Here is a 72,089-nt window from a genome sequence, read left to right as displayed (position 1 = left end):
GAGGCGAGGTTCAACGCGTTGGAGGCGCAAATGAATGCTAGACTTCAGACGTTCTAAAAGCAATTCACAGCCGCTCTCGACGCAGCCCTCTGCAAAATCCTGTGCCTTATAGCGGCACATACCTGAAAATCTACTCCTGCTACCCGACGGAGAGGCACAGTCAAGCGCTTTGTCGGTCAAAATATTAAGGAGAGCAGAACCAAAATTCCGCACGAGGAGGAGGATCTTCCTCCGGCAGGACCGATTCCATCAGTTTAGGTGGATACACATGCGAGGGCAAAATCCCGCATGCTCCGCGGACAAAACAGTGACGTCATCACTTGAATCCAGCACTACCCAGTTAGGTCGCATTCCCACAGCCGGAGCGCCATTTGCAGAATCCGCGTGCTTACTCTCGACTCCAACGCTACACACATTGCCAAATTTCTGGATACAAGAGTGCATTCCAAGATGGACGGCAACCGGAGGCGGCGTTTGTCCGCATTGGCTGTTCTACTTGAAGCGAGTGAAGACGACGAGGTGTAGGCTGTGAAATGAACGATTGTGCTGGACGAAACCACGGATGTCGAAGAAGACGCTTGGTGTTCAGAGCTTTCTTTATGAAGAGCTGCTCGAGTGTGATCCGAACGAATACAAGCGCCTACTGCGCGCCAGCAGCACGCAGTATTTCGAACTGCTGGCCTGCGTTCAACATACGATCGAGCGGCAAGAAACCGACCATCTGTGCCAGCGAAGACACGGCTTCAAATTACTCTTCGCATTCACGCCGCAGGTAAGCGCTAGCGTTTGCTTCAATTTGAAGTAGCAAGTGTCATTTTTGATGAGGCGGGCTGAATTTTAAAGCGAAGACAGTCCCCAGCTTTCTTTAACATGACTGCTGCTGCTCTCTTGAGAAGCGCGCACTTCATGTTGCATGTAATGTGCGCATGCACTTATTTCCATTAGCCCATGGATGCAGGAATGAAACGAAAAAAAAAAAAACAATCTTTAGCGTCCTACATCTCTGTACAGTGTTTACAATGACAAACGCATCTTTACTGTGACATGACTGCCTTTACCTCTTGCAATGAACAGTTCGAGTATTTCGGCGTAGATAAAGCGAATGCTACGGTGCATAAATATTATAGATCGTTTTGACCGGCACAGCGCATAAACATTGTATAAACATGTTGCATAAGAATGTTGGAAATATGGTGAAAATACAACTGTGTGTATGGAATTTAGTTTCATAGCATGAAAATAGTCGCTTCATAAAAGATTCGCTTCACACAGATTCCAGTGTGAATGTCAGATGTGCATATTTTATTCGAATGTGGAGTTCTGTCTTTCTTTGTTAATTTTTAGTGTAACCAAGACGCGCCCCAGGAGGAGAAGATCACTGACCCAACCACCAAGAAACGAACACGCACTTCATCACAACATAACAAGGACCTGACCCAATTGGAAACTCAGCTCGAAGCCAAAATTGAAGCGCTCACCAACACCTACGCCAGCACGGCTGCCGTGACCGACCAACGACTAGCACGGCTGGAGGAACTGATCACCACGTCCTTCCGCACCATACAAGAGCGTTTCGAATTCATTGAACACACCCTCAAGCCCATAGTCCGCAGCCCCATCTTTTCAGCGGAATTCGCCAAACACCCATACCTCCAAGAACAGACGCAAGCCCCACCCTCGCCACAACTATGTCCCAACACCAATCTACAATAGCATTGCTACCAGGCCTTACAGTCTGGCAGTGGAACTGCCACAGTTACAACAACAAGAAAGCAGTGCTGCAACAACATATTACCACAGTAAACAAGAAACCCGACATTACCCTGCTGCAAGAAACGGCGATGGAGACCCCCACCCTCCCTGGGTATTGCGCTCACGTTAGCCAAGCGGAGGGACGGGGAGTCTGCACATTCGTCCGCAAAGGGCTCACGTTCATCGAGCACCAACTCAAACACGGCCGCAGCAGGGTGGAATACGCCTTCACCGAAATCATCCCAAGCGAACAACGGAAAGGCAACCTGTTCATTGCCAACATCTACAGTGACCCCAAGCACCAAACACAGAAATTCAAGACCCTACTACACACAGCCAGCACCCAAGCCAGAGACAACACGTTGCTGATCGGAGGGGACTTCAACGCCGCCCATCGAGCGTGGGGTTATGTGAAGGACACGGCCAAGGGATGGGACTTATTACAGGATACCCTGGACCACAAATGTGTCCTAATCACGGACCCCGCGCATCCTACCCGCATCGGCAACTCCGTAGCATGAGACACCACACCAGACCTTACGTTCATAAAAAATGACCACACGGGCAAAGTAACATGGCACAACACGGGCGTCGACCTGGACAGTGACCACTACATCCTCGAAATTACGATACCCAACCAATTACGGAGCAATACCATTATACATAAGTGGACGGACTGGGACGAATTCCGTAAGGGGCGCCTCACCACAGCACAAGACATCACAGAGATCGAAACCTGGATGGCGGAACTCCGCGATGCAGTGCGCTCAGCCACAAAGACCATAGAAACAGAAGACGTGGACGTCATCATCATGGACAGCCGCCTGGTCCATCTGATAGAGGCCAAACGTTCGATACAGGCGCGTTGGAAGCAGCACCGGCTGAATCGCAAATTGAGGAAGAAGGTGGCTGTCTTAAATAGGGCCATTGAACAACATTGCAGGCTCCTGTGCCGTCAACAGTGGAACGAGATCTGCAACCGAGCTGACAGGGAATTGCATCGCAGTTCTACATGGAATCTATTTCGGCACCTCCTAGACGAAACAAAGACCAAGTCAAACCAGCGCGACCGCCTGGCCCGCCTCATGCACACCATCACATAACAATGAAAAGACGCTGTTATCAGGAGCCTGGAAGCCAAGTATCTGCCAGACACGCCAACGAAAACCCACCCGCCGTACGCGGGGCTGCCCAACGCGTGGCTCGACCGAGACATTACCATATCAGAGGTACGGGTAGCGCTGCACGAGCTCAACACCCGCTCAGCAGCCGGCCCAGATCTCATTACAAACAAGATGCTACGCAACCTGGACGACACTTCGATAGAAGCTCTAACCGATTACTTCAATGAATGCTGGCATTCGGGCAAGCTCCCCCGACAGTGGAAAACGGCAAGAACGATCCTGATTCCGAAACCGGGCAAACCACTGGACATCAGCAACCTGCGTCCCATCTCGCTGACGTCCTGCGTGGGCAAGGTGCTGGAGTACGTGGTCGCCAACCGGTGGCAGGAATACCTAGAAATGGAAGGCCTCTATCCTGACACGATGATCGGCTTCCGGCACAGACTTAGCACACAAGATGCTATGTTACAACTCAAACAAGAAATCGTCGACAACAAGACACAAGACAGCAAAGTAATTCTGGGTCTCGATTTACAAAGTGCATTCGACAAAGTCAAACACTCAGCCATATTAGGACAAGTATCAAGACTCAACATGGGGGTAACGAGCTACAATTATATTCAAGACTTCTTGACCAACCGCACGGTAGAACTGCACGCCGGAGACCTCAAGCTCCCCGAACACAAGCTCGGCAGTACGGGTACTCCACAGGGTTCGGTCATATCGCCGTTTCTCTTTAACCTCGTCATGATCGGGGTAGTGAGGGCACTAGCAGGGACCGGCGTCCGGCATACGATCTACGCCGACAACATTACCCTGTGGGCGGTCGGCGGCACCGACGCCAGCATCGAGCAACAGCTGCAAGCGGCAGTTACCGCCATTGAGCAGCACCTTGATGGTACAGGCCTAATGTGCTCGCCCGCCAAATCCGAGCTGTTCATCCTCACACCGCTTCGACCGGGACGTAAGCGCGCTCCTCTTCGGGAGTGTGATCACATCAAAATTGTGACTGCATCGGTGCAACGCATCCCCGAAGTTCCCAAGATCAGGGTACTGGGTCTGCTGCTCAACAAGAGCGGCCGCAACGACGAGACCATCAACAAGCCTACCACCAAGGCAATGGAAGCCATCCGGCTCATACATCGAGTCTCTACACGACGGGCGGGCATGCGTGAAGACAGTCTCGTGCACCTTGTCCAGTCGTTTGTGATCAGTCACATCGCCTACGTTGCGGCCTACCTGAACTGGCACGTCACTGACAGGACCAAGATCGACACGCTGATTAGACGGGCTTACAAGATGGCGCTGGGTTTAATGAAGACCAGGAGTATGGCTCGGCTCTTGCAGCTCGGCGTCCATAACACCCTAGAAGAAATAGCCGAGGCGCAGCTCACCGCGCAATTCGAGCGCCTCTCTACCACCAAGATGGGCCACAGTATACTGACGTCCCTGAGTTACAACCCCCAAGCTCCCAGCCATCAACCGTGCGAGATCACAGATCAGGCGCGGGCCCACATTTACGTAGACCCTATCCCGAAGAACATGCACCCAGAATACAACCAAGAACGGCGGCAGGCGCGGGCCAAGGCCCTCACCGAACAACACGCCCAAGATCCGCACGCCCAGTACGTGGACGCCGCGGAATACAAGCAGGAAGGCTTCGCGGCAGTGGTTGTTGCGGCGGCTAACGGCACCAAGACAATGGCAGCGAGCGTGCGGTGCACGAACGCCACAGACGCTGAGGAGGTTGCCATCGCTCTGGCGATCACCGAGGCCGAGTGTCGCACTGTGCTCAGCGACTCGAGGAATGCCGTGCGCACTTTTGCCAAGGGGCGAATAGTGCGCCGGCGGCCGCCTTCATCGGCAAGCTCCAACTTCAAGACCGCGGCAGCACCGTCTGTATCAAGTAGTTCCCGGCGCACGCCGGCGAGTGTGCATCCTCACCGAACCACAACGAGACGGCCCATTCGGCGGCGCGAGCGCTTACCTTCCGCGCCCCCCGAGAGTCACCGTTTCGTGTGGTGGTTCGAAACCAAGAACAGATTGACTAGTTATGCCGAAGTAACCAAGTGTAACCGCTTAGCTCTACGGACAATGCCGCCTCCCCACCCGGCACTCAGTCGGGAGGAGGCCGTAATCCTAAGACAAATACAGACAGCGTCACTCCTCGCCCCCACAATGCTGCACGTGCTTCACCCAGAGCTCTATTCAAGTGGGCTGTGCGGTGTTTGTGCAGCGGGTCCGGCGGACCAACGGCACATCATGTGGGACGGTGCCAGGTTCCCGACGGCAGCTACCTCCAGGACTTACCCGCCAGAACTTCAAAGTGCACTGCAGTCTGCAGACAAGGACTCACAACTATGGGCCGTCCAGCAGGCCCGGGGTGCGCTCGAAAAGCACAAGCCTCATGACCCACTACAAACGGGCCCAACTGGGCTAGTGCAGAGTAGAGCATAACCCCAGGTCGACGCTTGGCCAGCGTCACGACTCGTTAAATCGTCGTTTGCCGGCACTTTATTAAAGTTATCCCTATCCTATCCTATCCTATCCTAGTGTAACCAACAATTATTTTGTTTTTCTTTTTTTAATAGGAGAAACGCACTACTCCTTAAGCTGACAGTTCAGGGTAGGACACTCAACTGTCGACCAGGTCATAAAAGAGACGTGTGGCAATCTACCTGGAGCTGAAAGACGAATTCTTGAAGACTCCCAAAACTGATGGAGAGTGGTCTACCGTCATGCAAGACTTCAAAAAGTGGCAGTTCCCAAATTGTATAGGTGCCATAGATGGAAAGCATGTGTGCATCAGCAAGTCAAAAGATTCAGGCTCTTTGTATTTCAACTACAAGAAAACCTTCAGCATAGCGCTATTTGCGCTTGTTGATGCAAACTATAAGTTTCGCTATTTGGACATTGGTGCCCCTGGTTCACAAGGTGATGGCGGAATTTGGCAGTCAACACCTCTACCAAAGCAATTGATGAAATAAAATGCTGGACTGCCCAAAACCGTGAAAGTGGCAAGTTCGCCGGATCTTCACATGCCCACATTTATTGTAGGAGATGATGCTTTTCCTCTGGGTGAAAGCTCCTGAAGGTGCAGTGTTTGTTCCCGAACACTGTTTTTAGAAATTCTGCAGAGGTTCAATCAGATGAAGGAAACATAATAGGTCAAATCTAGAAGAGCATTACCCAAAAATGGAGTAAATGTTTCGGCTACATGGTTCATATTGAACTGGTAACATGCTACTGACCAAAAAAGAAAAGAAAGAGAGAGACAGGGCTGAGCACAGAAAGGACAGAGTGCCCTGCCCTCTCTCTTTCTTTATTTTTTGGTTGCACAGAACGTCATTATCCCAAAAATGAAGTTCTAGCAAATTATACATACCAACAGAGTAAGGCGCTGATTCTGCATGCCGCTGAGCCATTTCGAGAGCAATCTCTTGCCATAGCCTGTTACGCAGCTGCGGGCTTGCATAATCGGCGTGCTCTATATTCAATAGCGCTGTGAATCCCTCAACAAGAGCCAAAAAAGTGACGGTTGCCTCGTCACTTAGCGTTTCCTTGTGCAACTCACTCATGTTGAGGTCACGCAGGCTGCGCAGTCTAAATAGAAATGCGCATGCAACCACGACTCGCCATTACGCTGCACCACAACAAAAGCACATGCGGCACTCCTGCACAACAAAAACACATGTGGCATCAAGCCGACAACACACCATTGTAGCCACGCCAATCCGTCCAACGTTGGCAGATTTGACACTGACTACGCTAAATTGAGGCCAGACGACTGCCGAACGGATGGATGGAAATGCCGGCGAGCATTTTCAATCCGGACCGCGAGCAGAGGAGGCCGGACAAGGCAAGGGCGGCACATTTTGATGACGCTCGCGTTACGTGATGCGCCATCCGCTGCGAAAATTCCTTCTCCGTCCAGACGTGTGAATGCACCTTTATCCTGTCTACCAAGGCCCCTGGCTCAAAACAGGCCCCGCACTTGCTTGACCCTTTTAAATCCCAGTACTCAACCTGGCGGGACACCCTAAATCCCTCCGAGTGTCACAATGCAACTCAAATACTGTTGAAATCCTGCAGTGGTATTGTCAAGGCTTCAAGGTGCGCACCAAGCGAGCTGACCTTAGACTCTTCATTACAACCCTCCCTCAACTTCCCGCTGTAGTAGCCCTCCAAGAGCCGGGGGAGGGCATCACTTTCACGAACTACATAAGCTATCAGCAGGATGCGCAGAGCTGTATCCGTGTCCATAAAAATTATATGGCCTCCCCGGTGGACCTGGACTGTAATGTAGCTTTTTCATATGCGATGGTCACCCTTCTTCCGCTTCGAAAACACGATCCCCCGCTTCACATTCTAGATGTGTATAGCTCACCAAAACTACCAGATGTCACTTTTGCTCCAGATCCTTTTACCAGATCTCTTCAGCAGGGCATTAAAGGTGGCAGACAGGGCCTTATAAATGTAGGGGACTTCAATGCCCCTAGTCGATTATGGGGCTACCACCATGAAGAGAAACACCGCAGATCCAGCGTCTTGAGTCATCATTACTGATTTGAGGGGTGCTTGCCACAAATAGAGCAAGGCCAAATCCCATATCGTGCCTTCCAAATTCTTAAGAAATGTGAGAACCAGGGATTCCAACCCCGGTGCTCCATCATTTGGGCCCCAGCTCATCAGGGAATAGAGGGGAATGGAGTAGCCAACGCTACAGCCCACACACTTCATTTCCGGGCGTCGCCGCTATCACCTGTCGACGAGGTCCCTGAATTCAAACCGGCAATCACCTTTAAAGAAATCACACAGCTGTGTCAGCTTAATCACGGCCGATCCTTCCCCCCTTGCAAAGGCCTCAAAAAGATGGAGGAGCGCTGGCTTCTCCATCTCTACACGAATACAGTACTGTGCCAGGCGGTGCTGAAACACTTCAACCCGGCATTTTCGGGCGAGTGCCCGCACTGTGGGGAGGTGTTTGCGGACACATACCACATGGTGTGGGCATGCCCCTTCAACCCTGCTTTCCCCCCAAACCCCCACCCTACCCGAGAGGACTGGGAGGCCGCCCTGCTTGGCTGCTCAACCCTCCAGGACCAACGTACCCTGGTGGCCCAAGCCAAAGCCGCTGCAGAAGCCACGGGGGTCCTGGACTAGGGACCCCCTCTAGACTTTGTAAGGGCTGGGCCCTTAGGGCTCAGCTCACACCTCTCCTGTAAATAGCAGAAATAAAGTTTATCACCACCACCACCACTGATCTACTCTTACAGCTAGGAGTGCACAATCCCCTTGCCGAAATCATCGAGGCTCAGCACACAGCACAGATCGCACGCCTATCAAGGACCAAAGCGAGCAGACAGATTCTCGTCAAGCTCGGCTTCAACACCATAGCAGAAAGGGACAATGTACTGCCGTTACCTAAAGTCATGCGAGAAACAATTAAAGTGCTCTCCTTCCCAAGAAACGTATACACCCAATCCACAATCAAGGAAGAAGACTCGCCCGCGCCAGAGCCCTCGGGACAGACGTGGCAAGGTTTCCCAACCAGACAGCTTTCGTGGATGCAGTGTACATACCGGGAAAGCACGCCTGCTCGGTAGCAGTAATCGATGGACACAGGCGAGCGCGCAACTCACTCATGCTTTATACCAAGAAGCCAGAGATAGCTGAAAAAGCAGCGATAGCACCAGCTCTCAAACGCTCGAGCTTCACAAATGTATACAGTGACTCTAGAGCAGCCACTCGAGCTTTCGCCAGGGGCAGGATAGCCAAGACAACGCTAAGAATCTTAGGCGGAAGTAACATCACCGATCACTCCTTCGTATGGTTGTCAGAACACGTGGGTAGCTTACGGGGCGGCCTGTGGAATCTCAACGAAATCGCACACAAGGTGACGCAAGGACTCATCGACCGGGTCCCTCCGGTTTCCCCCGCTACCCCACATATCGAGTGCAGGGATCAATTATTCACTTACAACGAGCTCACTAAGCACTTTTATCTAGGCAGACGAGAGTTCCCCCTCCTGGATAAGAAATTAACACACAGCCAGTCGGTCACGTTAACATTTTCTCCAAACGAACTCATGCCCCAACCCCTGGCGCATGAAGCACATTGACCCAGACTACAACGGACAACATGTGTGTGAACATTGCAGTGAACGTTGTGGGGATCTCATCCGTGCTCTTGGGACAAAGGAACGACATCACAGTAGTGCAAACAATCACAAGGGCATTTATTGCACCTTTCATAGATCAATGCCTGCTAGCTGAGTTACTATTCACAAAATATGCCGATGGACGCGCGACAAATCGTATAGTTCCAACTCACCGCGACTGGATAGCGAGCAAATATATTCGCCCCATGCTGGATCCCAACGCCTGGTCGTTCGCACGTATGGTCACGCAAACGGTGGCGAGTTCAAAGGAGGCCACACGAGACGGTCTCGCAGAAGCATGGATCGGTGCACGCACGGGATGTCCGCAGCGCTCACCGACCTGCAACCCAAGAGGAAGCGCCTTGTCTTTTCGCGCCCAAGTAACCCCGCCGGTAGGCAGTGTTAGCAGCACAACACTCGCGCCATCTCTCGTACTGCGCCTCAATCAGACTGCCTGCCACGGGCATCACGCAGGCCATGCAGCAAGCCGGATTGCAGTAGTAGGGAGCTATGCGGGAAAACAACATATCAGGGGACGTGTGAGAGTCGCACATCCCCACATCCCCCCAACCTTAAATCACTACATATCCCGGCGAAACTTGTCACACGGTCTAACATGAACGCGTGCTTCGTGAACAAGGTAGTACATGCAACATTGGCCGCGCCGAGGAAATGTGCACACGCTGTCCATAACATGCGAGCCGACATTGTCCTTGGGTACACCGCTAGCAGCCACTCGTCACAGCAGCAGCTCTGCAGACTCGAAGGCACGATTCCAGGCCAGAACTCCGGAAACAGCGATGCAGTAGTCGGTACGAGCAAGCGTCGCTCGCGCCCTGCTAGCGAGAGCCGCAGTAGCTGTCGGTGACTGCCGGCTCTTTTCTCCGCCGCCGAGGGTTGCGAGCTGGATACAGGCGGCCACCGAAGTCGCTGTGCCAAACTGGCCACAGCATCACCATCGCCCAGGGTGGCTCAATCGTAGTCCGGGGCAGCAGCGCAGACGATGAGCAGGTGACAGCAAACCAGGGGTGACTCCAATCACGCTGCGTACACTCAACAATGTGTAGACTTGAACCATATGCTGTGTGGTTGTGCATCGAGTGGCGCTTACGCCAAGAACAAGGAACATTGGGACAAAGTGCTAAAAAGTGCTTCACTACATGACCAACTTCGAGCTGTCCAGGAGGCCCGCGTGGCAGAGGAGACAGCTCCGGGCTCTCTGTGTTGACGTGGGAGGTGCCCTCTACACCTGGCGCCTAGCCGAGTGTCCTTCACGACCCCTACTTTGGGAAATAAAGTTTTACCACCACCACCACCACCTAACAACCAATCTGAGCGCGTCTCTGTGAGTAGGGGTGTGGCTGAAAGGTTCAACCGGGCGGAGATATGCGTGTACAAACAGGAGGAGTCAGACTGTCACTGCAGTAGAATGTGCCGCAAGAGTGAGGGAAAAAGGAGGCTGGCAATTCTTCCTGCATTTACGGCCTCCTTTTTAGGGATGAAAAAGCAAGCAGTGGGGACACAAAGTGGCAGATGACAACAGAGGGTAGCGTATGCCTGGCGCCCTTTGTTGCCTTTGGCGAGGCCAAAAGGCCTTTAGACAGCAATTCAATCGAGTGCGCATTAAGAGGTAATAATTGTCGAATTATGCACATCCATAAGTTTCTTGATAGTTGTAAAAAGGCTCCTTTTCGTTCTTTGCTTTTCTTCGAAGGAGTTTTGTTTGTCTGTTTTGAATTCATGTTTAAAGTCATTAATGCTGGGTTTCAATACATTCTCAGTCTCTCGACCACCGTGGCTTTCTTGGAAAAAGGAAACACAAAAACGTTAGGCATTAGGCTGGTTGAAATACGCACTGAAGTCTGGTTTTCTCCTTTGTTAGTTTTCAGGAATCTCGAACGAGGGCTGCAGGTACGATTCTGATCGGGTTTTATGTCAAGGACGAGTAGACTTGGCAGTTCTCGTGGTTAGTTGGGTGCTCCCTGTTTGTTGTGCCTTGGGCTTGGCGTGGTTTATTTCCAGAAGGTGTCACCAGGCAGGCCTTGGAACGATTGGCAAAACAAAACAGAGACACGAGGTCTACCGGTCTTTCGAGGTGCTTGGATACTGCAGCTCCTTTGAGACCTCCTGTGGCGGTGGACAGGCTGTCATGATCAACCTGTCAAGAGTGAGAGACATTCAGGTGTACGTTCCCATGACAAGATGATTTTCCTTGTCCCAGAAAAGGCTGTTCGGTAAGCCTGGACCTCGACCTGTCAAGTGTGAGAAGCGTTCAAGCGGGCATCCCCATGTCATCATATTTGCCCTCTTCTCCGAAACAGTGCCACCTTTTTATTCTCTGAGCTGACAAAAAAGGATAGACGAAGAGAAGACAAACCGAAGGTCAGGAGCTCAACGGCAGAAGCTGACGAAAGCACTAATATATTTCCACAGGCTGCCGAAGAAGACGTCGATGACCACAAGGCTGCCAGCAGTTATTTAAGGCCGTCCTGGCACCCATGTTAATCAGAACTACTCGAGACTCGGATGAGAGTCACCACCATGTACCAATGAAGTGAATACAATCTTTTCTACTTCTTTTCATCGTCACGATGCCCGGCTTCATCATCATTTCCTGATTCTTGTGGTGAAGACCCACCTAACCCGGTCGAGATCGTAACACTGGCTAATGTCATGAAGCTTTGATCTATGAACTCGTTGATACTAGACATTGGCAAGCTCACTAGAATGGAAAGGGAATGGTAAAAAACACGTTAAAAAAGGCATATGTGAAGAAGTACACACAAAGTACTGAGCGCAAGAGCAGACGACATTGTGGCCGTCCTCAACAAGAGGAAAAGAAAGATGAAGGCGCTCGCGCAACGGAGATCGTTGGAACGCCGGCGCGACTAGGGCCACCGGGCCTTCGGAACCCACATCTCCTGGTGAGGTTCACCTGACCGAGCGTCCGTCTTCGGGACAGGGAACGCCTCGGGTCGTTGCACGGCACGAGACCCCGGAACGGCCTGCTGCAGCCTCGAACCCGCATCTACGCGGGAGGTTCGGGAGAGCGAGCGTCCGTCGTCGAGACGAGGAGCGCCTCGGGTCGTTGCCTTGCACGAGGCCTCAGGTCGGCTTGCCGGCATCTTGGAACCCGCTTCTACGCGCGAGGTTCGGGTGACCGGGCGACCGAGTGGCCTGTTCTTGTCTACGGAGCTGTGGGCCGTCCACCTTTTCCTGCCCCGTGCTGCTGCGTCTGCTATTCCATGCCGGTCATCACTCGACGAACAAGCGTTTCACGTCAAGGACTCTACGTGTCACCACACTCCGGACTTAACCGCAACCTCGTGAGACTACATTTTTTTTTTCCTACTTACGAACAACCTTGTATGTGTGGGTCTAGGTTAAGATATTTTTTCGTGTTCACGTGCCGTCTAATATAATTGTGTGTTTGCTCATCATGCACCATCTCCTCCATCTTCCTCGCGTCACACGCTTTGCAACATGACGATCCTAACAACATCACATATCTGGCGTCCACGACAGGACTGCTCTTACGCTATCGAGAAGAGCAGCACATTGCATATGCGTGTCTGACGTGTGAGGATGGAGACAGACAAGCTTACGGCAATTGGAAAAGAACTGGGGTTGACTGGCCCGGCACTGAAACAATGGGTAGACGAAGAGCGTGCACGCGAAAGGGAAGCGCGTGAAGAACGTCTGGCTGAACGCAATGCAGCAAAAGAAGCTGATGCCGAAGCGCTAGCTAGATTAAAGGCTAAAAGGGAAGTGCTCGAGCTCAAGTTAAAGTTGAGGGAGTTAGACGCGACAGCGGGTAGCATGAGTACTGGGCAGCTTACCGAGAGTGTGCACGCAGGTGCTACCGAGAGATACCAAAGTCCGCACAAGCTAATCCCACCATTTAACGAAGAATGCGATGAGTTGGATGCATACATTCAATGATTTGAGCGCGTCGCAACGAGCCAAGGCTGGCCACAAGACAAATGGGCCCTATCGCTGAGCCTCTGTTTGACAGGCGTAGCTCTAAGTGTTGTCGGCAGAATAGCACCGGATCATGCCATGGACTATGCGACACTAAAACAGACGCTTTTGCAACGCTTCAGGTTCACGGAGGAAGGCTACCGAAGAAAGTTTCGGTCTGCGAAACCCGATAATTCCGAAACTGGTAGACAGTTTGCCGGTCGTCTGTTGGGATATTTTGATCACTGGCAAGAAATGGCCAATACGGACCGGACATACGATGCTCTGCGGGACAAGATTGTCTCAGAACAGTTCCTGATGACTTGTCATGAGAAACTGGCAGTCTTTTTAAGAGAAAGGAATTGTCAAGGAATTGACAAACTAGCGGAAGCTACTGATCATTACATGGAGGCGCAGGGGTTAGTTAACCTTGGCAAAGGTAAAAACGAGAGGGATACTAGCAAGCCACCAGGTCAAGCTCGAACTACTGAGCGACAAGAAGAAAAGAAAAGACCACGCTGCTTTCTTTGTGGTAAGCGCGGTCACAGAGCTGCTGATTGCTGGACCAATACGAAGGGTCCAAATACAAATACATCTTTCTGTGGAATGTGCCGCCGTACTGGACATAAGACAAGTGACTGCCCCAAAAAACCCAACAGTACCGAGAAGGCTTCATGCTCGATGCAGCAAGTAGACATATCCAAGGCAGTAACCAAAGAGACACAGACCTTGCGTCGAGTTCCCGGAAGTTCGGAACGCGGGAGAACGCAGACGCATAAACGAGATGAAAAGTCTATGCCTACTGCCGAAGGTGTGCTTGAAGGACATCCCGCTACTGTCTTGCGAGATACGGGATGTGACTATATTATTGTCAAGAGGTCCCTTGTACCAGACAGTAAGCTGACAGGAAAAATTTCCTCGGTGTGTCTCCTGGATAGAAGATTGTTGAAGCTACCTGAAGCAACCGTGGAGATCGCGTCACCGTTCTTCACAGGCAAGACTAGAGTTTTATGCATGGACAATCCCTTATATGATGTTGTCCTGGGAAATGTGAAAGGCATACAGAATGCCTCCAATCCTGACAATGAATGGAAAAGACATCTTTATACACCGAGCACTGCGGATGATTGCTTTAGAGCAGAAGGTGGAAACGGTTCTACAAATGAATCCATCTCTGCTGACATTTTATCATCGGCTGCTAGTGAAACCAGGGACAAGACGGAAGTGGCGGCGACAACCAGACAGCCAAGCTCAAGTCCACCTTCATTACCAGTACCAGCTATAAACCCCCTAGACATCAGCCCAATCGACTTGAAAAGCAGGCAAAGGGAGGACAGCAGTCTACGTAAATGCTTTGAAGCAGTGGACAAAGAGATGAAGACTAGGTTCGCCGATGTCCAATTCTTTATAAAGGAGGGAATTCTTTACCGAAGATACACACTGCGGTCAAAGAAACAAATGGAACAGCTTGTTGTACCCAGAAGCCTTCGTCATTTTGTGATGAAAATGGCTCACGAAGGGATCCTTGCCGGACATCAAGGAATAAAGCGAACCACAGACCGTGTGAGCGAAGAGTTCTACTGGCCTGGATTCCAATCAGACATCATGCGATTTGTTAAATCGTGCGATACGTGCCAGAGGACTTTTCCCATACATCTAATAGGTCGAGTACCATTGAGAAATACTCCCGTCATTGATACCCCGTTTAAGAGAGTTGCCATTGACATTGTGGGACCATTAACTCCCATGTCAGAGAAAGGGAATAAGTACGTCCTGACAATGGTCGATATGGCAACGCAGTATCCTGACGCTGTGGCACTGCCAAGCATTGAAACAGAAAAAATAGCTGAGGCACTTCTAGAGATGTTCTCTCGTGTGGGAGTCCCACAGGAGATAATCAGTGACAGAGGCACATCATTCTCGTCACGCCTGATGAAGGAACTGAGCCGTCTTCTCTCTTTTTCGCAGTTGCCAACAACTCCATATCATCCAATGGCAAATGGCCTTGTGGAGAGGTTCAACGGCACCCTTAAACAAATGATAAGACGAATGTGTCAAGAGAGCCCGGAAAAATGGGACCGGTACTTGGCACCATTGCTTTTTGCTTATCACGAAGTCCCTCAGTCAAGTCTGGGTCTTGCACCCTTTGACTTGTTGCATGGCCGTTATGTCAGAGGACCCATGGCGATATTGAAAGAATTATAAACAGGTGATCATCTTGATGATGACACAAAAACCTCATACGGGTATGTAGTTGAGTTACGGAAGCATCTTGAAGACACTTGTCATTTGGCCAAGGAGGAGCTTCAAAAAGCAAAACTTTTACAGAAGAAACACTACGACCGGAAGGCCAGACCACGTCATTTAGCTGTTGGAGACAAGGTTCTGCTACTGCTGCCTTCGGACAACAACAAATTGATTCTTACGTGGAAAGGGCCATTCACGGTACTTGAGAGAAGAAATGACGTCGATTACGTTATTGACCTCGGTACAAGGACGGCACTATTTCATGTAAATCTACTGAAGAAGTATGAGGAACGGCCACTTATATCCCCGCCATCCCCGGAAGCGTCAGCTGCTTGTCAGACTAGTGACACCGAAAATGAAGATCGACATGCGTACCGTTTCAAGAAAAAGAATCGGCGGCCTACGCGAGTCTCTCGGAATCGCTCCCTCATTGTGTTTTAAACATGTTGTCTAAAGATGGTGTTGTAAAAGCATGCACTTCAAACCGGTGCATCGAACAACATTTGCTCGCATGTTAGTTTTATGGATTTTTTTTTCACCCTCAATCGTGGTGTTGTGTCTTGTTAATGTTGTCATATGCCGAGTGTGCGGTGCTCGAAACTCTAGTGTTGTAGTAATTTTTATGTGTACTCTTACATGCCGAGTGTGCGGTGCTCGGAACTGTAGCACTGTGGCAATATTTATGTGTACTCAAACGTACCAAGTGTGCGGTGCTCGGAACTGTGGTGCAGTGGTAATACTCTTGTGGTACGTGTGTGCTACAGTGGACCAGCAGATAGCGAGTACCCTCAAGTTCTTTGAATGAGAGAACTTTCTTAAGTAGGGGGTGATTGTGAAGAAGTACACACAAAGAACTGAGCGCAAGAGCAGACGACATTGTGGCCGTCCTCAACAAGAGGAAAAGAAAGACGAAGGCGCTCGCGCAACGGAGATCGTTGGAACGCCGGCGCGACTAGGGCCACCGGGCCTTCGGAACCCACATCTCCTGGTGAGGTTCACCTGACCGAGCGTCCGTCTTCGGGACAGGGAACGCCTTGAGTCGTTGCACGGCACGAGACCCCGGAACGGCCTGCTGCAGCCTCGAACCCGCATCTACGCGCGAGGTTCGGGAGAGCGAGCGTCCGTCGTCCAGACGAGGAGCGCCTCGGGTCATTGTCTTGCACGAGGCCTCAGGTCGGCCTGCCGGCATTTTGGAACCTGCTTCTACGCGCGAGCTTTGGGTGACTGGGCGACCGAGTGGCCTGTTCTCGTCTACGGAGCTGTGGGCCGTCCACCTTTTCCTGCCCCGTGCTGCTGCGTCTGCTATTCCACGCCGGTCATCACTCGACGAACAAGCGTTTCACGTCAAGGACTCTACGTGTCACCACACTCCGGACTTAACGGCAACCTCGTGAGACTACATTTATTTTTCCTACTTACGAACAACCTTGTATGTGTGGGTCTAGGTTAAGATATTTTTTCGTGTTCACGTGCCGTCTAATATAATTGTGTGTTTGCTCATCATGCACCGTCTCCTCCATCTTCCTCGCGTCACACGCTTTGCAACGTGACAATCCTAACATCACAGCATAGCATATGCTCATGTTTGAGTTGGCGCCAATCAATAAATGTATACTGGATTAGAAATGTTAAGCAGCAGAAAATTGCTCACTGACAAGTCCGGTAAACATACAGTGCGATGCAACTTGAGAAATAATCATAATGAAACGTCCAAGAATTCAGAAGAAACGAAAACAAACAAGATTGAATCGTCGCGACGGCACATCACAAGTTGCCGTATGCGTCGAAGTCCCTAGTTATAACAAACTTATTTTTTGAACAGCTCTGATGGTGTCCACGCAACAATGGTTGCTTGTGTACTGTTAAATGCTCATATGCTGTGGCCTAACTCTCATGGAACGGTGCGAAAACGCGCTCGCAGTGAAAGCGAAACATTGTGCATGGACATGCATGCAGACGCGCAGTCGGTAAGAGTGAACCCTTGCGATCACTGCATTGAGACTTCATTCTGTTGTACTCCGTCTGGTTATACAGACAGCACACTATGAGAACATATTTCACATAGTTTGCTCTCGGCAATTGCAGCCTTTAACACAGGAGTCTAGGTCAGGGGACTCGATCGCCACTGTCGCGCGCAGTGGGCATTCACTGTATGTATTCGGTAAAGAGATAATGTCTGTAAACCATTTTGTGTTTTATATTTGCCCAAGATTATTATATTGACAGCAAAAAACTTCTTTCATTTAGAGAGTACTTACATAAATGTACAAGAGGGCTCCTATGTGATGTGTTTATTGTGTGCCGACAGCCAAACCTATGAGGAGCGCGCCGCTTTATTCATCATACTATGCATGCGAGGCGCTTCCGACAGATGGCCTTGCCCCAATATGTGAGTGATTCCAGGTTATCTTGAGTACATGTGTGTACTGCTTCTGGCACACACTGTTTATTGTCATCATTCTCTTGTCTCAATGGCATGCTTGTGTCTCTATCTGTACTCAAAATAGCTGGTGTCATTTTTCTGGCATTCGCACAACGACTTACATTAAGACTTTTCTTTTTTGTGTGCTATTGGGACTTATATTTCTGCATACAGTATTCCTGCGTGGTACTGTGCTACAAGGCATGTGCATGTGGCCATCTGTGTATCTGTTTGTGGACATTAACACTCCTCGCCAGCTTGTTCGTAGTCCTACTGCCATGATCCCACACCTGTTTCTGCGTACACGGTTTTGGTGGGGTTGGGGCCAATTTACATCTCGGGTGCATTATTGCCTTAGTATGGTGGCAATCCTATCATTCACTAATTTCCTTCTATTTATTTTTTTTTCAGAAGAGCTTTGTTCATTGTAATCACGACATAATTATTCTAAAAAACTAACCTATTTTCCTAGCTTGTTCCCCTATAACCTACCCTTTCGTGTCCTTTAAAATAGCATGAAACAATCACTGCAACTACTATTTCGTTATACTATATTCATTATGGTCAAGGATTTCCTTTTAGACAAGACATGTATTTGCCGTAGTCACTATACAGAAATACTGTTTTGTGTGACAAATGAGCAAATTAGATGGAACAGAATTAAGGGAAGATGCATCTTTTACATAGCTAACATTAACTAAAAACAGCTTTTGAAAATCACATTTTCAGTTTTTATAACTCTTTTTTCTGATTACAAAGTACCTTTGAAACCAAAAAGAAGCAGTCTAAAAAATGTATTGTATCAGCCAAGGCGGCAAAACATTTCATGTAAATCGCAAGAATAACTGCATTTTTCAAGCCATGATATCACCGCAACAACGCAACTCAGTGCCACCATATTGCTCTCATGAGAAGGCGTGTTTCTCCATTTTCAAATACACTGCTTCCGCTCTCTCCTCCGCATAGAAACAAGCACACATAAAGCACATGTTTGAAGGTCGTTCCAAGGTGTCCGATTGGCCGTGCCCGCAACAGGGCTCCAGCGCACTTCGCGATTGGTCTCCTGGGCAGGTGTTCCAAGCAACTGGCACAACCTCTACAGTGACTCGTCTGGTCCATGCCAGTGGTGCCACAGCTGCTGATTTATCAGCAGATCTGCTGATTTTTAACATTTCCTGCTGATTCAGTGATAAGCCACTTGAATCTACTGATGTTTTTGCATTTCTACAGAAACGAAAGCAAAAGCTGCTACTTTGCCAATACGGAGTTTATATTGATGTGATGTCAACTGGCGAACAAAGAAAAAAATGTGGTTGGCTCAGAGGTGAACACATTCTTGCGTTTCCAAATTCTCAAATGTGGAGCTAACTCTGTCTCTGAGCAAAAATGTGGAGAGGGTGAGGCAGTGAATCGGTGAACGTGAGTGCACTACCATACCCTACAACTATGAAGCCACAACTATAGAACCACAACCAATGACTCTTTTTCCTGCAGTGCTTCGAGCGCCTGCCCTGTTCTAAAATGGAATAAGAACTTAAAAGGGAAATAGAACTTACTTACTAGTTCTGAACAGTTCAGGTTGTCGGTTGCTGCTCGTATACTGTACTACATGCCACATGTGACAGGTCACGTCACCCAGTGCTTTGCATCAATTCCCGCATTAAGTGGACAACTTCAGCATGCATGCTTCATTTAGGGCTCATCAGGTAAGTACACTCTCTATGGCTTGAGTTCTGGATATGTTAGTACTAATAACCTAGTGCTTAACTCATTAGAATTCATTTAACACAAAATTGCACATAGGATTTCCTTTGGTATATGAGCCTTACCAATGACAGAAAAGCACAAGTGAAAAAAATTCGGGCAGAACTCATCTATAATGACAATCCAAGTATACGAATAGCAGCTTGGACAGCCTGGACACTCCGATGCCCAACCATTTCGGCAATACAGTGTTGATGGTCGACAGCTTTCGGTTTCTCCAAATGGGCAGCCCTTTCCATGTCTGTGTTGGTTGCTCGACGTTCACACTGAGCATCCTGCATTTGCTGTAGGCTGATAGACCATGCTTTAGTCGTCTTATCCGCATAGCGTCAGCGAGCAGCTTCAGCGCATTGATGCTTACATTCAGGTTCCTCTTCGGTGGTGAGCACATTCTCCGAGCAAGGCATTTTGCATGGCAGAGCAATGTGGCCACTGTGCAGAACCAAGGCAGTGATGCAGATTGGATTCCACCCAGCACTGAAGAAATTTTAATAAAGCATTTATTTTATTGAACGGCACTGTGAGGGAGATTAGGTCCCCATTTCTAGACTGTACTACTATCAGGATTAGCCCACATTCTTAGACTGCATTATCTTCAGGATTGGTCCATATATTTTGTTACATAGCCAGAAGAAACTGGTCTGACAAAACCAAGAATGCTATTCGCATTGAAAGATAGCTAATTTCTTTTCACTTTTGCACTACCTTCAAGATTGGCACATATTTGCCAACACAAACTCATGGCAAACAATACCTGAACTATGTGCTTCCTGAGCCTATACTCCCTTTCAAACATGGCAGACAACGCTGCAGAAGATACACAATTAGTGCAGTCATAGAACTCTCACTCCATGCGTTTTGCATTGCAGTTGCTCTTGATCTGGGGCGCTTTATAAGACTAAACTACATCATCTATTACAACTACTACTTGCAGAAGCAAGTTTATGTGAAATTATGCATTATTTGTGCACCTGCATGCTTCCAGTTTCATGTGAATTATGTTATAGTCGTGAGTGCAGATGATGTGCTTTGGGTGCTGGTCGGAGAAACATGTCTGGCAGACCTATGTTTTCTGAAGATCGTATAATCCAAAGGTACAAATTTAACGTCAGAAACACAGTCACATTTCAGTTACACACAAAAACAACGAGTGGTGGTGCACACTTAAATTTAAAGTGTTAGGTTCTGTCTACAACCCAGACAGACTGTCCTTTCAACAGTGTAGTTTTTGGGTGATATAAGAATGGAACTGCTGGCTTCATCTCGAATATGGCAAACATCTTATATATATATAATGCAACCATGCGCCCATTAAATGCTTTCCTCATTTCAATTTATAGCTCCCTGCACAGCTCCCTGCACACTTTACACATGTGCACAGAAAATCATGGAAGATCTAGCTACCTTTAAGCTTACTGGCGCTTTTTATAATCAGTCTTTGCCCTGCGATTCAATATTTTGTTATAATACACCGCTGATATTGATGGAAAAAATTGCCGATCATGTCTATGTGAAAAGAATGCAAGTACGATGTCTCCAACAGGCAAGCAAAGGGCCTTCTGCAGATTTTAACTACCTGTTGGCGGCTTTTCATGCCAATGCGCGACACGGGAACAACAATAGTGTACGTTATGTGCCCTTTACACCACTGCTGATATACAATTGTGTGATCAGTATGATCACGCAGGATCACTACGTTAGTCTGTCCACTGCCACTTCAACCAGGCCAAGCCATGGGCCAAAACGTGCATGTACATCCAGAGTGCCGTTTTACTCTGTTCAGCTATTTAATATTGAGAGGGAGTAATGTTTGACACTAATTCATGGCACACCCTAGTTTAGGTGAGACATAGTTTACATAATGGCTCCATAACATTTCTTTCACGAAAAGGGAGTCCAAGTGTCTTAAATTTATCAACAATTTCAAGCTCATCAGAATCTATTTGCAATTTTTTTGTAACACAGATAACATTGCTGGGGCAGAATATGACTGCTTTCCTTGTGTTTTTTTTAACATGCTATGCTTCGCCCATGTACAAAGGTGGATGAGTGCTGTGTTGCCTTGATCTACCAGCACCATAACAACCACAAGCTTTGAAAACATACATGTCATCCGTGTAGATAAAAAATGCCCTGAGGCATGTTACTGGTGACCTTTCTAGTTTCAGGTGCAAAGCCGCTGATGCTCAATTATTGTTTGTGTTGAGAAATGTACAGTAGACTCCCAATAATACGAAGTCGCTTAATTGGAATTGTTGGTTAATTGGAAGTGAAGTAGGGGTGCCGTCGGTTTTGCATGCAATATCCAACAGAAAAAAATGCTTGGTAATTGTAAGCTAGAAGTCTAAAATATTGTTTAATAAGAAGTTATTTTCAATCGAATGCTTGGAGGCGATCACAATGTTTTATAAATTTGCTATTTTTAAATTGCAGAACAGTTTTGTGTGCCGCACAGGCATCATCAACATGGCAGCTGACCACAGCGCCACAGCTTATAAAGCGTAAAAGTTATACCCCTGTCAAGCGGGCAAGTTAAGTGCACTTACGGAGAGTGCACTCTATGTTAAGTGCACTTTCGCAAATCTAAACGTCGCAAGCTGAGTGTACTCGCAGAAGAGTGCACTCCGGTCGGAGTGCGCTCACGGGACGCACTTTGCTGGTTGAGTATGTAGCCTCGCCGCCAGCGCTTTCAACGGTACAAAATGTAATGCATAGAAAAAGGACACAGAAGTTAATTCTAGCTGTTGAACAGCTTTTAACCAAATAATCCAAGCATAACTTGCTGATATTCCATTTTAGCAGGATCAAATGCCGCCTCGTTGCACGCCACTATCTTGTTCTGGATTGGCTAGGCATTCGTGATTGCTGGCCTTGACTTGCAACACTCTAATGATAAAAATACTTTCGTTTTTTCTTGAGTAAATATAGATTACGATTGTTTTTCATTTATAATACAACTAAAGCAATCGCTTTTTAGAAGTTTTTTTATTTTAATCTACATATTCAAAAAACATGGTTTTAGTCTGTTGCCTTTTTTTTAAGTGTGAGTGCACTCTGCTTTCCCATTTAGCACTGCTCAGCCTAAGGTGTTACTCAAAACCCGCAAGCGCACTCCCCATACGTGCACTTAACTTGCCCGCTTGACAGGGGTATTAAGCACCAGGGCGGTTGGCATCACAGCTGACTACAGCATCGCAGATCATGAAGCGGCAAGATTAGTCTTGTGCTACAGTGTCCGTGTGCAAACAGCACGCTCCGAGCCTCTCCGATTGTTTCCTCAAGTGGATTCAGTAGTTCCACGTGCAACAAAGTTCAACGCGCATTTCGGGTGCAGTCGCGACAATGGCAACTCGCGGACCTTATCCGACACTTGACTTGGCAACGAGAATCAAAATTTTGAAAGAAGTTGAGGAAGGAGGCACTGCCAAGCAAGATATCGCACGGAAGTACAGCATCAAGCCGAACGCTCTTTCAAACTTCTCCAAGAGCAAGAGCTCGATACTCGCAGCATTTGAAAATGATCAGTTCAAAATGTCTCGTAAGAGAATGCGCACCAGCGCCCACCCGGAGTTAGAGCAAACGCTGCTCATTTGAATTAGGGAGGCACGAAGTAACCATTTTCTGCTCAGCGACGATATCGTTGCAGCGAAAGCCTTATCACTTGCTACAATGCTGGAAATTGAGAACTTCGCTTCTTCCGATGGACAGCTGAAATGCTTTAAGCAACGTCATGACCTGGTGTTTAAAAGCGTGAGTGGAGAAAGGGCATCCGTCAACCAGGAAACAAGTGCGATGTGGAGAGAAGACAAGTTTCACAAGTACTTGAGCGAGTATCAGCTGGAATACACCTTCAATGTTGACGAGACGGCACTTTTTTACAGAATGTTACCCGAGAAGACTTTGACCTTCAAGGACGATGACTGTGCTGGAGGGAAACGCAGTATAGAGAGAGTGTCTGTTCTGATTGTGGTGAACATGACTGGCACTGAGCAATGTCACCTGCTGGTAATTGGTAAGGCCGTTAAGCCTAGATGTTTTAAAGGTATCAAAAAGCTGCCCGTCGACTATGCATTTAACAGGAAGGCTTGGATGACGGCAGACATATTTAAAGACTGGCTAAATAAACCGGATCGCAAGTTCGTGTCATCAAACCACAAGGTATTGTTTCTTGTCCACCAGTGCAGTGCCCACATGAATGTGCCGCCCTTGACTGTCATCCGCATCGCTTACTTGCCAGTCAACACAACATCGGTGCTAAAGCCCATGGACCAGGGGATCATAAAAAATGTAAAGGTATTGTACCGGAAGCATCTTCTCGAGAGGATGCGATTGTGTATGGACAACTCAACTCAGTACGAGGTGAGCCTCCTCAGAGCCATCCACATGCTGGCGCGAGCGTGGGGTCGCATTAACCTTTAATACGGCGCCACAAACGAAGTCCGAAATGGTCGATGCCATGGCAATATTTACGGCGCCGTCTGTACGTTTAAAAAGCGCGCCAATTTCCTAACTTTTTCTTTTCTGTCATGTGCTGCCACTACGTGGGAATACAGTGAATTTTATTCGCGCACCTGCCTCTCTCAGTTTTCCTTGCATGGTTTGTTTTAGCACTAGTTCACTCCCGCGCGTCTATATAGTACCGCTCGCACATTGGCGCGCACGTGCGGATGGCGGTTTGGGCTTTGTTCCGCGGGCGGTTTCGGTTTCTTGCACTTGCAAAACTGATGGCTATCTCGTTACTAATCGCTCAAAGGGCGACCGCTTGTTTCTCGCTCGTTTAGTACTCATGGGGGTGCGCATAGGGACGATTCCGGCGTGCCTACGTTTCCGTTGGTATTTTTTTTTTTTTTTAGACTCGCGGAAAATAATTGCCTCTGGTTGGTGATAAGATGAAGATTAGCGGAAGTTTGTCGCACATTTTGCTTTTTTGATGGACACACAACCCCACAGTTTTCTTTAGTGCGTGCACCTATGCAGTTCGATTATGCTGTGGATGTACATATAAGTGTAAGAGCATGAACATTTGAGTCTTGCGAAATATTCTCGTGTGTGCATTTTCAAAGCCTTGAACTATAACAATGCACCAATTTTCAATTCTTATAAGTTTATTTCCTTTTTTACTGTTGTTATTCATGAATGAAGAGTAGATATATACCAAAGCAAAATATGTTTTTCTCACTTTACGGTCACCCTAGAAAAATTACAGTAAACTTTTTCCGACATAACTCGTCATGAAGAATTGGAATCTGCAATAAAGAAATCGACCCTGGGTGGTTGCATATGGCAAAAAAAATCGACCCTTAAAGGGTTAAAGAGGAAACCATTGCAAACTGCTTCAGGGCCTGTGGTTTCATTCCAAGTGCCGCAGCAGATGATTAGACTTTTCCAGCGGGAGAAGCACACACAAGTGAACTTGACAACAATGGTCTTCAAGCAGCTCTCGGTGACGTTCCTTTCGAAGAATATGTTGCCGTTGACAGCACAGTAGAAACATGCAGTACGCTGACGGACACTGAAATCCTCGAGATCGTTCGGCCCAACGAGACTAGTAATGGAGGTGATGTGGACAACGACGTTGCAAGTGAGCCACAACCGCGGGCTGCTGATGTAGCTGCGGGCCTTACTCTTACGCAGCGATATTTTGCTGCAGAGAGCAACGCCGAGGAAGCACTCGGGCGCATCTACAGCCCGCAGAACTTGCTTTCTGCAGCAAGATTCTGCAAGCAGAAGGAGACGGCAATAGCCTATTTTTTTTCGTAAACAGTCTGCATTGAAATAAATATGCTCCTTTTTGTTCCTTGTGGTTAATTGGAAGTTCGTATAATGCTAAGTTTTTCACAGTCCCCGTGAACTTCGTATTAACGGGAGTCAACTTCATAAACAAAACGTGTAATAGTAGCCCCATTATAACACAGAAATATAGTTTCTTTATCTGTAACTCATGGTTAAAACAATCTTTTAGAGAAGCTTTAGAGAAGTCTACAAATACTTCTTTAGGCTTTGATTCAAAAATACTGTGAAGCCAAATAACGTCTTGCAGGTGCCCCAGAGGGCTCAATTTCCAACAAAGTAGCATCACTAGCATTATTAGTCATTGAAGGTGCATGATTTTTTATGATCTGTGCTGCTTTCTCCTAAATGAAACATTAACTAGTTTAATATGTTGGCACAGGGGTCTTGTCAAACTACAAACATGGTAGAGCACAAGTGCTCAATCTAGCGTTGAGATGTTCCAGCATTAGCCACAGCAGGTGGTCATAAGAAATAACTAAATATTTAGTTGCCATGGAAAAGCACCGAAACCATACGCCAGTAAAAGAATTGTCAAATCAATGAAAAACCGATAAACACCAATTTTTGGCCACTTTGGCATCCAAATCCTTATGCCCGAGGGGTGTCATGCAATGCTATTACTGCTGTCACATAACCATTAAACAAATAGGCGATAAACTGTCCCTATTAAAATTAAAAACAAATTAACTGGACCAATAAGAGCCCTTTGTCACTTCACGCTTTATTATAAGCGTGAAGCAATAGGGGAGTGTGAATAAGTGGAAGATGTGAAATGCATAGGCAATGAAAACTGTACCTTGGCTAATGAACAGTGAACTTCGGCTTGCACAGTCGGCTTGACAAGTGTGGTCAGTCAATGCAGCAACCAATCTTATTGCTGCTTTTGGCTGTCAAGGGAGCAGGTGGCACTGGCCTGGTGGGTGAAACCTGACGAAAAAAAGGTTAACATGAGCTGAAACTACACAATCTGAAAGACATTTGTAGCAAGGAGGTGCATCACACAGAAAGGGTGCCCTTCTTCAGAAACCAGGGAGGAAAAAACGTGCCCTGATTGCATCTCTCCTGACATCACCTAAGGGGCCTTAAGAAAATTTGCTGCTTCTTTTTCTGTTTTATAAAGCTGTAAGGAAAAATTCAGAGGTGATTTAGCAGTAAATGCGAGAGAAATGTGTTAGCATTACATTGCACCTTTCATTTCATTTCATTTTTATTCCTTAAAGACCCCGTAACGGGGTATTACATAAGGGTATTACATATTACATATTACATTACCTCTTCAAAGTCCTGGATCTACGATTTAAAATGCGTTCACCACATTGCAAGGTGTTGTTCAGGAGCTCAGTAGACACATGTCCTGTGTCTTCGAGGAGTGAAGTGCAACTGACAATGGTTTGGTGCAGACCATGGTCAGTTGTACTACATATACACACACACACACTCTTTTAAGCTCTCCTCTCCCCTCTCTACCTCTACCACGTGATCAGCTTCACACTCATACTTTTTTCCACTTAGACACTCCTAACGCTAATGCATTTTAAAAAATTTAAAGGGAAGAAAAACTCCCATGAAAATATATTTTAATTTTTAAAAACTTGACGTTTCAGAACCTGACCAGGTGAGATGGTGTGAGGCATAGCAGTACTTATACACGTTTTTGGCATTTTGACAGGAGTGACAACACTTTTCATAGGTTTTGAGCGTAAGCAGCAGGAAGTGCATCTGACAAACGATTGACGTTACCCGGCATCTCCTGGATGTGCCAGGATTTCAAAACCGAGCCGCTGCCGGTGGTTGTTTTCTCTTTTCAAGACAACAGCGCTGTCGGGGCTAATCTGGTGATCAAAAAACTTGAAATGTTCTGCCACAGCACTGCATTCTCTGTTTAGGTGGTGAAGGTCATTCTTGTATTGACAAATTCTTCCTGGGAAGCTTTTAGTCTCACCAATATATGACACGGGGCTTTCAATGCAGGTAATTTTGTAGAAACCATGCACCTTTTTGACAGGAACACAGTCTTTTGGATGAGGGAGGAGGCTACTGACCATAGAAAAGGGCTTGTGAGCAACATAAAACCTTGCCCCTCGCAGCGCACAGGCTAATGTCTTGCCAATGCCTCAAACCTATGGCATCGAGACACAGCGCCGTTGCCGGAGTGGTTTGCCAGCTGCCGTCTTCCTTTCATTCTTGTTCCATTGGTGGAGGGCACAGTGAATAAATACCTTTGTATAACCGTTCATCCCAAGGTTACAGATTCAAATATTCTATTGATGTGCGAAGATGCACATACCGTATTTACTCGTATAATGAACGCACTTGCGTAATGAACGCAGCCCCCCCTTTTTCAATCAAGAAGTGTGTTTTTCTTATTCTCGCATAATGATTGCACCCTGAACTTGCTGCCGTGAAGTAGGAGACACACGGTACGATTCGGCGTCTGATATGGCGTTCGACGGGTGCGATTGTGTTCGATGCTATGTTGGATGCCAAATCATACCGCGTCGGTTATTTTTATTGTGATAGCAATTATATTGACGCTCAGGGTGCATTTTTTGCTGTCGTCGCCGTTGCCGAGCATCACATGGTGCAGGTATGAGTAAAAAGCGCAAGGGAAGCCGATGATCGCGGCTCAATCTAGCGCGCCGCCTTTCGTCGTGCAAAATTCCCCAGAGGGGGAGAGGGGAAGGGGGGACGGTGCCGTTGTACTCTGGCAGCAACTGCATATTGCACAAACGCGCCCAAGGGGCACCGATGATCGCGGCTCAATCTACCACGTACAGGGGAGGAAAGCAGGAAGGAAACATGGCATCTTCCATCACGCACATTACGTCGGGGGGAGGGTAGGGAGGGGGTGCGCGGCGTTTTACTGCGGCAGTCAGCAACTGCGCATTGCGCGGCCGTGGCGCGCCCGATCTTCAAAGTGATCTGCGTCGGGGACTGAATTGATGGCGGCTCATACCTTTGTGCGTGCTGCATTCTCGCCGCTGAATTTGCGTTGAAGCGAAGTGAGTTTATACGGCCGATAAAACTACTATCCTTACTTTGTGTAGCTGTCTGCTTATTTGCTATTGCAATCAATGGTTTGCCTTTCGGGCGAAAGTAACTTTTTTAGAGGTGGCCGCAGAAATAAATATTGCTCAAAATTTCACCCTGCATAATGAACGCACACCCCAACTTTGTGCATATTTTTCGTTAAAAGTGCGTTCACTATGCGAGTAAATACAGTAACACTGAATTTGTACACTACGAAGACATGTGACCTTGAAGTATACAAAGAATATGGCCTAAAAAAACAACACTTAATAGTTTAAGCCTCTACTGACAAAACAGAGTCTAGACCGTGATAGACATCATATTTTGAAAGCTACATGCAGAGGATTGGCCAGTGGTCTCTAAGGCATCACTGGACATTTTATGATACTAGATTTTGAGTGGCAATATTAAATAGGAGTTTTCAAAGCTGCACATTCTGAACACAAAGGAACGCACTTACGTGGCAAATTCAAAATATGTGCCAGTTTTTGTTTTTTTTTTATGACCAAGTGTTATGACGAGCCTGTAAATGTGCAAACTTGCTCAGGTTATTGTAACAATTCACAATAGAAATTAGCAATTTACTTTACTTTGTTTTCTAATGTCATTTGGCTTTCATTCTGATAATTATTGCTGCCTTTTGACATATTGCGGTGTGACACAGTGAAAAGCGCTGGTTTTTCAAAAACCAATAAATGCCGAGAAGCATCTACCAAATTTTCCTCAATTCAATCACAATGGCTCAAAGGCTATGGCATTTTGCTGCTGAGTATTAGCTCATGGGTTAGATTCCCAGCTGTTGTGGCTGCATTCCAATGGAAGTGGAATGTAAGAACACTAGTGCACCAAGATTTAGGATCATGCTAAACAGCCCAAGATGATTGAAATTGGGAGCCCTCAACAATGGTGCCTCAAAGTAATGATGTTGTGCAGGTACACTCGTCCACAAAATATTGCGGAGTGCGCGAGCGCGTGGCGAAAGGACCCTCCTCCCCTGCTTGCGGGGAACCCCTGGTGTCAAGACCGATGCCTGCACGCATGCGCGTCCCTCTGACACTGCAAGCGTACATGTTTCGCGCTTCCTCCTTGCGCGCCGGCGATATCCGAATGCAGCCGCGAGATGCCCCTATTGCATTTGGTGCTGTGGCGGCTTCGACGGGCAAAACTTCGTTTATACAACGGAAATCAACAGTTCATTTTCGTCTTGCCTGTCTCCCTCTGTGGAGCGCCTTTTCTGCCATGCTCTTCTGCGGGAGAACGCCCCGTTCGTAAAAAGAAAGAAACAATGAATATTGGCCACGAAAAGGTGTAGCGCAGAAAAAAATGACTTGTTGCGTTCGCCACCGGGCCCTATGCGTCAGCGCGCGTGACTCGACAAAAAGTGGCGGCACAGGCGCGCGCAAGTTCACGCTTCACATAGTTTTGCTCATCGAAGCAGCAACAGCGCCAAACGCAAGAGGGGCACCTTTCGGCTACATTTGTATATCGCCGGCGCGCAAGGAGGAAGCGCGGAAACATGCACACTTGCAGTCTCAGAGGGACGCGCATGCGTGCAGGCGTTGGTCTCGACACCAGGGGTTCCCCTCTAGTAGGGGAGGAGGGTCGTCCTGCCACGAGCTCGCGCACCCCGCAATATTTTGTGGGCGAGTGTACCTATTTTCAAGATGGAAGTGACCATCAGCATCATACTTCTTGGCACACAGCAGTTGAACTACATCATAATTAACTGGTGGACTTTGCATAGAGCATAACTCGGGTACTTTTGGAGCCTCCAGTGTGACTGTGCTGTCGCCAAATTCACCTCAAAGAATGAACAAAACACATTGACAAGCAGATAATGCCATAGCTTTGAACTTCAGAAAGTCACCAATGACAGCTAATCCACAGCCAGTGCTTGACACTGCAAGGTCTTGGCAATGTTGGTTTGGACGAAAGAGTGCTCGCTGCTGCTATCTGGCAGAACATGAACCAGTAACCACCGGTCTCTGCATTTCACCCAAACCTGGCCAATCGGTAGCAACACAGAATTTGCTCCGATATCACCACTCGAAGCTGTAGTAACAATCAATGGAACCGCACCAGAAGAAGCAGTTTATGCTGTCGTACTGGGTGTAGCGGTCCTTGAGATAGCATTTGATAAACTGCAAGGTTGTGAGGTCACAACGTTGGCACGTATTGCACATGAGGTTGCAGGATACCCCCCTTAATTGAGCAACATGATTCCGTATTCCACAGCAGTAGCAGCAGCATGCATTGCACCGTCTGGTCCATTTCTCATCTGCAGGAAAGTTGGCTGTGCATTCTGCGACAACATGAGCACTGCTGCTGCACAACGGGCAAGATGGAGCCCATGGGTGAGCTGATTCTGTCACTGCAAAAGCTGGCACCGCTGCAACAATAGGTGCACATCGTGACACGGCGCTGAGCTCGTCAGCCTCCAAAGTTGGGTGGCGGGTTTACAACGATAGCTGCTCTTGCTTGCCTTTTTCTTGCACCTCCACTTAAATTTGCAAGACCAACAAATGTTCTTTCACTTGCTGCATTTTTGCTTCAATCATCAAGGACTCAGCTGTGGTATCCTAGTTTATTGTTTCATCACAGTACTCACAGTGCCCGCCTCTCTCGTTCCCTGACGGTACAAAATTGCCAGGTGCTCCAGCAAGCACCTCATCAAGATGCAATTGAGCATCACCATATACTGATGCAGCGGTAAGCCTAGACCTTCAAGCATGCTTACATGCAATTGCACAGTGTCATGCAGTAGGCACAGCATTTCCACGTCCCTCAATGTCTTCACCAGCAACAATACTAGAAGGTGGTCGATGTGTTCATTAACCAGAAGTTCCCATCTACCGATGGGGTCTGTCAGCACCGTAATTGCAATGTTGTAGTTGCTGCTGGTCAGCCTGATTCCTTCAAACGCTCATTTTGCAGCTCTATGTGAAGTACGTCAATAGATACAGTCGAATCTCGTTAATTCGAACACACTGAATTTGAACTTCTAATTTATTCAAACTGAGGCTGTGGTCCCATCAAAGTTACGTGTATTCCAATGGGTGAAAAGGCCCGGTAATTCAAACACGCAAGCATTTGCAACGGTTAATTTTAACATCCCATGCTCCGACAATGTTCCCAGCAGTGTGCCAAATGACGTGACGGCGCCTCCAACCAGCACTGCTCTCACCCTGCCATAGAGGAAAAGCTTAGGAGAGACCCCTTAACTCAATGTGTGGAAAAAAAAAACAACACGTAGCTGAAATTTCACACTTTCTCAAATGGCAAGGTCGCTGTTTCTGCGTCGCGCCATAATGCCTGAGCTGCACTAGCAGCAATACGCATGCCACAGCAGGGCTCGGTCCTAGGTCGATTTTTCGCGGCTCGCCGCGGCAGCAAGCAAGTCGCGAGCGGAGGAGACCAGTAAGAGTGGCCCCTACAGTGATGTACGCACGGGAAACTGGTGTCATGCGGAACCGCCCGACCGCTCTATTCGCACTCGCGTCTGGTTCAGCCAGGCCGCTTGTTTCACACTATTGTCTGCTCGCATCAGTTCTCACTTGCACTTTTTTGGTTGGCTTGGTTTTGTTTCGTTCGCACTTGTTTTTTTCACAATGGCGAGTCTAAACTGAGAGGTCCCAATGAAAAGGCTGTTGGAGACAGCGCGCCATATCTGATTGTGTACAAGACAGACCCTGAATACAAGGACACGAAGGCGACACCTAGTACCTCATTCTCCTCGTGTTTTGAACGCGGCGACGCCATACCAGAAGGGAGCACACCAACATGATTATGATCAGTAAGAATAACTTCGTTATCTTCATAAGACATCACTCGCGTTAAGAATGCAGGATGAAGAATGTAAACACAGTGCCGATCTGTCAGCAGGCGAAGGAAAAAGCACACGAGTACGTAGAGGGAAGCAGTGGTGGAGGCCCAGTCCGGCCTCTGCAACTCCGCTGCTTCGGTGGCAGTCTTAGGTGGCAGAGGTAATTAACGCCATCCATCAAACTGGCAGGAGAGCAAATCTGCTTCCCTCCTGCCCTTCCTCGCAACTACGCTCTCCTCACCCTCCCTCTCAACTTCCTCACCTTCGACGGTCTCGGCACGCGCATGCCTCCCTGCTGGTGCCACTAGCCCCACCAGCCTGGCGCCAGCTTGCTCCTCAAAGTTTTATTTTCTGACATTATCGCATTACAAGACAGACCCTGAGCATTGGCCAGCATGGGCAGTTTCGTGGTACTCGTTCACTGTGTACTTGCGTGCCACAATATTTCACGACTCGCACCAATTGTGCATCGTGCTCTGGTGCACAAATACGTCAAGAACAAGTCCTTCCTTTAATTCGAACAACTTTTCGGGCTCCTTCGAGTTCAAATTATCGAGATTCGACTGTATTTAGATTTCTCTGTGGGGGCAGCTCAGGATTTTCGTGCATTGTTGCACTGCAGTGATCCCAGAACCCTTGTCACTGATGTAAATCGCCAGCGTAAGTAGGCACCCGAAGCCTCAGGAAAGCGACTGAGTGATAACACGCCGCACTGACCTGGCCATGCGACGCAATAGCCTGCCTGCTGCTACTCTGCATGGCTGCTGCAAGGTTGCTGGACTGTCGGAGGATTGTGAGCGTTGCTCCAAGACAAAAAGGGCACCCAAGATTGCATCCAGGATTTTCTTGTTGTAGTCTGCATTGTCCTTGAGTTCGTTGTGTAAAGCACCAGTCGCAGTGAGGATCTTTGTCTAGCTGACGTAGCTCATCTCCCCTGCATCTCAGAAAGTTGGCGTATCAGGTAACCTCGCATGTTTTGAAATCTGGTTTCTGCAGCAGTTTGGTGAGCAGTATATTTTGAAAGGCTGGCCCTGCCATTTCTATGAACCTTCTGAAGACGCTCCATCAAAGTAATCGTGTTTGCTGAAGGGCAATTTTCTAGTTTCGGCCCTAAGACTACAAGAAACAAGCTCCTGTGCCCTAAGCTTCAAGAACAGACATTTAGATAAGCAAGGGCTAGTTCCAATCCTTCTTCATCCTTTTCTACTCTTGGGTTCCTTCGTACCACAGTCCATTTTCAACATGCACTTCTAGCAGGCAAGCCCTGGAGTTGACAGCTGTTCTGTTGGGCAATATGATGGTGCCATGCCTTCTTGATGTCCTGCACATTAGAACACGATTTGTATCACATGATTCATGCCATAATGCACAAACTAACAAGGGTTGAAAGAAGAAAAAAAACACACTGGTAAATGTTACACATTAAGCTTCACACCACTTCAGATGTTACACTGTGCTCAATCTTGTATTTGTTATGGCTGACAAGAAGTGCATGAAAACAAAGCATTTTTCAGTACACTCTCACAGATATTTGACAAATACCAGGACTCACCTGATAACAAAAGACATTAATTATGTAAAACAGATTGAAATAGTGGCATGTTAAGCTGAAGCATTCGTGATCACATCAACAAGTCCCTGTAGTTTAGTGAATATCACAGTTTCTGTCAGGCTGACATGAAATTGAATCACATGAAGTAAATATTAGTATAATTAAGTGGGTCATTCTGCACCAAAAAACACAGCGTCTTTTTTACCAAAATGAATTTTAGCGAAAAAGATTTGTAAGTGTTCTGACCTGTGTGAAAATTAATTTTCCACTTGATTTTATGTATGCAATGTCTCCCCATCAAATAACAAGGCTTCAATTTTCTGCAAAAATCAGTCTTTACAGTACCACATAACATTTTCATTTAGTCCTATGCTAGGCGACCGACTTATGCTAAGGCTGCTTTTTGCAAGTGTGCAAGTTGCTCTGACTGTTACAGTTTGCATCAAATAACCAGGTATATCAACAAATAATGGCACAGAAATGTGGGGTCAAAATTGAGGACTTCAGTAATTTTTCTTGAACAAGTGCTAAATCTGTGAGGAAAGAAAATTAAATACAGATATTAAAAAAATATATATGCTTTCAAAAGGTCGATTTAGTCTTACCGCAATTGAAATTACAAATACTGCACTTTTGAAGCAAAAACAGTTTTTATGGCTGGTGGTTTCTCTAAAAATTCACAATAAGTAGCTCCACATACCTCAGTATGCTTCCTGTTAAATGATTCAATGTGCCAATGCAGCTCACGACCTATGAGAGGCACTATAATGAGAAGCTCCGGATTCATTTAAACCACATCAGATTCAATAACTTTTTCCTGATCATAGAAAGAAAATGCATTTCATGCTGCTTTCTGCTACATTTGTTGTTTTTTTTTCAGGAGAAACTGTTAAGTTTAGAATATGTGATGTTATGCATAGAGATGGGCCAAATAAACACGCTTTTGAGTTATGTGAATCTCAAAATATGGACTTAATTACTAATTTCTAAATTTATTTCATCAATCGTTGAGATTTGATACCTATAGTAATCTATGTGTTTCTTGAAAAACTTCATTAGGTCAACATTCCAGATGCAACATAACCTTTAAGATACAAAGCTCGCAATGAACATTCGTCACCTTCATATTGAGAAAGGCCAGGCGGCAATTGGAAGTGTCAACATAATGAACAGTTTTTGAAGAAACTTGGAATCGTATGAACACAGGCACACACACATCCGCATCGAAGCGAAACAAGGTGTTTCGATACGATCACTCAGCTCTTTTACCGCTTCACCACTGTCTGTAAGAATCATAGAGTTTCATTAAAACTAAATGCAAGAAAACTATTGTATTTTAGCTACTCAGTCTGAGCCTCAAGAAGATCCAGATGCCTTTTGACACAAAAGACTACTTATGGTTATAATGAGGCACTCAACACGGGTGTTTCGCATGAATGACAGTGATGCTCAGAAGTCACATGCAGACAAAAGTTTTGGTTCAGATGCCACAGTAGAGAACGCTTCGCTAGAAATTTGGACGAGAAGAGTAAAAGCAGTCACGCCTGGCGTGCACCTTAAAGCTAGCTAGTATAGAGAGTCTGTAGTGCCACCATCTGTCAAAGGATTTAGTTGTACAATTTAGTACAATCTATGGTACAAAATATGAAACACCCATAAACTTCACAAACTCCTACACATGCAGCTTCACACAAAACTTAATTGACCTGGATTGGCTTTGGCTCAGTTGCAGTTGTTGTATAGGACGACTCAATGTTTTCATTGTGGCTAGAGCCGCTAGAGCATCCTCTAAACCCTCTAAATATAATACCTAGAATATATTCAAATATAACAGGCTCTTAAAAAGTTTGCAGCCTTTAGGGCTTATCTTGTCCCACAACAATAATCATCACCTGCTTGCATTTCCTTTCTTGAAAACTCAGCGCTCACTACTTCCTTGTCAAGAATGCTATGCCACATTGATAATGTGCATGCCGTTCATGACCTGGAAGTATCGGGCACACAGTATTAAAAAAAGGAAAGGCACACAAGTTAGATGACAAGTATTGTTGAAAAGAAAAATTCGTCCTGGTCCTGGACCGGGACCAGGACGAATTTTTCTTTTCAACTGCGAAGCTTTTCTTTCGAGGAACCTGTGTGGGTTTCCTTTGTAGCACTTAGCTACGTTTAGGTGGATGTCTCATTTTCCTTTTATTAATTACTTCTCTCCACCTTGTGGGTTTCCACAGAGCTATTACGTCGAAGCCAGCTGGTAGCTCAGCTAATGCTCCCTACATTTACGGCTAGTAGCCACCTTCGGAAGCACTGCTGTAGCTGCAATGTAGACGTTCAATGTGCAGGCTTGTTTGAGCTTTGCTGGTGCTATGGTTAGCTCTACTTGCCATGTTTACGATCCTGGAAAGTTGAATTCTTATTTTACATGTCACTACAAAAGCAGTGCAACAACCACAGTAAAATCTTCGCTTAGACGCTAACCAGTGTCTTTCTTGTGCCAAGTTCATTCCCATCCAGACGAGCTCTTGTCAAGCCATTAATTTTATCCCACTGCAATATTGAACAAATACCAAATTGATAATCATATAAAGCAGTAATGAATGCAGTGTAATTTTTTTTCAATGCACAGCACCAGTACTGAAATAGTTATTCCAACATTCACAAACATATGTATTTGCGCTCTATATATTGTTCTCCCACACCTTCCTTTTAAACTGCAAGACAAGTTTTTGCATAAGCTCATGCAACTACTATAAGCCTTTCTAGCAATCAAATGGCATTTGCATTCACCAACTTTACTGTGTACCAAAGTTTGTATGAAAACCTCCAATAACGTTTCATTACCAAGTCTGATGTCTGCCGCTACGCTTATGTGGCCGAAAAAATAACTTTTCACTATGCCCCTTTATTTTTAAGAATTTAAGATACAGCTTAAACAGGTGTTGCAGTTCAGCCTAAGTACATATTGAGTGCACTCATTTTATTCAGCCATTCTCAACGTTTGAGCACCATGCCTGTATATTGTTCTACATTTTCAGAGTCAGAAAAGGACCATGAATATGTGACACCAATGGATCAGTATTAGAGTTATATGCCATGCATGTCGGCTGTAGCAGTGCACTTAATAAGCATATCTGTCTGAAATGTTGCACCAAATGTACGATTATATTTCCCTTGTTCCACAGGCCATGAATAGATTGCACTGCATGTGCATCTTATGTGCCAGTAGACTTGCACTGGCATGAAAATGCATGGATCCCAATGCAAAAGCCCCATGTGCCATTTCCACAATTGAGTACAGCAAATAAATACCCCAATCCATGTCAGGTAAACTGCACTCTAAACCGTTGCATGCAGTGCTAATGGCAGCAGAACTGAGTGCAAGTGCGTGAAGAGCACATATTAAGCTAAAACCACCTGCAGAAAGGCTGTTTCCTGTCTCTACACAGACACAACCTTCCGTAATGGAAGGTTGTGTCTTACTGCTTAAGGGAGCAGTAAAAAATGCAGTTTACTTCATAAATACAAATGTGATTCAGTATGGTTGACATGAATATGACTAATACAGTGGATCCTTAGTAAATGCAACTTTTTTACAGAGAACTTAGAAATGTTAATTATCAATGCACAACAAAAGATTAAATTGTCTTAGTTAAATTAGTAATTGAAGTGTTCATAGAATGGGTACAGTGACCACTTTGCTTCATTTGAGAGCGTAACTAAATGTAGTAGATGCGCACTTGATTTTCAGATAAAGCAAACGGCGCAGACAAAGAGCAGGCTATGACTTGGACAGAATTGTAAGCTTAAAAGGCGGCAAATAGGCACATTCACAATGCTGGGTCTCAAGTGCTCCCGGTAAGCTAAGGGGCCCGCTCCCCCATTTCTTCTCATTATGTCTGGTATAAGCGCTGTTCAAACATGTAAAAAGGTCAAAGACACCTAGGTGCTGTGGAGGTTGTCTGCTTTATGCGCAGCTCAGAACCATATTGTAACCATAGTATTTACTCAGGAGCGAAACTTTCGGTATATATGCAAATGACAGCCAGCAGCAGCCAGACACGACAATAAGCGGACGAGTACATCTCCGTGTATACGCGGCTTGGGGCTTCTCGTTAAGGGCTGAAAACTTTTTCCTTTTTTTTCACATACATTTTAAGTGCTGTTCAAGTTCTCCAAAAATATATGGTATACCTAGGCAGGTTCACGACCGCATGCATGCGTGAGATTCTGGAACCATGATGTTAGGACCACTGAGAATTGACACTATAATGAGCAACCTATGGTGATCAGCAAAACCCGGCGATGGCGGATAAATCAAGGGATCTCTTAGGCATGCAAGGCTCTCTGGGCTGGACTTCTCCGCGATCAGGTAGCCTTGCCGCCTCAGGGATTTTCTGACTGAGCTATGTCGGATGCTCGGTTGCCATAGCCGGAAGTTCGAATCCTCGTATGAAAAATGTTTTTTTAAGGATGGTGAGCTCGACTTTCACTTCCTCCAGTGCACTACATTTCCAGCCTAGCGGGGCTATACTAATCCAGATACAACTAAATTAGGAAGTCCCACTAAGCTTCAATAAAGACACTCCCTCACCAGAACAGGAATTGACCTCCATGGTGCAGTGTTCGGCCACTACCTCCCTCACAATTCCTAAAATTAACCCATAGCCCTCAGTCCCCAGCAGCTGCGGAGCACCTGACCAAGGCGGCGGTCAGACCTGTAACACAGCAAAGGATGCTAAGAATCTCTGGGTCTGGAGAGGCGCCACTGGAAACTGACCCTGCCAACCTTTAACATCCAAGCTCTGTCGAGTGAGGCTAGCTTAGCAGGACTCTTCGAGGAACTATCAGACATTGTTTGGCATATCATCGGCCTTAGTGAGATTAGAACAACTGGTGAGGCTTATACAGTGCTGACTAACAGCCACGTCCTCTGCTATAGAGGTCTTCCTGATAAGAAGCAATACGGAGTAGGATTCTTAATCCATAAGTACATAGCGGGCAACATTGATGAATTCTACAGCATTAATGAGAGGGTAGCCGTAGTTGTAATAAAACTTAATAAGAGGTATAGATTAAAGGTAGTACAAGCCTATGTTCCAACATCCAGCCACAATGATGAGGAAGTAGATGAGTTTTATGAAGATGTTGAATTAGCGATGAGAAAAGTGCAAACTCGATATGCAGTAGTAATGGGCGACTTCAATGCAAAAGAGGGAAAAAAGCAGGCGGATGAACAGGCAATTGGCAACTACGGCATCGATTCTAGAAACGCTAGAGGAGAGGTACTGGCAGAGTTCGCAGAAAGGAATAAGCTGCAAATAATGAACACCTTCTTCAGGAAGTGTAGCAACAGAAAGTGCACATGGAAAAGCCCTAATGGTGAAACAAGAAATGAAATTGATTTCACACTTTCTGCTGATCCCAGCATAGTGCAGGATGTAGAAGTGTTAGGTGGGGTAAAGTACAGTGATAATAAGATAGTGAGGGCTAGGATTCACCTCAATTTGAAGAGAGAAAGAGTAAAATTGGTCAAGAAGAAACAGGCCAGCCTAGATGCAGTAAAGGTACAAGAAGACAAATTCAGGCTGGTGCTTGCAAATAAATATGCCGCCTTCGAATGGAGAGATGAAAATGACATAGAGGTAATGAATGAACCTGTAACTAGGCTAGCTTCAGAGGCAGCAATTGAAGTGGGAGGCAAGGCGTTAGGGCAACCAGTAGGCAAGCTCTCCCAAGCAACAAAGGACCTAATAATGAAGCGACAAAGTATGTGTCCAATTCAAGAGATAAAATAGAATTCGTGCAGCTGTCAAAACAGATAAACAAGGAGAAAATAAGGGATATTCGAAATTATAACGTGAGAAAGACTGAGGAAGCCGTAAAAAATGGACGCAACCTGAGATCAGTGAGAAGGAAACATGGCCTAGGACAAACCAAGACGTATGCACTGAAAGATAAGCAGGGTAATATAATCAGCAATCTCGAAGGTATAGTAAAAGCAGCGGAAGAATTCTATACTGACCTGTACAGTACCCAGAGTAGCCACGCTATCTTTATTCGAAGCAGTAATGAACAGGATACAGAGGCTCCTCCTACAACTAGCGATGAGGTCAGAAGGGCCTTGCAAGACATTAAAAGGGGAAAAGTGGCAGGAGAAGATGGAATAGCAGTCGGTTTAATCAAAGATGGAGGAGACATAATGATTGAAAAACTGGCGGTTCTATATACAAAGTGTCTATCGACTTCAAGAGTTCCAGAAGCCTGGAAGAACGCAAACATTATACTAATCCACAAAAAGGGAGACATTAAAGAAATGAAAAATTATAGGCCCATTAGCTTACTACCAGTATTACATAAAATAGTCACCAAGATAATCTCCAATAGAATAATGGCAACACTGGACTTTAGTCAACCAAGGGTACAGGCAGGTTTCAGGAAGCGATACTCTACAATGGATCACATCCACGTCATCAATCAGGTAATCGAGAAATCCGTAGAGTACAATCAGCCTCTCTACATGGCTTGTATAGATTACGAAAAGGCATTTGATTCAGTAGATATACCTGCAGTCATAGAGACATTACGTAATCAAGGAGTACAGGTCATTTACATAAATATCTTGGAAAATATCTACAGAGATTCCACGGCTACCTAAATTTTACACAAGTAGGAAGATACCAATAAAGAAAGGAGTCAGATAAGGAGACACAATCTCTCCAATGCTATTCACTGCGTGTTTAGAAGAAGTATTCAGGCTATTAAACTGGAAATGCTTATGAGTAAGGATTAACGGGGAATATCTCGGCAACCTTCGGTTTGCCGATGACATTGTTCTTTTCTGCAACACTGGAGACGAGTTACAACAAATGATTAAGGATCTTAACAGAGAGAGTGTAGAGTGGGGTTGAAGATTAATATGCAGAAGACAAAGACAATCATGAACAGCTGGGCAACGGAACAAGAGTTCAGGATCACCAGTCAGCCTCTACAGCCTGTGAAGGAGTACGTTTACCTAGGTCAATTAATCACAACGAACCCTGACCATAATAAGGAAAGTTGCAGAAGAATAAAGATAAGTTGGAGCACGTATGGCAGACATTGTCAGCTCCTGATTGGAAGCTTACCATTATCATGGAAAGGAAGGTGTGCAACCAGTGCATTTTACCTGCGCTGACATATGGGGCAGAGACTTTGAGACTGACAAAGAAGCTTGAGAACAAGGTAAGGACTGCGCAAAGAGCGATAGAATGAAGAATGCTAGGCATAACATTAAGAGACAGACAGAGAGTGGTTTGAATCAGAGAGAAAACGGGTATAGCCGATATTCTAATTGACATTAAGAGAAAAAAAACGAAGCTGGGCAGGTCATGTAATGCGCAGGTTAGATAATCGGTGGACAGTTAGGGTTACAGAATGGGTGCCAAGAGAAGGGAAGCGCCGTCAAGGACGGCAGAAGACTAGGCGGGGCGGTGAAATGAGAAGTTCGCGGGCACTAGCTGGAATTGGTCGGCGCAGGACAGGGGTAATTGGAGATTGCAGAGAGAGGCCTTCGTCCTGCAGTGGACACAAAATAGGCTGCTGCTGCTTATGATGATGATGATGAGAATGATATTAACAGCCTTAAGCTGCACTGGCTGGCAACGAAACAGTGCAAATGTGATTGATCACTTCAACAAATAAAATGCACCTTGTGCTAGCCTTGTTACGTTTCTCAAGTTTATTGTCACTGATTCCTCTTTGCGGATAAAAATTAACTCTACATTACTTTAAGGTCACATTTAATGACAGCTATGAATAGCTTCATGCAAGGTTTTCCTTCTGACTGTAAAAGGGCACCAGACTTCTCTCTACCACTGGCACAGAATGTCATATGAACAGCGATGGCTTACGCAGAATTTCAAATGAGACCTCCAAGTGAGGACAGGTGCTCTAAAGAAAAAGAAAAGAAAAAAAGACTGATATGTACAGAACAACAAAAATGAAAAAATATGCAGACTGCATTGACTTCACACTACTCTGCGACAACACTGTATGCAACAAAGCTGCCTTGACAGTCACATGGGTTAGTGCAGCATAGAAACCATTCAATAAAAATAAAACGAAGGTCAGCTAAGGTTTAATGCACCTTACTTAAACAAATTTTTGAAAATAAATTATATGCATTCAACCAAAACAACACACGCAAAAGTAATTTAAAGACAGCGTCTATTCTCCCGACAGCCGGGAGAATTTTGGAAACGAATTTCTCCCGGCACTCACCTCCTACTGGCGCTCGAAGTCAACTGCCGGGAAAAAACTGCCTGCAGTTGTGCCCGAGAGCATGCAGCTGTGCCCTAACCTAACCTATATTTAATGATTTAATATTTACCATGATTTGCAGATAGACGTTTTACATTTTACACAGAAACACTGAAAACATTGAATACTGAAAATTTAGTCGCGCAGTGCTACATTTCTTAACCTTGAAATTCCAAGTTTCGTTTAACTGATGTGTAAACGCGATTTTTTTTCCGTTGCGCTCAAGATAGCAGTGCCCGTCAGATTTTTGAACCACTGTAGAGGTTCAACGTTACTGAAATGTTGCATATGTATACTTATGAGCTGCTGAGAATTATGCTTTACTCCCTTTTGGCTTCCCTTGAAACAGCATCATTAACTGCTGATCTTTACTGGCATTGTACAAAGGAGGTCTCAGCTGTAGGCGGTCGTTACCTTCGACGACGCACTTGTTTGCGGCCTATAGTTGCTATATCTTATTTGCATTGCCTTCATACCTAATACTGTAGTGGACACGCTTTCAAAAGCTAAATGTGGGGCTATTAGCACGTCTTTTTCCCGATTTGCATGGTCAACGAACGTTAGGTGCTGAGGCGACTCTCATGCGAAATTTTTTGTGGTTTCGCTTATTTTTCGTCTGCAATGGCAGTCGGCGAGTGTTGTTTACGCGATCATGTTTTAATGCAGTGCATAGTGATGAATAACAGTACCGCAACTGTTTAACATCAGGGCATGGCTGGTGATCGACCACCACATAGAGTCGGTAACGGAATTACAACGCTCCCGTCGTTGTCTCAAGGCCAACACCATATCCAGGTTGCAAAGACGAAAAAGAAAAAAAAAATGCTGCTAACAAACCTAAAAAAGCTTGCAATCTGAAAGAGGCTCTTCCAATAACTGCATAAACGCAACAATCCGTTCGTGCCGATCAAATCATGCAACATGATTTCCAGCAAAATAGGAACCCTTCAATCATATAATAAAATCATTTACCGAACCGAAACCACGCAGTGTTGTTGCTGCCGTTATTGCAAAAACGATCCAAAGTTTTCCACTCGAAATCTAATACCACTTCAGCAAGTGAGTACGAACGAACCACCGTTACCACCGCGGATGGTTTCATAATCGGGGAAAAAAAGCGCGAAGACGCATTTGAAGTACAGCCAGGTACAGCTATGAGTACAATTACTTGTGGCGCCACCGGCACTACCACCTCTTCGCTACATAATCTTTCCTAATGCTTATAAATTTTCACTTTAAAACAACTTTAATACACCGAATATATTTTATTTTTACTTGCTCTTTATGTAAATCTTAAATTGCGCGCCCTCTTTGTGGGTTGCAAGTTGCAGTATGCGATCAACGTGGCGGCAGATTTGAATTGGTCAACGTGCGCACTTCAAAACGAGAGTAGGGAATCTATGAAGAATCGGCTTCCGGGCACGCTTCACTGTGGGAACACATATAGGTGCTGATTACGTCACAAGGGGTTTAATATATCCTATCAGCGAAACTATTCCCGAACCGTTTCTGAAGCATGCCGTCAACTTCCGCGCTTATAAAATTAAGACGGTGATGGCGTGTTTTTTATCTGCATGCAATAACAATTATACATAGATGGTAGTGTCCACAGAGCATGCAAGATCGCAGCGGCTGTCCGGCTAGGCGGCGTTAACGAACTGCACTGAAGTCGACATGCGCGTGTTTGAAGGCGAACGGTAGTCGAGTTCCTCTGACATAACCTATTTAATTACATATGCAATGAAGTAACGTGCTATTAAAAGCCATCTACTGCTATTAAAAGCCATACACGCTCGCGTTGTGGAGAAGCTCTGGCGTTAGGAAGTTCTCGCCCTAACAAATATCAGCTTCCGCCATCATGCCCAGCTTTTTTTTTTTTTCTGGGGGGGGGGGGGGGACAACACTATATCCGTATTTGAAAACAAACCGCTTCCTGAAGGCGAGGTTTTGAGGTAAGCCCGTCTGGTCGGGAGGCATCATCAAGAAGGGTAAAAAGAAGGACACCGACCACTGAAAGAATACAAGAAAAGACGTTTCGGCTCCCCTGACGGGAGCTTTGTTCACAATGAAATCAAGGACGTGCGATACAATGTTTATGTGGCTTTAAAATATGACGTAAACAGCGCGTGTAGAGGGGGGGAGGGGTTCCGTCATTCCGGTTGAGGGTGCTATCTGTCATTTGGATTAGGAGGTATTCGAAGTGGTGTCTTAAAGTCAAATTTCTTTCTTTTTCTAATACCTTGGCGTTATCACAATCAATCATTTGGCCCAAGTCACCTGCATGTTCTGTCAAGGCGTTTGATGCGACTTTTATACTTTTTCACATCGTCGATATGCTGCTTCAACCGCTGTTCGAAATTGCCTGTCTCGCCGATATATACGCAGTCGCAGTGTTCACATGGAATCCCGTAGACGATGCCAGGAAACTTTGTCTTCGGAAGCTTGTCTTTCACGTTTACCAGTCGATGGCGTAATTTTTGGGATGGCACGTGAGCTACCTCAAGTCCGCAAGACACCTCAAGTCCTACCGGCCAATATCTGTAACTTCCAATGTCATCAACTTAATGAAGCAAATGGTTTTGTTTCGCCTAGATGTCAAGCTACAGAAGCTGAATTCTTTCCCTGATGTCATGAGGGGCTTTTCTCGCCGCCGTTCAGCTCTGGACAGCATATCAGACCTTGTGTCAGCGCTCGAATTTGCTAAAGGCAACAAGTATTCCGCCTACATACCCTCCCTAGACATACAGCAAGCTTTCGATTCAGTTCCGCATAAGGCGATTATTTTCGCTCTTGCAACCGAGGGAATTTCGGGTCGTCTGCTCCGCTTTGTGCATAATTTTCTATCGGAGCGCCGGATGAAAGTGCTTGTCGGAGGAGTAACTAGTAAATACCGAAATGTGAATTGCGGTGTCCCACAGGGCAGCGTATTATCGCCGATTTTGTTTAACACCGTACTCGCTGCGCTTCCAAGTCGTTTGCCTCGGGGCAGTGATCTCCCTGTGAGCATAGCTGTCTACGCAGATGGCATTGCTCTGTGGATAAGCGGCCCTTCGCACCTTCGTCCCCGGCTTCGTGCAAGCCTGCAAAGAGCTCAGAACGCTAATTCGGAGTACTTGGGTGAAGTTGGCCTGCTCATATCACCTGCTAAGTCGGCTGCAATAGCATATCAACCTAAACAACGCGCTCGTCGAACAATGAGCCAACTGTACCTTGACGAAAAAGTCCGTAACCCTTAATCTTCCCTCCTCATTACATGTCCTGCCCATACCCATTTCTTTTTCTTAATTTCAACTAACATGTCATTAACTCGCGTTTTTCCCTCACCCAATCTGCTCTTTTCTTAACCCTTAACGTTACACCCATTATTCTTCTTACCATTGCTCGTTCCGTCGCCCTCAATTTAAGTAGAACCCTTTTCGTAAGCCTCCAGGTTTCTGCCCCGTACGTGAGTACTGGTAAGACACTGCTGTACACTTTTCTCTTGAGGGATAATGGCAACCTGCTGTTCATGATCTGAGAATGCCTGCCAAACGAACCCTATAGCCCATTCTTATTCTTCTGATTATTTCCGTCTCATGATCCGGATCCGCCGTCACTACCTGCCCTAAGTAGATGTATTCCCTTACCTCTTCCAGTGCCTCGCTACCCATTGTGAATTGCTGTTCTCTTCCGAGACTGTTAAACATTACTTCAGTTTTCTGCAGATTAATTTTTAGACCTACCCTTCTGCTTTGCCTGTCCAGGTCAGTGAGCATGCATTGCAATTGGTCCCCTGAGTTACTAAGCAAGGCAATATCATCAGCGAATCGCTAGTTACTAAGGTGTTCTCCATTAACTCTTATCCCCAATTCTTTCCAATCCAGGTCTCTGAATACCTCCTGTAAACACGCTGTGATTAGCATTGGAGAGATGGTATCTCCCTGCCTGACGCCTTTCTTTATGGGGATTTTGTTGCTTTCTTTATGGAGGACTACAGTGGCTGTGGAGCCGCTATAGATATCTTTCAGTATTTTTACATACGGCTCGTATACCCCCTGATTCCGTAATGCTTCCATAACTGCTGAGGTTTCGACGGAATCAAACGCTTTCTCGTAATAAATGAAAGCTGTATATAAGGGTTGGTTATATTCCGCACACTTCTCTATCACCTGATTGATAGTGTGAAAATGTCTATTGTTGAGTAGCCTTTACGGAATCCTGCCTGCGATATTTGAAAGCTACTGGACTGAGTCAGCGTCTGTGATCCGGACTGAGTGAACGAACGCTATCCCCAGTAGACTTTCTCTTCTTCTTTTAATCTTGCTGTTCTGTGCGCGTCGCGAATGTACGGCCAGACTTTTCTTTCAAGAGGGAAGCGGGCCTCCCTTACTTTTATGGCTTTCTCTTTCACTGGCCCCCCGCGGACTCCAAGCTGTGCGCGAGAGAAAGGACCCCGCTCCCTCCGTTCGGTTCCTGAAAGAAACCCAGTGACGATGCTTCGGGGTGGTCGGCTGTTTGCCGTGCCCGGGGGCGTCGACGGGGATGGAAACCGCAGTTGGAAAAGCGCGGGACGGGCAGACTCGCCCCACCAGCCCTAGAGACCGGACCACTTTTTTACGGGGCTAAAACTGAACGTTTTGTGTATTTTTGACTTGCTTTTTTGACCTTCTCAGAGTAATTAAAGTTTGTTTTAAATGTTCAACTGCGTTCGACCCGTTATCTAGCTGGACAGCGGACGCTTTGATCCCGTCAAGTGCGATCCGCGAGGCCAGCATAGTAAAAAAGTGAAGTCGACTGCCATCGGCCGCCAACTCAACGTCCGCTGCAGTGGAATACGTCGCACGGCAAGACCTCCGGTTTGACCATGACATCCGCCTACTGCAAGGACACGGCATCGCCTACAAGTTGAGCAGCTGACGGCACACAGGGCAACGACAAGGTGGGCTCGTTTCAAATTTCATCGCGCAGCTTAGCAGGCTTCACCACATACGTCCGCTTTGAGTGAGATACGTCGTGAAGCACGCACGCCAAAATGGATCAGGACAAGCTGACGCCTGAAACGTCTCAAATTATGACAGCAGAGCATGAAGCTTCCACGGCAAATATTCGACCACAAAGAGCAACTACGTTTTCCATGAAAGCTAAAGAAACGTATGAAACGAGCCGCGAAGAGCACTGCCGGAGAATAGACGCTGCCTGGAAGAACGTGGAGACAGCTATTTTCAAAGTGTCATATGCAAAAGAGGAAGACGTTAACAACGCCGCAACGCAGCTTCGCGCAAGCTATGAGCGCTACGAACACGTCGCAGCCAGATACTCTACCTTCCTCGCCAGAACGAGCAGATCTGAAACCCAGGAGGAATTGGAACTTCAAAAAGCAATCGACGCAGATCGTTATGTGACTGTGAGCGACAAATTACGTGAGGCTTCAGAACGAGAACGCGACCGCTTACAAGAGGTAACGTCGCAGCACTCTCTATCGGCCCACTCAAGCGTTTCTTCGAGGTCACGACGATCGGGCTCGTCAACAATCAGCCTAGCCGCCGTACAAGCACGCGCACAAGCTGAAGCCGTCCGGGCCAGAGCAGAGTTTGGTCGCAGAGAGGCCGCGATGCGTATTGAGAAGGCAAGAATAGAGGCTGAATTGGATATTTTGCAGCATGAAAAAGAAGCGGCAGCTGCAAACGCACAGGCGAATGCGCTCGAGGCAGCCGTGGAGCAGGATGGCGGGGAGCGCATGCGCACGCTCCCTCCTGTGGACCGAACGCTGCAGACTAGGAGTTATATCGATGAGCAGCAAGCCCTACGCAACTCTGCGCTCGTGTTTACTGAGGAGGCCGTTACCAACTCAAGCGACGACGTAAACAATGCTCGCACGTCGCCGAGGGCCAACACAGCTGCGAATAATTCGATGTGTCTGCGAGCTGATGAACGTCCACCTGACTACGATGCTGCCCCTAACAACCCAGGTTGTAATCATGCTGGAGCCACGAGTCGTCTTATGAACTTACGAGTTGGTCCGCAGCCGCTTGTGCACGCCCCGACACACAACAGTTCAAGCTCAGAGCTAGCCGATGTCCTCAAATTCCTGTGCCGCAAAGACCTTGTTTCAAGCGGTCTTATCAAGTTTGATGATCGACCTGAGAACTTTCGCGCTTGGAAATCATCGTTCAAAGGTGTCGTCAGAGATCTAGGTCTTTCTGCCCAAGAAGAGCTGGACCTTCTCATCAAATGGCTCGGCCCTGAATCGTCAAATCAGGCTCGGAGATTGAAATCGGTGCACGTGAATGACTTTTCAACGGGCTTGAACGTTGTGTGGAAACGGCTCGACGACGTCTTCGGGCGCCCTGAGGCAATTGAGGATGCACTACTGAAGCGGCTGGAAGACTTCCCGAAGATAGCTTACCGGGAAAATACCAGACTCCAGGAACTTGGCGACCTCCTGCTAGAACTCGAGGCTGCGAAAACTGACCCGTATCTTGCCGGTCTTGGCTATTTGGATACCGCAAGAGGGGTCAACAAAATTGTCTCGAAGTTGCCATCTGGACTTCAAGAAAATTGGATGTCGGCGGGGTCGAAATACAAAAAAGATCATGACACTGCATTTCCACCCTTTTCTTTCTTTAGCAAATTTGTTAGAGATCAGGCCAGCATGAGGAACGACCCGAGTTTCATCTTGCATCCACAAAATGCCTCGTCTGAATTCAATCAAAGGAAGGAAGACAATGGTACCAAGACCACGCGGCAAAGATCATCTGTGTCAGCGAGGAAAACAGAAGTGGATCCTGTTTTTGCTAAGATTAGTCAAGATGCCACTGCTAACGAACAGCAACCGGAATCGAGGGACTTGAAAAGGTGGTGTCCATATCACAAGAAACCTCACCCTTTGGAAAGGTGTCGCGCCTTCCGTGAGAAAACCTTGGAGGAGCGGCAATCTTTCATAAAGAAGCAAGGGATCTGCCTACGATGCTGCTCATCCAAGAACCACATGCAGTGGCAATGTCAGGCAGTTGTAATATGCCTCATATGCGACAGCACCGACCACGCCACAGCGCTTCACCCAGCACCGCCAACCTCAGAGCCGTCAAGGGCTAGTGGGTCTGATGACAGTACGACAGATGACTCAGAAAGAAGAGTCACATCTAGGCGTACCGAAGTGGCAAACGCTGGCAGCAGCACAAAGTCGTGTGCTAAAATCTGCCTCGTAGAGGTGACCCATGAGACTCAGCCTGAGAAAACAGTCAGAGCGTACGCGATTCTTGACGACCAGAGTAATCGCTCGTTGGTTAGGCCAGAACTCCTCAACGATTTCGGAGTGAAGGGGACGCCTACGCAATACACGCTCCGCACTTGCTCCGGCAGTACTGAAGTGGCTGGAAGAGTCGCTCATGGTTTTTTCGTGCAGAGCATGTCAGGCAAAGTCAAGTTTCCTCTTCCACCTCTCCTCGAGTGCAAGGCAATTCCAGAAAACAGAGAGGAAATTCCGACACCTGACGCTGCAATGCACTACCCGCACTTGAAGTCAGTAGCAAATCACATTCCGCCTCTCGAGGAGGCTGGAATACTGCTCCTTCTTGGCCGGGACATCCTAAGAGCTCACAAGGTTCGTCAGACAATCAACGGACCCCACGACGCGCCGTATGCTCAGAAGCTCGACCTCGGATGGGTCATTGTCGGTGACGTTTGCGTTGGTCGAACGCGGAAAACGGGCAGCGTCAATGTGTTCAAGACCCATGTGCTGGACAGTGGGCGACCATCTCTTTTTGAGCCATGCCCAAGACATTTCTTTGTTAGGGAGGCGCCGATTCTCTACTCTGCGGATAAGGTCTCAAAAGATTTACGATTGGCAGCAACATTGGATGACAACCTGGCCCCGAATCTTTTCGAGACAACAGAATTTGACAACCAGCGTGCTCTCTCCATGGAAGACAAGACATTCCTCAAGATAATGAATAGTGAATTCACCCAAGACAAATTAAACAATTGGGTCGCCCCTCTACCCTTTCGCACACCGAGAAGTCGGCTTCCGAACAACAGAGAACAAGCTCTGTCTCGTCTGCTCTCGCTACGGCGTACCCTGCGAAAAAATCCTGAAACAAGGGAACGTTTCGTCAACTTCATGAACGAGCTCTTCATCAAGGGTCATGCGGAGGAAGCTCCACCACTTCACGTGGACGAAGAATGTTGGTATCTGCCCATATTCGGCGTTCACCACCCCCAGAAGCCTGATCAAATCCGAGTCGTGTTTGACTCCAGCGCTCAGTATGAAGGGGCATCTCTGAACAACGTTCTCCTGACCGGCCCTGACCTGACGAATAACCTTGTGGGGATTTTGATACGCTTCCGGCAAGAACCAGTTGCGGTTACAGCGGACGTCCAGCAAATGTTCTACAGTTTCATGGTTCGCGAGGACCATCAGAACTACCTGAGGTTCCTCTGGTTTAAGGGCAACGATATCTCCAGAGAAATCATAGAGTGCCGAATGAAGGTTCACGTTTTCGGCAACAGCCCATCGCCAGCTGTTTCAACGTATGGCCTTCGACGGACTGCCCAACAAGCTGCCCCACGATTTGGTGAAGATGCCAGGAAGTTCGTTGAAAGAGATTTCTACGTCGATGATGGGCTTAAGTCTCTTCCGAGCGAAGAAGATGCCATTAGTCTGCTGCAAAGAACGCAGAAAATGCTTGCAACAGCTAACATAAGGCTGCACAAGATAGCTTCGAATAGGCAGAATGTGCTGAATGCATTTCCTCGAGAGGACCACGCCCAGGGACTGAAGAACCTCGACTTCGGCACAGACGCGTCGCTTACGCAAAGAAGTCTCGGTCTACTGTGGGACATACGCGACGACAGCTTCGTCTTCAGGGCTCCTCGTCAGGACAGGCCATATACGCGGCGAGGAGTGCTGTCGACCGTCAACAGCCTTTACGATCCACTAGGGTTTGTGGCTCCAATAACGGTTCAAGGCAAGTACCTTCTCCGTGACCTCGTGACGAAGGGTTATGACTGGGACACACCGCTTTCGGACGAGAAAAAGCAGAGATGGGACGAGTGGAAGAACTCTCTCCAGACACTACAGCACCTTCACGTGCGAAGAACGTATGCGCCAGTCTCGATGCTTGAAGCCGAAAGCAGGGACATTCATGTATTTTCAGACGCGTCCACAAGGGCCGTCGCAGCTGTGGCATACCTACGCGTGACTGACAAGCAAGGAAATAGACACGTCGGATTTGTGATGGGAAAGGCCAAGCTTGCTCCACAACCAGAACACACCATCCCCAGGCTTGAGTTGTGTGCAGCAGTGCTTGCTGTAGAGATGACCGATTCTATACTACGAGAATTGGACTTCCAGCCGAACTCGGTCACGTTCTACACGGATAGCAAAGTGGTCTTGGGTTACATATACAACGAAACAAGAAGGTTCTACGTGTATGTGGCCAACAGGGTGCAGCGGATACGTAGCAGCACGCAACCTGAACAATGGAAATACGTTCACACAGACGAAAATCCAGCAGACCACGCCACTAGAACGATTCCAGCAGCACAGCTTAAAAGCACGAACTGGTTGTCCGGACCTGATTTTCTCTCACGACGAGAAGAGGAAGCACGGTCGTCGAGCTTCATCCTCTTAAATCCTGATGAAGACAAAGAAATACGCCCTGAAGTCTGCACTCTGGCGACGGAGGTGAACAGACGACAGCGACTCGGAGCTGAACGCTTTCATAGACTCTCGAACTGGAAATCTCTCACTCGTGCTGTAGCAAGTCTGATCCAGGTTGCCCATCGCGCAAAGAACGCATCACAAGGAGAGGTAGCTCCCGTTGAGGCGCTCTCCAAAGCCAGGCTCGTCATCATTCGCGCAGTACAGCAGGACGCATTTTATGAAGAGATATGCTGTATCCAGAGAGGAGAGCAGGTTCACAAGACAAGCTCGCTTCGAAGGCTTGACCCATTCTTGGACGCCAACGGCTTGATCCGCGTCGGCGGCCGCTTGAACAGAAGCGACCTTCCAGACGATGAGAAACACCCTCTCTTATTGCCGGGTCGGCACCATGTGGCGAAGCTTCTCGTGCGCCACCACCATGAATGCGTGCAACACCAGGGCCGACACTTCACAGAAGGAGCCGTACGAGCTGCTGGGTATTGGATCGTCGGAGGTAAAAGGTGCATCTCATCCGTGCTGCAAGCATGCATTTCATGCAAGAAGCTGCGAGGGCGCTTTCACGACCAGAAGATGGCTGACCTTCCGGCAGACCGAATCAGCACAGATCCTCCTTTCACGAATGTTGGAATCGATGTTTTCGGTCCCTGGATGATTGTCTCTCGCCGAACGAGAGGTGGTGTTGCAAACAGCAAGCGCTGGGCAGTCATGTTCACCTGCTTAAGCATTCGCGCAGTGCACATTGAGCTGATCGATTCAATGGATACGTCGAGTTTCATTAATGCCTTCCGAAGGTTCCTAGCAGTGCGAGGGCCCGTCAAGCTAATACGCTCTGACTGCGGGACCAATTTTATCGGAGCTTGCAGAGAACTTGGAATCAGCGCTGAGGGCATTCATCGCTCACAAATAGGCAAGTTCCTCAGCGGAAACGGCTGCAAATGGATATTCAATCCACCGCACGCGTCCCATATGGGCGGTGCGTGGGAGCGGATGATAGGCATTGCACGTCGCATTCTTGACTCAATGCTCATGCAGTCACGTCATCAACGACTCACGCATGACATTCTTGCAACCTTTTTGGCAGAAGTTGCGGCCATCATTAATGCCAGGCCCATAACTCCTACTTCGTCTGACCCCGAAGATCCCACAATCCTAACTCCGGCGACACTCTTAACCCAAAAACACGGAAGCGCATCTGTAACAACTGGGCAGTTAGATACAAGCAACCTCTACAAACGGCATTGGCGTCTCGTGCAAAACCTGGCTGACGAGTTCTGGAAGCGCTGGCGCACAACGTATGTCACTACTTTGCAACAACGCCGAAAATGGCAAGCAACAAAACCCGACCTCAAAGAAGGCGACGTCGTTCTACTCAGGGATAAAGAAGCAACCCGCAACGACTGGCCCGTCGGAGTGATTACACGAAGCCTGCCCAGCGCAGATGGAAGGGTGCGCAAGGTCGAGCTGAAAACAGCCAAAGACGGGGTTGTGAAGACATTCTTCCGGCCAACAACAGAAGTTGTGCGTTTGCTGTGACCGTGATATAGTGGTGGCGTCTTAACAACGGAAGACACCAGACGGGGAGTGTTCTGTGCGCGTCGCGAATGTACGGCCAGACTTTTCTTTCAAGAGGGAAGCGGGCCTCCCTTACTTTTATGGCTTTCTCTTTCACTGGCCCCCCGCGGACTCCAAGCTGTGCGCGAGAGAAAGGACCCCGCTCCCTCCGTTCGGTTCCTGAAAGAAACCCAGTGACGATGCTTCGGGGTGGTCGGCTGTTTGCCGTGCCCGGGGGCGTCGACGGGGATGGAAACCGCAGTTGGAAAAGCGCGGGACGGGCAGACTCGCCCCACCAGCCCTAGAGACCGGACCACTTTTTTACGGGGCTAAAACTGAACGTTTTGTGTATTTTTGACTTGCTTTTTTGACCTTCTCAGAGTAATTAAAGTTTGTTTTAAATGTTCAACTGCGTTCGACCCGTTATCTAGCTGGACAGCGGACGCTTTGATCCCGTCAAGTGCGATCCGCGAGGCCAGCATACTTGCCATCCCCTTTTCCCTTTCCCCAGTGTAGGGTAGCAAACCGGGCTCAGTCCTGGTTAACCTCCCTACCTTTCCTTTATCATTTGCTCCCTCTCTATCTGCCTGGTCCTTTGGTTGAGAGAAGTCTAAGGTGTTCCTGATTCTATTTGCGATTACCTTAGTAAATACTTTGTAGGCAACGGACAGTAAGTTGATCGGTCTATAATTTTTCAAGTCTGTGACGTCCCCTTTCTTATGGACTAGGATTATGTTAGCGTTCGTCCAAGATTCCGGTACGCTCGAGGTCATGAGGCATTGCGTATACAGGGGGCCAGTTTTTCTAGAACAATCTGCCCACCACCCTTCAACAAATCTGCTGTTACCTGATCCTGCCCAGCTGCCTTCCCCCTTGGCATAGCTCCCAAGGCTTTCTTTACTTCTACCGGCGTTACTTGTGGGATTTCAAATTCCTCTAGACTATTCTCTCTTCCATTATCGTCGTGGGTGCCACTGGTACTGCATAAATCTCTATAGAACTCCTCAGACATTTGAACGATCTCATACATATTAGTAATGATATTGCCGGCTTTGTCTCTTAACGCATACATCTGATTCTTGCCTATTCCTAGTTTCTTCTTCACTGCTTTTAGGCTTCCTCCGTTCCTGAGAGCATGTTCAATTCTATCCTTATCATACTTCCTTATGTCAGCTGTCTTACGCTTGTTGATTAACTTGGAAAGTTCTGCCAGTTCTATTCTAGCTGTAGGGTTAGAGGCTTTTATACATTGGCGTTTCTTGATCAGATCTTTCGTCTCCTGTGATAGCATACTGGTATCCTGTCTAACGGAGTTACGACCGACTTATATTGCACATTCCTTAATGATGCCCATAATATTGTCGTTCATTGCTTCAACACTAAGGTCCTCTTCCTGAGTTAAAGCCGAATACCTGTTCTGTAGCCTGATCCGGAATTCCTCTATTTTCCCTCTTAATGCTAACTCATTGATCGGCTTCTTATGTACCAGTTTCTTCTATTCACTCCTCAAGTCTAGGCTAATTCGAGTTCTTACCATCTTATGGTCACTGCAGCGCACCTTGCTGAGCACGTCCACATCTTGTATGATGCCAGGGTTAGCGCAGATTATAAGGTCTATTTCATTTCTAGTCTCGCCATTCGGGCTCCTCCCCGTCCACTTTCAGCTATCCCGTTGCGGAAGAAGGTACTCATTATCCGCATATTATTATGTTCTGCAAACTACTGACAACTCTCCTCTGCTATTCCTAGAGCCTATGCCATATTCCCCCACTGACTTTTCTCCATCCTGCTTCTTGCCTACCCTGGCATTGAAGTCGCCCATCAGTATAGTGTATTTTGTTTTGACTTTACTCATCGCCGATTCCACGTCTTCATAGAAGCTTTCGACTTCCTGGTCATCATGACTGGATGGAGGGGCGGAGACCTGTACGACCTTCAATTTGTACCCCTTATTAAGTTTCACAACAAGACCTGCCGCCCTCTCGTTAATGCTATAGAATTCCTGTATGTTACCAGCTATATCCCTATTAATTAGGAATCCGACTCATAGTTCTCGTCTCTCCGCTAAGCTCCGGTAGCACAGGACGTACCCAGGACGTGCCCGCTTTTTAGCACTGTATCTGCTTCTTTTGGCCTCCTAACTTCACTGAGCCCTATTATATCCCACTTACTGCCCTCTATTTCCTCCAATAGCACTGCTAGACTCGCCTCAATAGATAACGTTCTAGCGTTAAACGTTGCCAGGTTCATATTCCTATGGCGGCCTGTCCGGAGCCAGGGATTCTTAGCACCCTCTGCTGCGTCGCAGGTCTGACCGCCGCCGTGGTCAGTTGCTTTGCAGCTGCTGGGGACTGAGGACCGGGGTTTGATTGTTGTGCTCATATGGGAGGTTGTGGCCAAGTACTTGCACCAGGGTGGCCAATCCTGCTCTGGTGAGGGAGTGCGCTACCGGTTCTGGTCACCGGGATAAGGCCACACTCCAGGCCTGTTTATGCAATTTTATCAACACGCGGATTTTTTTTTTAATCTGGTGGCACCGCGGCACAATCGGCACCGCGATTCGAACCACGGTCCTCTTGCACGCGATGCGGATGCTCTACCTCTACGCCACCGCTGCGCGTTAAATTTATATGTGTGTTCAAAACAAATAATAATAATAATAATAATAATAATAATAATAATAATAATAATAATAATAATAATAATAATAATAATAATAATAATAATAATAATTCGTAGTTTCTTTCTCTAGTGTCCTCGGCAAGCTAAGCAAGGCATCTTGTTTATATATGGGGAAAATTAGGGGTATGGTATGGTAATGTGTAGGCATTGTTTCAGATGGGTGGGTTAAATGCGCCTTTTCCAGTAGAATACTTATGCAAGTCGTCCATGGCGTTATTAGGCTGTTTTACGAGCGGTGTGAAACTTAGACGACGGCGCTGGCACATTAACAACTACAACAGATTTTGCGAACATAGGGGGAATAATGTGCCAAGTTTATCTGCCATGGTAAATGCGTGTTGGTCAAATACAGCTTTAAAAAAAATGAAATCAAGTATTCGAAACTATCATGCGGTTGTTCTTAACTAGGTTTCCCAGTGTCCCAAAAGAGCACTGTGTTTCAGGTATTTTAAACCTTGAAGGAATGGGCATCATTTCAAGTGCAATTTGTCATGTAAATTTAACATTATGGCTTTTTTTCTTTTCTTTCTTTTTTTACCTTTCCACGCGTGATATATTAGGTTCCCCTTGTGTCCTCACTGAACTAAAGGAGGCAACTTCTATATGTTTGGCGATTAAGAGGACAAGGTAATCGGTGATGCGTAGGTAAGTTAAAAATAGATGGGTAATTGGAGCTTTTGTAAAAAATCCCGCATGCAAACACTCTAGAGTGTTATGAGCGTGTCTATCGAGCGGGGCTGAAAATTGATCCCGCTGCCCCGCCAGAACTATAAGAGCCACCAAGACCAAATTTGCCGAAAATTGGTAGTACGAAATGGAAACTCTGTGTGCAAAGTTAATTGCGGTTGGATCTCACACAACCTTCGTAAAAAAAATAGTATTCAAGTGTTAGAGCGTGTGAAATGGCAGCTATCAGCTACGTTTTCCAGGGTCCTGACATACGTATATGTTACAACAGGTTTATATTTCGTGGAAAAGGTATGAGTGTCATGGTAAATGCAATGTGCGACAAAATTTTGACGTTTCTGGTCCAGTTAGAAGCGTTGTAAATAACTACTGAGCAGTCGTCTTCCCCCCCCCCCCTCCCCCTATTTTCATGTGTTATAAGACATACCTGTTTAGTTTCAGCGATGTCCTTGGTGCAGTAAACAAGTCACTTAATTTATTTATTTATTTATTTATTTATTTATTTATTTATTTATTTATTTATTTATTCACATTACCTTACAGGCCCATTGAAAGGCATTGAGTAAGGGGGGCAACAGTAATTACATGACAAAAATAACAAAGTGCAACATATCGTTATACGATATTAACACGCAACGAATTCAGGTTATCATGGAATGTTTCGCGATTGGAGATAGATGCAATGTGATCCGGGAGGCTGTTCCAATGTGCAATAGCTCTTGGTAGAAGTGATGAGTTAAATGCCTGCGTTTGACCATGAATGCGCATGAAACTAAGTGCGTTGCGAATGCGACGAGGTGTGCGCACAGGAGCATGAAGAGGCAAACAGTGAAAGTTATTACTGTAAACGTACCTGTGAAACAGACATAAAATAGCAATGACGCGGCGATCTTCTAATGACCGAAATGCAAGGTCTTGTTTTATTCGGGTAATGCTCGAATGACAGTCGTAGTTGCCAGAGATGAATCTGGCTGCCCTATTCTGAAAGGCTTCCAACATACGGATTAGATAATCTTGATGTGGTGACCATGTGGATGAAGCGTATTCTAGTTGTGGGCGAACACAAGTAAGATATGTTCATTTTCGTAGATTAGAAGGCGCGTTACGCAAGTTTCTACGCAGGTAGCCGAGAGATTGAGAAGCTTTGAATGAGACAGTTGCTACATGCGTTGTCCAGGATGAGTCCTATGAAAGATCGACGCCGAGATAGTTGTACGATGGGGCAGTCGAAACTACGGCATTATTAAACGAATAGTGGAACACTGAGTTAGTGCGCTTTCGACTACACGAAATTAACTTGCATTTGGAGGCGTTATGGGACATCTGCCAAGTTACGCACCACCTATAGGTTAGTTCAAGGTCATTTTGGAGAGTAAGATGATCATCGAAACATTTAATATTGCGGTAGATGACGCAGTCGTCAGCGATCAACCTAACTGAGGATGAAAGGTTAGCGGGCAAGTCGTATGTATATTAAAGAGAGCAATGGACCTAGCAGATTGGCCTTGGGGGACACCGGATGTGACGTCGCAAAGGTTAGACGAAATTTTGTTGACCGCTGTAAGTTGCTGACGTGAAGACAAGAAGTTACGCAGCCAAGAAAGTGTTAATGAATGAATACAAAGGGCAGACAATTTGGAAATTAAACGGCAATGAGGTACAGTATCGAACGCCTTAGCAAAATCAAGAAAGATGGAATCGGTTTGATCGTTAGAGTTCATGTTTAAGTGAAGGTCAGTCGTGAATTCAAATAACTGAGCGTCACATGAGTAGCATGTTCTGAAGCCATGCTGATTAGAGAAAAAAAAAAGTTATTTGATTCAAGGTGACCGCATATACGAGAAGCTATAATATTGTCACGTGGTAGTGACGGTGAAGAAAGAAGCAATACGATGGAATACAAAACTAGCTTTTATTGGGCGAACCTGTGCCCATAAAACAGGCTACACTTATAGCACAACGATAGCGGCGAACACGGTCGGCGATCGTCGGGAATCTGATCAGCGGGTCAAGCGCGTCGGCTTTCATAGAGCAGTCGTCGAATGTTCCAGACTAATCGTTCGGACCCGCGTGCCTTCTACAAAGTTCTACACCATTCGAGTCATGCGATGAAATCAGATAACATAAGGTTCGGCGCCAACAGACAGCCGGGTAGAAGCATCGATAACTTTCCAGAAATGTCGGATACATGCAGGCGCGTCCCTCGCTGTGCGATTACATTCGTTAGGCTGCGAAACCTGGTCGCCCGATAAAGATAAGTACACGTGTCAATATGTTCAAGTAATTTGCAGCGCAGGCATGTTAGCTAAAATGGGTCGATAATTACAGGGCTAGTGCTTGTCACCGGATTTAAATAGGGCAACTACAATTGTGGAAAATAAAGGGCGCGTTATGGGCAATATGTAGGTAACCGTCAAAGGCAGGGGCTAATTATCACATTTGCAGTAAATTACGCATGTAAGCAATCCGGAGCTTTACGAATATGTTTTATGAACAAAGCAGAATTTATCCCTCCGCCCTAGGAGAACTCTGAAACGAACCGATATCATATCTAGCGAAAATTGGGTGGAGGGGATGAGAGGGAGGAGGAGGCAGGGAGGACACCACGGTAAATGTTCTGGCGAAATAACATGTGCGTTGATGAATTACTGGCTTTAAAAAAAAATTCCCAACAAGAATTATTAAGAACATTAAATGTGGTCATGATTCCAAACGTAACAGTAATATACGGGCAACATTTTAAAGTATGCGATATAATTACAGGGAACTGAAAATTTTATTGCAACTGTTGGAAAGAAACAGCTTCGCTGAAAATTAGGTTGCAATTCTCCAAGGCTACACACGTCTGCTGTCTTTTTTTTTTCTTGTGAATATTGCAAGTAATTTATGTTGATTGTACTTCATTGTGTATAACCTCGACAATACGATTACTAAACTAGAGATACATTTATGCTGTAGACTTAAACAAAAAGCAAAATTTTTGCTTAATCATTAAAAATGTTTGCAGCAAATGTGCATTTCTTTATGTGCGCTGTACTGCTGGCAATGGGCGAGATCTACGTATATATGTATGGAGAGAGAAAGAGAGAGAACGATCAAATTGTTGGTGGTCTGCATGGTATTGTATACGTGCGCCTGTTTGTTAACGCGTGATATTTGCATTTCGCTGCGAGTGGTACCGCCTGTGCGCTTTGGTTGTTTCTTTTTTTTTTAGTTGGAAAACGTTTTTATGACTGCGAAATTGAAACCGAGAAGTCATGAAGTCCTGTCTGCCTTGCTGAAATCCTGAAACTAACATCACTTTCGTATATTCATCCCTAAAATGTGCTAAAATATGCATTGGCATTGCAGTTCTGTTCCGAACTGTTAGAGGGAGGCTCTTGTGAAACTGTAAACAGGAACGCCCATATATTTCGTACCACATTTCGGAGGAGCAGGTGTCAAAATTGGCGCTAGTCATAGGATTTCCACTAACCAGGCATGGCTTCCCAGCTGCTCAATTTCACAATTTAGAATGCAACATATGAGTAAAGTAAAGCATTAAACATTTAATTAGGGAATATTTTGAATTATATCTGCCTGAACATAACGACTTGCCACGCAAGCATGTCAGCCTCTAAATAGAGGGGGGGGGGGAGGTGTCCACGTCATAGGCGCTCTTTTTCCGAGTCAGTTTCGCTTTCAGCGAGCCTTTCAGCTTGAAATGCTTGTTTGCGTAGCTCTCACAAGAACTTCTTCATTGAAAATTTCATCGCTCACCTTCCCATTTGCTTTAGCCAGTGAACATCACTTATTAATACGTTGATTAACGAAACGATGTTAATGACGCGCATATCTGCGCAATATATCTCCTTACCTATGGAAGTTGCAGTCGAATAGTAACGATACGTCACCGTTATATTAAAAGATATATATATATCATGGAGCATTTTGCAGAACCCATCTCACGATATCTGTCGGCGTAAATACAATTAGCATTCAAGCAATGCCGCGACACGCCGTATTGCTAAAGACATCTTCATCTACAATTGTAGTGGTCATTCTGAGAATCGCATTGCTTCGGTTCCATAACCAATTGCCTGGATCCCGCGCTTATGTGGGAATAGGCGTTAAGCGAAGCTTTCTTTGATGTTTGCTCAAATGTCAAATGTAGACGTTATGCAAAAGATAGCGCTAACGACAGAAAAATGCTAATGCGGAAATGACACAAGTGGAATGCATACCTTTACGTACTTCTCTGTAGCTCGACCCTCCTCGGTCAGTGCATGCTCATGTCCCAATTTGTTCACTTCAATTTTCCACATAATATAAGCACCTAGCCGAAAGTACAGTAGGGGTTGCATTTTATTATTCATTTATTAATAAACTTTTCCTTTATTTCTCTCTCTCTCCCTCAAATATTTCTCCCCACTTGGCTGCTTGTGTTGCCAACTTTTACACTTCTTGCCTTATGACCTGCTTGTCTATTCAGGTAGCTACATCATCATTCATGTACCCGTCGGCGTGACGTAAAATGAATCCCGTGGGCACAGCTGTAGCGCTGGCCCTGTCGGCCGCGTCGAGAGTGAAGGAGGAAAACTGAGAATTAAGGTTTCTTGTTTATTATTATTTTTTTTTACCTATGTGATGTGAGCAGCGATGTGGTTTGCAGCGCAGCTATGCTAAATAAGGAGACATCGAAGGATTCGCCTTTAAGAGCGGAACAAGATAGCATTGAAAGGTCCCTGACTGCTTCTCACGCTTCCCAGCAACTGCAGCTTATGTCATCGTAATGTTTACCGGGAAACGCTGGCGGCGAACGCTATGCACGAAGACGAGCTTTGTGAGTTTTTTTTTCTTCTTTCTTTTTTGATGGTGTGCAAGGAACCGAGGGGGCGGCGCCGCTCCTACTAACAGACCTAAAACAGAAGCTGGAAAACGCTATCGCGTAAAAAGGGGTTTGGGTTTGAGTTTCCGCGTAACAGAATCATGTTTCCTCGTATATTCAAATTACATTCCGACACTATGAAGTCTTTAGGCTGTGTGTACTTTACGATTTTTCTGACGCATTTTACTTTCAGAAATTCAATTAGTTCTGTAAGTTCTTTGCGTGACACGGAGGGCCTGCGTCGTTGGGTGCGCGTGGTGCGGAATTGTTTTTCTCGGAACGACGGTCGACGCCGGATGGGGACGCCGACGCCGGATTTTCTGCGACACGGGACCTTTAACGCTGTCGCGTTAATACTGAGTCGTTGCCAAGGGCGAATATATTCACAGCGGCGCCGCGCACGACCTGAAGTGGTCCACGTAGTGCGTCTTATTAACAGTTTTACGGACGCTAACGAACTTCCCTTATTTTGTTGTTTTCTTTCCTGCGAGTGCTTATTTATTAGTTTCGTTTGTTTACAGCATCGGGTCGATGCTTTTTAAGAGGGGGGTAATGACACGTGTACTTATCTTTATCGGGCGACCACGTTTAGCCGCCTAACAAATGTTATCGTGCAGCGCAGGACGCGCCTGCACGTAAAAGAAGTTTCTGGAAAGTTATCGATGGTTCCCTCCACTGTCTTTCACCGCAACTTGTGTAATCTGATTGCATGTATGCGCGACGCGAATAGTGTAGAACTTTGCGGAAGGCACGCGGGTCCCATCGGGTAATCTGGAACATTCCACGACTGATCTATAAAAGCCGACGCGCTTGACCCGCTGATCAGATTCCCGACGATCGCCGACCGTGTTCGCCGCTATCGTTGTGCTATAAGTGTAGCCTGTTTTGTGGGCACAGGTTCGCCCAATAAAAGCTAGTTTTGTATTCCACCGTATTGCTTCTTTCTTCACCGTCACTACCACGTGACAATATCGCATGTCCACGTGCGCGACGAAGTTCACATAGCTGCGTGCGTAACGAAAGAATTTTCGAACAGCTCTCGCAAGTTTTTGCTAAACAATGGTTGCGTGTGTCTTGTGAAATGCTCATGTTTTTTTCACCTAAAGCGCAGAACATGGTATAAATAAGCATATTACCGGACGTCCATTGCAATAAATAAATAAATAAATAAATAAATAAATAAATAATAAATAAATAAATAAATAAATAAATAAATAAATAAATAAATAAATAAACTTTGCAAAATACGGGACAGGAGCGGACCCAGCTGCGCTTTGTCCTGCCAGCTCTTTATTTTGTCGTTTTTCTGTCGCTAATTTTCTGGCAAGAAGCTGTGCTAGCGATATCAAATTCAAGCTCTTTAGAAATATAATGTTTTATGTGCCTTCTTTTAGATAAAACACATTTTGTTTTTGTTTTTGCAATTGCCTGTGAAAGCGCCATTCAGCCTCTTCAGGTTGATTATGTGACGATGCGGACATTACTTCCACGATAAATGGCAATGTATAGATAGCTGATTAAAATATTGGCTAATTAACTTTTTAATTATTACAATTGTGTTACGCGTAGCAGTGAAATCATGCCTGCTTAGCACATCCCGAGACTTGCGGACTTGTGTCAAATATGTCTCCAAGTTTTGGCGTGATATATATTGGAGTTACTGTTAAATGTTTCTTAAGCACCTCCCTCTAAGAGTGCGAAATATTACTGCTATTGTATATTTTAGCCCATTTCGGAAACAAATATCTCGAAAATGATGATAGCCTTAGGCTTTCTCCTGGCCACATAGCTGCAACTGTACTCATTTGAAATTTCGCAATTTCAACAAGTGAATAATTTCAATTATCTGCATAGAAATTCCATTTTGTTGTGAAAGTAATGCATATAATTCCACGTTTTACATTAGAACAGACCGAAGTGCGTTATATTATGCTATTATCACGTTTGTCGTTCTTCCACAGTCTTTAACATAGGAACATGGCATTCGTTGGAGCCCATATTCTTCTCGCTCCCCACATATAGACCCGCACAGACCATGTTCATAAAGTAAAACCTATATTTGCCAGGACTAACGCTTATCAAAATTTGCCTCTGGTTTTATCTATTGCCGAATGGAACTCGCTAACTTCAAACATTGTCTCGCTTACGGGATCATCATCATTTCATGCAGCACTGCTAACCCTTTTAGAGTGTACCAACCTGTCTGAACCCACATATGCTTGAATATTTACTTGAACAGTGCTTTCATGTGCTTGGTATTGTATGACATCCATTCCGTTTCATCTGATATGTATTTCCGTAGGTTTTTTACCTAAATCATCATTCGATTGTAACTTTAAACTCTTGTTCTGATGGGTACTGGTGGCCTCCATCGCGTTTTATTTCATATGCGTTTTTCACGCTAACAAATATTGTATAAACTCCGTTTCTCTGTACTTTCTTTCTTTTTTCTGTTTTTTTTGTTTGTGTTCGATGTTTAGATCAATATTTTGTATTGTTCCTAATTTCTTCCTATATTATTTGCATTGTACACATTGTACTTACGCTTAACCTGCCCCCCCCCCCCCCCCCCGTAATGCCCTAACAGGCCCTTAGGGTTCCTAAATAAATAAATAAATAAAAATATGTCATATGTAATCTTTAAAAAAAATTCAAAACAAGAAAGAATAAAGAAGGATCGAAACAGAAACATCGCGCACGGCCTTATATAAACACACCCGTGCAGTTTGGTCGCTGCGAGTCCGTGCGATCACTGCATTGAGTCCTCATTGATTTCGGTTGTACAGACAGCGTACATCACGAGTTTACATCTTATACCTCTCTACAACTGCTCCTCTCCAGCAAGAAGCCGGTCCAGCGGACCACATTGCGACATGTACGCACAAAGCGGCCCTTTGTTGCATATTGTGAAGCGACATCGTCTGTAAAACATTCCGTGCTTTCAGTTTGCCCAGGACTATCAATTTGGTAGTGAGCAACTTCCCTCACCTAGAAAGCACGAACCAGGAGGGCGCCTGCGCGGTGATTCAATTTTAGTTTCAATCGAGCGCCGGCAGCCAAGCTGCGCGGATCGCGCCGCTTCATAACATATGCCGACGGGGCGCTTCCGGTAGATGGCGCCAGCGTATAACCTTGCCGCCAACATTGCGGTATCACGCGCCAATGCTGTGAATGTTGTAACGCGTAGATGCGTGCCTTCCAATGTTCGTGCAAACAAAACTTTTATGACGAGGCTGTTATCGTTCATCGTGGACGTCGTATTAGAAAAGCAAGATAAAAACGTCTGCTAGTTTTACAGCAGCGCTGTGCTCGTGGAACTTCTCGTTCGATTAAACCCGCCGCGGTGCTCAGTTATGGCGTTCTGCTGCCGATCGCGAAGTCGTGGGTTCCATCCCCGGCCGCGGCGGACGCATTTTGATGGGGACGAAATGGAAAAGCGCCCGTGTACTTAGATGTAAGAGCGCGCTAAAGAACTCCAGGCGGTAAAAAAATTAATCCGGAGCGCCTCCACTACGGCGTCTCTCATACACAGCCCGAGTGTTATTTTGGGACATTAACCCTATGAATCAATCAGTCACTCGATTCTATTCCCTTATCACCCACCGCTTCCGACCGGCCGACATGGTGTATGATAACGTGCGGAGCGCCGCCTGTGAAGTATTAAAAGGAAAGTAATTGGAATAGTACCACTATATCTTAATTCGCCATATTTAGGTTGATGACCGCAGTTACCTTAAAAATGTTAGGCTTTACCACAGCGAGATGTGTCACGTGCTGTCTCGCAGAGCCATCCGCTACATCGACGAGTACGCCCTAGGCAGGGGCGTAGCCAGGGGAGGGGGGGGGGGTGGCTTATTGGGCTTCAACCTCGCCCCCTCCCCCCGAAGTTACTTCATGCTTACCATGCACCGCCGACTAAAGCAATCCCGGCGCCGGAAATCATTCTGAATTTTGTCTAGAATGTCTTTTTCACGCTCGAAAAGACATTTCACCGCGAACAGTGCGAAGTCGGGCTAAATTTGGCGCCAACGCCCATGCACCGGGAGTCACATAACCGCAAGGAGCCCCATCCGAGCACAGTTTCCAAGGGCGTTTTGATAGCGAGCGGGCTCGTCGCGGCATCTCGCGGAGGCCGCGGAATCAACGGAGCGCATGGATGTCAAATCCGAAACTTTTATGGGTATGATGTTCTCATAAACTTTTGATGTGAAAAGTGCATTGAAATTTTCAACATTTGACGCCAAAGATGCATTGACTTTTCTAAAGTCGTGCATCGGAATGAACAACGAGACAAGCCAAATCAACACACTATCAGACAAGTTGAAAAGCACGCAGCGAGGTCCGATGAGACAAAGCGTTGTGGTGGTTCTTTTGTGCCCTCATGTCACAGAAAAGAATATCAACATTTTTTTCACCTCTGGCAAAGCATCCATGCCAAGACACTAATGCCAGCAAAGGTAAATACGTTTTATTTATTTTGTCTACTTTGACTTTTATTCGCGTGGACACATTGAGCCTCTTCAATTTTCTTGTTCTAGCTACCCGCGGGTAGCCAGAGCGAACCAGAGCGCATGCGTTTTTCTCGTGTTGCCCCGACTACCGCGCGGCGCACTTTGGTGTGCGTTCGTTTTTCTCTGGCCGAGTGGATTTTCGCTTGGATAAGTTTTGGACACTTTCTGGCTAGCAAACGAGAAAACTAAACAATGGTCTCTCGCCGCCATCACTGTGGGGACTCGAGGGATTGCAACGCTTTCGCTTGAGCGCAACCTCTCCGGAAAGTCTTGTCTCGCCCGTGTAGGATACCGAGCAGTACGAGTATGGTTTTCGGTGGACCAAGCGTCTCACGTTTTCTTCGATATTCTTTCGGTAGCCACATTAGGTGCACAAAGTAGGCATTCGATTGTGGCCAACATGCTTTTTTTTTATTTCGGTGCCCCCATCCCATTTGCTGGATACTCTTATTATATTATTGCGATAGCACTTATATGCACACTCCAGGCGCATTCCTGCCGTCGCTGTCGCCATCATGTTCCGCATAAAGTCCAAGGGCGATAACATCGTGACTGCACGCCGCGTGGTGTATGTGCGAGTGAAAGCGTATAGGGGAGGGGGATGGCACGGGTGAGCAGACGATGGTGGCTCAGTCTTGTGTGCGCAAGGGAGAAAAGTGGGGAGGAAGTGCGCTGCCTTCCGGCGCGCGTGATACATCGGGGGGAGTGGAGGGAAGGGGGGCGGGCCCCAGGATTCTGTGATCTGTGAACCTGTGATTGCGCAACATGTTTATATGCCTTGTTTGACGCATTATATTGGCCTCGAGCTCCTCCACCACTGGAAAAGCTGGCGCCACCGTCGGCGTGACGTGCTAGGAGGGATCACGTGGACATAGCGGCCGCGTCGGCTGCTTCGGGAGCGCCGAAGCGAGCTGAAAACGAGAGTTTAAATTCCCTCGTACGCTGCTGTCCTCATTTAGTGGCGAGATTTTCCCGCTTCGAGTGTCTCCTTTACAGCGCTTGAAAGCACTACAATAGGTAGTGGCTGCCTTTGAAGGCGCGCAACATGGCAGGCTACTGCTCGGCGCTGCAGTGCCGGACGTACGCAACGCAGCCCGGTGTCAGCCTCATTCACACGTAGACGCAGGACAAGAAGCTGCGTGAAGCTTGGCTCGCGAAACATAATACCGTCAAACAGTCATCCGCTACAAATCGGGTATGCAGCAAGCACAGACGCGAGGAAGATTTCTGCTACAGCGCCGGGTCTGCGATGTTCGGAAAACGCGAACTGAGACGCTCGCGCCAGTCCATTGCCCGAGTAATGTCATGATGGTTTGGTCTATGAACTTGTCGATGCTATAGATACTGGCAAGTTCACTGGAGTGGAACGAGAGCGGCAAGAAGCACATTAAAAAAAAAGCATAGCATATGGTCATGTTTGTGTTATGAATTAATGCACTGGATTACAAAAAAGAAGCAGCGGGAAATCGCACGCTGAAAACACCGATAAACACGCAGTGCGACGCAACTCGAGAAATCATATTGAAACGTCCAAGAATTTAGAAGAAAAAAAAAGATTGAATCATCGCGACGGCACATCACAGTCCCCGTAGGCGTCGAGGTCTCTACAATGAAATTATTTTTGAACAGCTCTGATAGCGTACACGCAATAATGGTTGCTTGCATACTGTCAAATGCTCATATTCGGTGGCCTAAAGCTCATGGCACGGTGCGAAAACGCGCACGTGGCGAAAGCGAAACAGTGCGCGGACAAGCATGCAGACGCGCAGTCGGTCGCTGCGAATCTGTACGATCACTGCAATGAGGCTTCATTCTATTGCGCTCTATTTAGTTCTACAAACAATGCCAGAACATATTTCACATAGTTTGCTCTCAGCGTTTACCTACCTTTCACGTAAGAAGCCGGTTCGGGGGACTTCATCGCGGCGACCGCGCGCAGTGGCGTTCACTGTACGTATTCGGTAAAGAGATAGCGTCTGTAAACGATTCTGCGCTTTCAGTTTGCCCAACATTATTATTTAGACGATAAAAAACTTATCTCGTTTCGAAAATACTTACAGAAATGTCCGGGAGTACTCCCGCGTGGTGTTTTCAGTGAGCGCTGACAGCAAAACCTATGAGGAGCGCGCCACGTGATCCCTCATACTACGCCAGCGAGGCGCTTCCGATAGATGGCGACTCCGTAACTCCTCGCCGCCAATACAGTGACTTTTTCTTAGATACGTAGATTTATTGGAGACTTATACGTATATTTAAAGATGTTGTTGCGAGGTTTTGTGTATACGTTAACTTTGTTTCCAGTGACACTTTTTTGGCACTGATCTGATCCGGTATCACAATGAGGGTGACGACTTCTTGTCTGCAATTGTGACCGGGGACGAAACATGGAGCCACTACTACGAGCCTGAAACACGACGGCAAAGCGTACAGTAGAAACATTCGAATTGACCGCCCCCAAAGAAAGCAAAGGCCGTCATTTCCGCCGGGAAGGTTTTGACTTCTTTTTCGTTAGTCAGGGGCCATTACTGATAGAATTTGCTAAATCTCGAGAGACTATCAATTATTTCCGTTATTGTGACACGCCGGATCGGCTGCGTGTCGCAATCAAGAACAAACGACGTGGAAAATTGACGAATGGGGTCATCTTGCTCCACGACAATGCCCGTCCCCACGTCGCTGATGTGGTTAATACAAAACTGGCAAAGTCTAAGTGGGAAAAACTGCAACATCTGCCATACAGCCCAGACCTGTCGCCTTCCGGCTTCCACATTTTTGGGCAACTGAAAAAAAAAAGAAGGACAGCTCAAGGGAACCAGATTCGTGTCGGACGATGAGGTGAAAGAGTCAGTTACAGACTTTTTGAAGCAGCAACCCAAGGAGTTTTATGAGACGGGAATCACGCGACTCGTTAGTCAATGGAACAAATGTCTAAATGCTCATGGAGACTACTTTTGAACAAAGTACCCCGTTTGTCATATATTCGCATTGGCTCACTTTCATTTGACTCGCCCTCGGATATTTTGCAGAACTGCTGCTTTTTAAAAGTGCTCTCTGTTGCGACTATAATTCCGGTGCAATTACTCACAATATACGACCGGTGACAGCTGCTCCTGCGTAATACATTGGAACAAATGACAGAGTCATTGAGATGTTTTACTTGCTGTTGCATATGTAAAAAAATGTAAACAAAGTTCTTGTGTGACAAGGTTTCATTAACATATTTGTCCTCAACCGGTTCATTTCATGGTCTTTACATACATTTTTCATGCGCGCGGCATGCATTGCTTTGTTACTTTCGAACTGATATAGTTCTAAAGTTCGCGGGATATTTTCTTTACTTATTAGATATACAAAAAACATGGAAGCATTGATATCAGTTATATTGGGCAAATTTTTTTGACATACGAGTATATTCTTTTATGAAAAAAAATACATATTTTACTTGTCTTAACAGTGCGTAGCACTCAATAATTCTTTGCATCATCTTTGGCAATGGCAACGTAGTTAGTATTTATGTATTTGATCCCTCGACTAATTCCTTAAGGAGGAGGCTGAGCTGCAGCGTGAGCCCCCCCGAACTAAATTTCTGGCTACGCCACTGACACTAGGCATCGAAGCAGGGCACGGAGGTTGCGGCTCACGCACCATACTACGCTAAAGTCTCCTAATGTTAATATTATGCTGCTGTACCGCGCTGTAGTGCTAAGTTGGGACTTTCATCTTTACCGTGCTCTGTTCGAACCATATACCGTGTGCGTCAGCTAATGGTAGCGGAAGCTTGTTAAAAAAAAAAAAAGGTAAAAAAGTTACTGCGCGAGATACGATCATAAGACTTACGGTGTTCGCGGTCGTTAGTTAAAATCGTATCTTGCACCGTGTTTTTTCTTAATCTTTTTTTTTCTTTCAACAGCTCGGCTATTTAAGGTTAGCTGAGACACCCTACATCTACAGCTGATGAGCTCATTACGGAGCTTTATGAGAGACACGTACCGTAGTGGCAGGCTCCACATTTTTATCAAGTGAAGTTTTTAGCATAATTCCACGGAAATGCGGTAACCGCATCCAAAGATCAAACCGTAACTTCGTGCTCAGCAGTACAATGCCACAGCCCTATTTACATTGCGGCGGGTTTTTCTAAACTGGTAGTTGTAAGGCTCCGTAATACAGGAGCATTCTCTGACAATTTTTTTTAAAGGTGTAAGTAATAAAGACATGTAGGAGAAGGAAATGTTGCGAAGCAATTTTGCGCTGAGACCCAGCATGTCCCCCCATCAAGAACGATCTCCCACCGACTTGCAGTGTGCCACTGACATTCCACCTTTTCCCTATCCAACAGAGCGAAATCATGTATGGCGGCGCGGCCCATCCACAACGCCGAAATTAGGTTCAAGATGGGTCTTCTGATGCCCTGCATAAAGGTAGCTCTACTAATGGTAGATCACGCTCTCCCTTCAGCATTTGAGTGACGATGAAGAGAGTACCGAAGCATCGCAGCACGGTAGGGATTGCTGCGGCGACGCAGGTGAGCGCAGGGACATATAGCAGATCACATGGCATCCCGCTAAATGGAACCACACCAGCACTTAACATTTGCCTCTGTGCTATAACTATACCCAAACCTATAGTAATCTTTGTTGTTCATATAAGCCGACTTGGGAGTTTTCCAAAGGGTTCACAGAGCACTGTGATGTCTTCAGATCGGCGACGTAAATCTGCGACGTCGTCTTTACAGCGGACCGATTGTGAGGAGATTGAACGCGCCTATTTCGTAACAACACTGCGTCTTTCGGTCCGCATTGTTTAAGGAAACAGCTTGGCATCTTCGCTTGCCTGTTTGATATTGACTTTTTGCTGCTGGCAGGCGACAAAACTATAGTCCCCCTCTGTGTAGCAGCTTGGTTTTCTGACGGCGTGGTGCGCATACGATGATATATGTTTCGCTCTTTTTTTTTTTTCGGAAAAAGCAAGCAGCAAACAAATATGCTAAATGCTTTGTCGAACACGGACAAAAAAGAAAAAAAAGCAATCGTGTTCTAAAGTTTGAGCGAGAATAATGGCAAGCGCTCTTTCCAAATGCGTTATAATAAAAATGCAGGTCACTATACGGCCAATGAGACTCCAGCGGGACGGGGTCCCATGCGGCACTTCGGCTGCGAGAAACCAGCGCTATCACAAATAACGGACGTTCATGATTCAACTTCTCCTCTTTTGTGTTGTGGACCTTACATATGTGCATACTGGCACTGTATCCCTCATTTTGAGCTAGATGACGCGCTCTGAGTAGTTCTGGGACTCAACATGGCTGTAAGGTATCCCAGGCAGGGTCAAAGGCTGCCACCATGCTTCACGGTGAGCTGGCATCGATTCATACAGGGACAGTTGGAACAAGTGGTGAATTATCGTCAGCTCTATTTTCACGTGGCAAAGTTGCTGAATTCACTGTTTTGAAGCGAGAAAAATTACATTAGGAGCAGTGAACTTATGTAACACGAAAGTACCGCAGAAAGTGATAGGTCGAGAATGCGGTTCATTTTCCTTTAGCGACAATTAGATTCGAACATTACAAAGATGCAATTTATTTAATACACTTACCTTTCATAATAGCATAATAAAGAATAACGAGCGTAAGTGCGTTTCAATTATCAAATATAGTGTGGTGTTAACCTTGTAAAATTAAATTATGTGGTTTAGCGTGCCAAAACCACTTGCTGATTATGAGGCACGCAGTAGTGGAGGACTCCGGAAATTTCGACCACCTGGGGTTCTTTAACGTGCACCTAAATCTAAGTACACGGGTGTTTTCGCATTTCGCCCCCATCGAAATGCGGCCGCCGTGGCCGGGATTCGATCCCGCGACCTCGTGCTCAGCAGCCCAACACCATAACCACTGAGCAACCACGGCGCGTATAGTCACAACAAGCTAGGAAGAATGTAGTCTGAAACTGCCACCAGACATCGGCAACATACTTTAAAGAAACTTAAAGAGGGAAAAAAAAGGTTAAGAAGTCGCTTTTATTTTGTGTTTTGTCAGAGCAATGTCGGTGAGAAAAATGCATCACATCCTCTCATATGACTGAGTGAGTCCATATATAGCGTCTAAGCATCCGTTTCGATGGGGCTTCTTGTTTTCTTTATGTGGCCGTAAGAGTTGGCGTCTCTTTCAGCCGTTTCGTTATTCGTAGGGTTGCAAGATAAATCTGACCAAACGGTCCTATTTTAGTAAATG

The 72,089-nt window shown here is 46.5% G+C and overlaps 1 long non-coding RNA gene across 3 annotated transcripts; it reads right to left on the bottom strand.

The window, feature by feature from the left end:
* Positions 1–15,195: 15,195 nt before the first annotated feature.
* On the bottom strand, positions 15,196–43,063 carry LOC135912065 (uncharacterized). Of its 3 annotated transcripts, none has more exons than XR_010567550.2 (5): positions 42,895–43,063; positions 41,514–41,553; positions 32,793–33,396; positions 26,019–26,149; positions 15,196–19,906 (listed from the first exon to the last, which is right to left on the bottom strand). It is a non-coding gene; the product is annotated as an uncharacterized lncRNA (long non-coding RNA). The 3 variants fall into 3 exon arrangements; XR_010567551.2 differs by lacking the exon at positions 41,514–41,553 and having other exon boundaries at positions 15,196–19,720; positions 19,791–19,906; XR_010567549.2 differs by lacking the exon at positions 41,514–41,553 and having other exon boundaries at positions 15,198–19,906.
* Positions 43,064–72,089: the final 29,026 nt, after the last annotated feature.

This window comes from Dermacentor albipictus, chromosome 1, assembly GCF_038994185.2.
Source record: "Dermacentor albipictus isolate Rhodes 1998 colony chromosome 1, USDA_Dalb.pri_finalv2, whole genome shotgun sequence".
Classification (NCBI taxonomy): domain Eukaryota; kingdom Metazoa; phylum Arthropoda; class Arachnida; order Ixodida; family Ixodidae; genus Dermacentor; species Dermacentor albipictus.
The sequence above is the reverse complement of the archived record's forward strand: the minus strand, read 5'-3'. Positions and strand labels throughout refer to the sequence as shown.